Source organism: Hoplias malabaricus, chromosome 8 (assembly GCF_029633855.1).
Source record: "Hoplias malabaricus isolate fHopMal1 chromosome 8, fHopMal1.hap1, whole genome shotgun sequence".
NCBI lineage: Eukaryota > Metazoa > Chordata > Actinopteri > Characiformes > Erythrinidae > Hoplias > Hoplias malabaricus.
Genome location: NC_089807.1, coordinates 25,479,753 through 25,551,841, shown reverse-complemented (window position 1 = coordinate 25,551,841; position 72,089 = coordinate 25,479,753). Strand labels below are relative to the sequence as shown.

General features: G+C 41.6%; 2 non-coding genes across 2 annotated transcripts; both read right to left on the bottom strand.

Moving 5' to 3' along the window:
- Positions 1 to 51,841: 51,841 nt before the first annotated feature.
- On the bottom strand, positions 51,842 to 55,691 carry LOC136706185 (28S ribosomal RNA). Its single transcript, XR_010804128.1, has one exon. It is a non-coding gene; the product is annotated as a 28S ribosomal RNA (ribosomal RNA).
- A 257-nt stretch (positions 55,692 to 55,948) lies between these two features.
- On the bottom strand, positions 55,949 to 56,102 carry LOC136706187 (5.8S ribosomal RNA). The gene has a single exon (XR_010804129.1). It is a non-coding gene; the product is annotated as a 5.8S ribosomal RNA (ribosomal RNA).
- Positions 56,103 to 72,089: the final 15,987 nt, after the last annotated feature.

Below are 72,089 nucleotides of genomic sequence, written 5' to 3'. Positions count from 1 at the left end.
CAACAGTAGTTAATAATAAAAATAATAATTAAAATATATATTTTTCCAACATTTACAAATTGATGTAACATATGAATATATATATATATATACACAAGCTGTATATGTGTACCTGTATAGCATATACATACATACTTATTGTGTATATGTTGTAAGTAGTGATGCATGGGTTATACTGAGGTCGGTGCTACCCACTGTCTCTCAGGCAGTGACAGACTGATACACACTGTGCAGTGAAGAGGGCTGGGAGCCCATCATCCAAGGATTATCTTATCTTATCTTATTATTAACAAAATGTAATGATTTGTTTTGGAGCACATATGAAAGAAGCTTGTGACGTTTCATAACAATTGACAAAAGCATTTTTGAGTTACAGCTGTTCATGTGTGATATTTTTAAGGCAAGTCACAGACCTCTTTTAGTAGCATCTGGATGCCATGCAGTAATGGAATTCCACATTATTTTAATAATCATTAAGGTTCAGGTTCTTGTGATTCTGCTGATATGTGCATATCAGGTCATAATTCAGATTGTAGTTCATGTTCAAATGTATGTGGGTAAAGCTCCAACAGCACTGCTTGGTTTGATCCAGAAGGTCTAGTACAACACACCACCACCAGATGGCAGTGTTGCACTGTGAATAATCCACCACCCATCTCATAATGCTTAGCAATGGTGCTTGAGGCTCACAGACAGATCAAAATCAGAAATTTTGGATCTCTTAAGTAAGCAGAGAGTATGCAATGTTGTGTATGATCTCAAAGTGGCGAAAGTAAGCAAATTTATTGCCTAAAAAGCGAGGAAGCCGTAAATCGCCGCTTGCGGCTATATTTATTATTATTATTCTTTTTCTTTTTCTGCCATAAAACGAATCGCACAGCCCAAACCGTAAGGCCTAGACACTTGAGACTTGGTCAATAGGTAGTAGTCGGTCTCGCTACTCAGGCGCAAAATATCAGCCCAATTGGCCTCAAGGGGGCGCTACAGCGAAGGAAAACGCTTTCATTAAAAGATTTTCCACCCCGTGTGGCGTAGAGACGAAATCTTTTGTTTCCCTGATTCCTTGGGTCCTGCCGAATCAAAAAGGTACATACAACCACTAAGCTCCGCCTACTTAGATTTTTTGCTATTTTGCATAATTTGCAAAACCTACTTTTATGTACTCCTCCGTGGATTTTTGTCCAATTTTCTTGAGCTTGGTGTCAAAATGTTCGCAGGAGCCTGTAGTTTAATAATTATCAAAAAAACGTTGAAATTTCGATTCAATATGGCCGCCATATGCAAATGAACCTCTTCGGCTTATTTTATGTTTTACTTAAAAATCTATAACAAACTCATGGTTTACTCAAATGTGTTTACATTTCATATTCTACTTTCAGACATGATTCTGAGGTAGCTTGTCAAAGGAGAAGCCAATATTCATATAGGGGGCGCTGTAAATGCTTCAAGTTTATATCTCAGCATCCGTAAGGCGGATCGGACCGCCGCTTGGCATGCTGCTTCTATGGGCAAGGCTGTAGAGGGAAAATTAAGGACAACTCGATTCGAGCAAAATTGTGATTGTCATCGACCAATCAGCTGTCATCAGCTGTTTGACAACCTTAACAAGGTCCAATCATCATGGGATTTGACTGGTATGTCCCTGGGAGGCCTCCCTAAGAGCAGAAAAATTGTCATAACGATAGCCACTAGGGGGCGCTATATCAAGAAAATATTATATATCTCTGTGAAAATTAAGCATATTGACACGCAGTTTGCTTCTTTTTATACTTTGCACAGGGCCTAACAACTTTGTAATTGCAAGTGTTGTCAAAAAATGCTTTGCTTTTTCTCAGTTTCCAAATGTTCAAAATTGAAGCTTTTCGAACTAGTCCGTGGAATTTTGTGATATTCACAAACAGTTGACCTTGTTGGAATCTGCAGAGTCTGTAGGTAAATAATTATCAAAAAAAGTTCAACATTTGGACAAACTTTTGTTGTAATAAAACAATTAATTGAAGTGTGGGGAGCTTTAAACATTCTTTTAGCTATAACTCAAACAAATTAAGTCCAATCAAGACCAAACGTGACAGAAGTATGTATGGTCTTGTCCTGAAGACGTATGTACAATATGATCAAAATTTACCAAAAGGGGGCGCTACAATTGGACAAAAACTGATTAAATGGGCTTTTTTATGTTATAGCGCCATCTAGGAACGCAGTGGCACCCCAACTTAATTATGACATCTGGTCCTCAGTCTGATCAAGTATGTGACGTTTTAAAATTTTTGGGGAAAGCATTTTTGAGTTATAGGTGTATATTAGTGTACACATATAGCTTATATTTGACTTGAGGAATACATGCTAGATCTGTGTTATTGGGAGTGGCCTGTAAGCTACATAGTAATAAAAGTGCAACAATTTTTTGTTAAAGTTCAGATCCTTAGGATTCAGCTGATACCGTACATGCCCATGTTAGGTAAATATCCACATAGGAGTACATGCTTAAATCTTTCTGTATGTGCTTTCATGGCTGATCTAAAAATATGGGAAAGTAGTCATTTCTCACCAGCAGATGGCAGTCTAAGACTATACATTGTGCTGTTGAACTACAGTGGCTCTGAGACATTATGCAAAATGCAATGTGGAGCAAAGACCATAAGGCCCAGAAACACCTCCCTTGGCAGCAAGGTCCAGCAGGTGTAAAATGACTCAGCCAAGGAAAATGACATTCTTTGGCCAGATGGTGGCGCTATAGCAAAGGGAAAAGCATTGAGGTCTATATCTCCTACACCGTAAGGCCTAGAGATGAAATCTTTTTGTCCCTTATTCCTTGGCTTAAGACAAACTAATTTGCTGTTGGATCATAAAGCTCAGCCCACTTAGATTTTGAGCTAATTTGCATAATTTGCAAAACATACTTTTGTCAATAAGTCTATGAATTTTTCACCAAGTCCCTTGAGCTTGGTGCCAAAACGTTCACATGAGTCTGACCCTAGGTAATTATAGAATGAATTGACATTTTGATTCATGATGGCAAATGAACCTCTTCAGCTTATCACAGGTTTTACTTGAACATCTCTAACTCCATACTTTGCTCAAATGGGTTCAAATTTAAGATTCTACTTATAGAAATGCTTTTAAAGGTAGCATGGCAGCGATGTAGGCCTATTGCTTCCAAACAGGCCTGTTAAGCGAGAACCCCGTTAATTGCCGCTTGCGGCTATATTTATTATTATTATTATTCCGAACAAAAATTCTGCCTTAAAACGGATCGCACAGCCCAAACCGTAAGGCCTACAGACTTGGTACTTGATCAAAAGATAGTAAACCCTCCCGCTACTCAGGCGCAAAATATCAGCCTGATTGGTCTCAAGGGGGCGCTACAGCGACAGAAAACGCTTTCATTAAAGGATTTTCCACGCCGTGTGGAGTAGAGACGAAATTTTTTTTTCTTCATGATCCTTGGGTCCCGATGAATCAAAAAGGTACATAGAACCACTAAGCTCCGCCCACTTAGATTTTTTGCTAATTAGCATAATTTGCAAAATCTATTTTCGCGAACTAGTCCCTGGATTTTTGTCTGATCCCCATGACCTTGGTGTCAAAACGTTCACAGGAGTGAGCTGGTCAATAATTATTACAAACATCCTGACATTTCAAAACAAGATGGCCGACATATGCAAATGAATGTGTACCGTGAATTGCAAATTTTACTCAAACATCTGTAACTCCTTCATGCTTAACTCAAATCTGATGATCTTTCACACGTTGCTTCTAGACATGATTCTGAGGTAGCATGCATTTGCTGTTGCATGAAATATTATAGGGGGCGCTGTTATAGCTAACAATGTCTTTTGGCTAATATCTCAGGATCTACAAGGCCAATTAAGTTGACATTTGGCATGCTGGTTCTGTCAGCAAGCCTACATATGGGAAATTGAGGACGACTCAATATGGGCACGTTTAACGATGTCAACAGGCAATCAAAGTTCAGTTTTTTTTCATAGTTTTTTGACAGGCTTAACAATGCCCAATCATCATGGCATTTGCATAGTATGTTCATGGACACACTTTGTATTTGCAGAAAAATTTTCGTGTTGATAGCCACAAGGGGGCGCAATTTATTTTTTAAACATGAAATATGAAATATCTCAGTGAAAATTTAACCTATCGACATGTTAATAGTTTCATAAGACACCCTACCTAGTGTCTAACAATATTGCAGTTGCAACTATTTAGAAAAAAAATTATAGATTTTCTTCAATTGTCAGGTATGTGATTATGGAATTTATCGTACTAGTCCGTGAGTTTTGGTCCTATCAACACACAATTGGTCTCATTGCAAAGTGTATTGCTTGTAGGTAAACAATTATTAAAAAAATAATTAGATTTGGACACGCTGTTGCTGCAGAACGTCAACAAACATGAGTGGGCGGAGCTCGATGCACTCTTTTAGCTATAACTCATTCAAACTTTACCCAAATCAAACCAAAATGGGTACACATGTGCAAGGTATTACTCTGAAGAAGTGTATCAATTATGATCAAAATGCACGTACAGGGGGCGCTACAATTGGAAAAAATGCTTAAAAATATGTTTTTAATTTGTTATAGCGCCACCTAAGGATGGAGTACCAACAAAACGTATTGATCTGTTCTGAAGCACATATGAAAGAAGCTTGTGTTTTTTCATAACATTTGGCAAAAGCATTTTTGACTTACAGCTGTTTATGTGTCATGTTTAGAATGCAAGTTACACACCAGTGCTAAGCAGAGCCTGGATGCCACGCAGTAAAGAAATTTCAACTTTTTTTTGATAATTATTAAACTTCAGGTTCTTGTGATTCTGCTGATACCACATATGTCCATATTAAGTCATTAAGCACAGACTAGTTCGCAGTCAAACATATGTGAGTTATTCTCAGCAATGTATTCAAAGGCATTATTGAAGAGTCCCCCTTCCCCCCTTCCATCCTATTCCTTCTGACATGCTCTCTGCCTCTTATCTCTCTCTCTCTTTCTCTCTCTCTCTCTCTCTCTCTCTCTCTCTCTCAGATTCAAATAGCTTTACTAAGAGACAACAGTAGTAAATAATAAAAATAATAATTAAAATAAATATTTTTCCAACATTTCCAAATTGATTTAACATATGAATATATATATATATACACATACACACAAGCTGTATATGTGTACCTGTATAGCATATACATACATACTTATTGGGCATATGTTGTAAGTAGTGATGCATGGTTTATACTGAAGTCGGTGCTACCCACTGTCTCTCAGGCAGTGACAGACTGATACACACTGTGCAGTGAAGAGGGCTGAGAGCCCATCATCCAAGGATTATCTTGTCTTATCTTATTTTTAACAAAATGTAATGATTTGTTTTGGAGCACATATGAAAGAAGCTTGTGACATTTCATAACATTTGACAAAAGCATTTTTGAGTTACTGCTGTTCATGTATGATATTTTTAAGGCAAGTCACAGAACTCTTTTAGTAGCATCTGGATGCCATGCAGTAATGGAATTCCACATTTTTGTTAATAATCCTTAAGGTTCAGGTTCTTGTGATTCTGCTGATACCAAATATGTGCATATCAGGTCATAATTCAGATTGTAGTTCATGTTCAAATGTATGTGGGTAAAGCTCCAACAGCACTGCTTGGTTTGATCCACAAGGTCCAGTACAACACACCACCACCAGATGACAGTGTTGCACTGTGAATAATCCACCACCCATCTCATAATGCTTAGCAATGGTGCTTGAGGCTCACAGACAGATCAAAATCAGAAATTTATGATCTCTTAAGTCAGCAGAGAGTATGCAATGTTGTGTATGATCTCAAAGTGGCAAAAGTAAGCAAATTTATTGCCTACAAAGCGAGGAAGCCGTAAATCGCCGCTTGCGGCTATATTTATTAGGGGTTCGAGCACGAAGTGCTTGAAACCCTATTATAATTGTTAGGATTTTTATTTTTATTAGGGGTTCGAGCACGAAGTGCTTGAAACCCTATTATAATTGTTAGGATTTTTATTATTATTATTTTTCCGGTTCTTTTTCTGCACTAAAAGTGATCGCACAGCCCAAACCGTAAGGCCTACAGACTTGAGGCTTGGCCAGTAGGTAGTAAACCCTCCCGCTACTCAGGCGCAAAAAATCAGACTGATTGGCCTCATGGGGGCGCTACAGCGAAGGACAACACCTTTTCTTACGGGGCTTCTACCACGTGAGGCGTAGAGACGAAATTTTTTTTCCCCCTGATTCCTTGAGTCCTGCCGAATCAAAAAGGTCGATACAACCACTAAGCTCCGCCCACTTAGATTTTTTGCTATTTTGCATAATTTGCAAAACCTACTTTTGCGTACTAGTCTGTGGATTTTTGTCCAATTTTCTTGAGCTTGGTGTCAAAACGTTCGCAGGAGTCTGAAGCTTAATAATCATCAAAAAAACGTTGACATTTCAATTCAATGTAGCTGCCATATGCAAATGAACCTTATCGGCTTATCACCCGTTTTACATGAACAGCTGTTACTTCTGCATACTTTACTCAAATGGGTTGCAATTTCAGATTCTGCTTAGGGACATGATTTTGAGGTAGCATGTCGTCGGTGGTGCGAAAATTCACATAGGGGGCGCTCTAAATACTAGAAATTCATATCTCAACATCCGCAAGTCCGATCGGTCCGCCGCTTGGAATACAGCTGCTTTAGGCAAGGCTCTAAGTGGAAAATAAAGGACAAGTTGATACTCGCCAAATTGTAACGTCATCGGCCAATCAGAACTCAGCAGCTCCCTGACAAGCTTGACAAAGGTCAATCATTATGATACTTGACTGGCATGTCCATGGACGCACTTCCTAAGAGCAGAAGACGTTTCGTAACAATAGCCACTAGGGGGCGCTATAACAAGAAAATATGTAATATCTCAGCGAAAATTAAGCATATTGACATGCAGTTTGCTGGACTCTGTACTCTTTATATTGCCTAACAACTTTGTAATAGCAAGTATTGTCAAGAAATGTATTGTTTTTTCTCAATGGCCAGTTGTTTGAAAATTGAGGTTTTCGAACTAGTCCGTGGAATCTGATGCTATTCCCAAACAATTGGTCTTGTTGGAATCTGTAGAGTCTGTAGATAAATAATCTTTAAAAAAAAGTATGACTTTTTAACATTATGTTGTTAAACCATGTCAACAAACTGAAGTGTGAGCTGCTTTATAGATTCTTTCATCTATAACTCCAAGAAAAGAAGCCCAATCCAGACCAAACTTTATAGGATTATGTAAGACCATACCCTGAAGGAGCATGTCTATTATGGCCTAAATCCACCCAAGGGGGGCGCTACAATTGGACAATAACTTATTAAAAAGTTTTTTTTGTGTTATAGCGCCATCTAGGATTGCAGTGGCACCACAATTTAATTATGACATCTGCTCCTCAGGCTTATCAAGCTTGTGAAATTTTGAAATTTTTGGTGAAAGCGTTTTTGAGTTATAGGTGTATATATGTGTACATATATAGCATATATTTGACTTGTGGAATACATGCTGGATCTCTCTTTTTGGGAGGGGCCTGTAAGCTACATAGTAATAGAAGTGCAAGTTTTTTTTGATAATTATTAAAGTTCAGATCCTTAGGATTCAGCTGATACCACATATGTCCATGTAAGGTAATTATCCACATAGGAGTACACGCTCAAATATTTCTGTTAGTGAAATATTTCTGATCCAAACAGACTGCCATCTGCTGGTGAGAAATAACAGCTTTCTCATATAAGACTATACATTGTGATGTTGAACTACAGTGGATCTGAGGCAAAATGCAATGTTGAGCAAAGACCATAAGGTCCAGAAACACTTCACTTGCCAGCAAGGTACAGCAGGTATGAAATGACTCAGCCAAGGAAAATGACACTCTTTGGCCACATGGTGGTGATATAGAAAAGGGATACGCGTTTAGGTCTATATCTCCTACACCGTAAGGCCTAGAGACGAAATCTTTTTTTTCCCTGATTCCTTGGCTTAATTCAAACTAATCTGCCATTTGGACCATTTACCTCCGCCCACTTAGATTTTGAGCTAATATGCATAATTAGCTAAACTTACTTTTTTCCACAAGTCTGTGAATTTTTGTCCAATTCTCTTGAGCTTTGTGCCAAAACGTTCACAAGAGTCTGACCATGTCTAATTATAGAATGAATGTTGACATTTCGATTCAAGATGGCTGCCATGTGCAAATGAACCTCTTCGGCTTATCGTATATTTTACTTGAACGTCTGTAACTCCTCCATACTTTATTCAAATGGGTTCAAATTTCAGATTCTACTTAAGGACATGATTTTAAGGGTACCATATCAGCGATGTAGGCCTATTTTTTCCAAACAGGCCTATTCTGCGAGAACCCCGTTAATTGTCGCTTGCGGCTATATTTATTATTATTATTATTATTCTTCCGGTTCTTTTTCTGCACTACAAACAATCGCACAGCCCAAACCGTAAGGCCTACAGACTTGAGGCTTGGTCAGTAGGTAGTAAACCCTCCCGCTACTCAGGCGCAAAATATCAGACTGATTGGCCTCATGGGGGCGCTACAGCGAAGGACAACGCCTTTTCTTACGGGGCTCCTACCACGTGAGGCGTAGAGACGAAGTTTTTTTTCCCCCTGATTCCTTGGGTCCTGCCGAATCAAAAAGGTCGATACAACCACTAAGCTCCGCCCACTTAGATTTTTTGCTATTTTGCATAATTTGCAAAACCTACTTTTGCGTACTAGTCCGTGGATTTTTGTCCAATTTTCTTGAGCTTGGTGTCAAAACGTTTGCAGGAGTCTGAAGCTTAATAATCATCAAAAAAACGTTGACATTTCAATTCAATGTAGCTGGCATATGCAAATGAACCTTATCGGCTTATCGCCCGTTTTACATGAACAGCTGTTACTTCTGCATACTTTACTCAAATGGATTGCAATTTCAGATTCTGCTTAGGGACATGATTTTGAGGTAGCATGTCGTCGGTGGTGCGAAAATTCACATAGGGGGCGCTCTAAATACTAGAAATTCATATCTCAGCATCCGCAAGTCCGATCGGTCCGCCGCTTGGCATACAGCTGCTTTAGGCAAGGCTCTAAGTGGAAAATAAAGGACAAGTCGATACTCGCCAAATTGTAACGTCATCAGCCAATCAGATCTCAGCAGCTCCCTGACAAGCTTGACAAAGGTCAATCATTATGATACTTGACTGGCATGTCCATGGAGGCACTTCCTAAGAGCAGAAGACGTTTCGTAACGATAGCCACTAGGGGGCGCTATAACAAGAAAATATGTAATATCTCAGCGAAAATTAAGCATATTGACATGCAGATTGCTGGCCTCTGTACTCTTTATATTGCCTAACAACTTTGTAATAGCAAGTATTGTCAAGAAATGTATTGTTTTTTCTCAATGGCCAGTTGTTTGAAAATTGAGGTTTTCGAACTAGTCCGTGGAATCTGAAGCTGTTCCCAAACAATTGGTTTTGTTGGAATCTGTCGAGTGTGTAGGTAAACAATCTTTAAAAAAAGTATGACTTTTTAACATTGTGTTGTCACAACATGTCAATAAACTGAAGTGTGAGCTGCTTTATAGGTTCTTTCATCTATAACTCCAAGAAAAGAAGCCCAATCCAGACCAAACTTTATAGGATTATGTAAGACCATACCCTGAAGGAGCATGTCTCTTATGGCCTAAATCCACCCAAAGGGGGCGCTACAATTGGACAATAACTTATTAAAAAGTTTTTTTTGTGTTATAGCGCCATCTAGGATTGCAATGGCACCCCAATTTAATTATGACCTCTGGTCCTCAGGCTTATCAAGCTTGTGAAATTTTGAAATTTTTGGTGAAAGCGTTTTTGAGTTATAGCTGTATATATGTGTACATATATAGCATCTATTTTACTTGTGGAATACATGCTACATAGTAATAAAAGTGCAAGTTTTTTTTGATAATTATTAAAGTTCAGATCCTTAGGTTTCAGCTGATACCACATATGTCCATTTTCGCTAAATATTCACATAGTAGTACACGCTCAAATAGTTTTGTATATGCATTTATATCTGAGCCATAAATATTGGAAAGTACTTATTTCTCATCAGCAGATGGCAGTCTAAGACTACACATTTTGCTGTGGATGTGAGTTGTTATGCCAAATGCAATGTGGAGCAAAGACTGAAAGGCTCAGAAACACCACACTTGCCAGCAAGGTACAGCAGGTGTGAAATGACTCAGCCAAGGAAAATGACCATCTTTGGCCAGATGGTGGCGCTATAGCAAATGGAAAAGCATTGAGGTCTATATCTCCCAAACCCTAAGGCCTAGAGACGAAATCTTTTTTTTACCTGATTCCTTGGCTTAAGACAAACTAATCTGCTATTTGGATCATTTAGCTCCGCCCATTTAGATTTCGAGCTAATTTTCATAATTTGCAAAACATACTTTTGTCAATAAGTCTGTGCATTTTTGTCCAATTCTCTTGAGCATGGTGCCAAAACGTTCACATGAGTCTGACACTAGGTAATTATAGAAACAATGTTGACATTTTGATTCAAGATGGCCTCCATATGCAAATGAACCTCTTCGGCTTATCACAAGTTTTACTTGAACGTCTGTAACTCCTCCATACTTTATTCAAATGGGTTCAAATTTCAGATTCTACTTAAGGACATGATTTTAAGGTTACCGTATCAGCGATGTAGGCCTATTGTTTCCAAACAGGCCTATTCTGCGAGAACCCCGTTAATTGTCGCTTGCGGCTATATTTATTATTATTATTATTCCGAACAAAAATTCTGCCTTAAAACGGATCGCACAGCCCAAACCGTAAGGCCTACAGACTTGGTACTTGGTCAAAAGATAGTAAACCCTCCCGCTACTCAGGCGCAAAATATCAGCTTGATTGGCCTCAAGGGGGCGCTACAGCGACAGAAAACGCTTTCATTAAAGGATTTTCCACGCCGTGTGGAGTAAAGACGAAATTTTTTTTCTTCATGATCCTTGGGTCCCGATGAATCAAAAAGGTACATTGAACCACTAAGCTCCGCCCACTTAGATTTTTTGCTAATTAGCATAATTTGCAAAATCTATTTTCGCGAACTAGTCCCTGGATTTTTGTCTGATCCCCATGACCTTGGTGTCAAAACGTTCACAGGAGTGAGCTGGTCAATAATTATTACAAACATCCTGACATTTCGAAACAAGATGGCCGACATATGCAAATGAATGTGTACCGTGAATTGCAAATTTTACTCAAACATCTGTAACTCCTTCATGCTTAACTCAAATCTGATGATCTTTCACACGTTGCTTCTAGACATGATTCTGAGGTAGCATGCATTTGCTGTTGCATGAAATATTATAGGGGGCGCTGTTATAGCTAACAATGTCTTTTTGCTAATATCTCAGGATCTACAAGGCCAATTAAGTTGACATTTGGCATGCTGGTTCTGTCAGCAAGCCTACATATGGGAAATTGAGGACGACTCAATATGGGCACGTTTAACGATGTCAACAGCCAATCAAAGTTCAGTCTTTTTTATCATTTTTTTGACAGGCTTAACAATGCCCAATCATCATGGCATTTGCATGGTATGTTCATGGACACACTTTGTATTTGCAGAAAAATTTTCGTGTTGATAGCCACAAGGGGGCGCAATTTATTTTTTAAACATGAAATATGAAATATCTCAGTGAAAATTTAACCTATCGACATGTTAATAGTTTCATAAGACACCCTACCTAGTGTCTAACAATATTGCAGTTGCAACTATTTAGAAAAAAAATTATAGATTTTCTTCAATTGTCAGGTATGTGATTATGGAATTTATCGTACTAGTCCGTGAGTTTTGGTCCTATCAACACACAATTGGTCTCATTGCAAAGTGTATTGCTTGTAGGTAAACAATTATTAAAAAAATAATTAGATTTGGACACGCTGTTGCTGCAGAACGTCAACAAACATGAGTGGGCGGAGCTCGATGCACTCTTTTAGCTATAACTCATTCAAACTTTACCCAAATCAAACCAAAATGGGTACACATGTGCAAGGTATTACTCTGAAGAAGTGTATCAATTATGATCAAAATGCACGTACAGGGGGCGCTACAATTGGAAAAAATGCTTAAAAATATGTTTTTAATTTGTTATAGCGCCACCTAAGGATGGAGTACCAACAAAACGTATTGATCTGTTCTGAAGCACATATGAAAGAAGCTTGTGTTTTTTCATAACATTTGGCAAAAGCATTTTTGACTTACAGCTGTTTATGTGTCATGTTTAGAATGCAAGTTACACACCAGTGCTAAGCAGAGCCTGGATGCCACGCAGTAAAGAAATTTCAACTTTTTTTTGATAATTATTAAACTTCAGGTTCTTGTGATTCTGCTGATACCACATATGTCCATATTAAGTCATTAAGCACAGACTAGTTCGCAGTCAAACATATGTGAGTTATTCTCAGCAATGTATTCAAAGGCATTATTGAAGAGTCCCCCTTCCCCCCTTCCATCCTATTCCTTCTGACATGCTCTCTGCCTCTTATCTCTCTCTCTCTTTCTCTCTCTCTCTCTCTCTCTCTCTCTCTCTCTCAGATTCAAATAGCTTTACTAAGAGACAACAGTAGTAAATAATAAAAATAATAATTAAAATAAATATTTTACCAACATTTCCAAATTGATATAACATATGAATATATATATAAATACACATACACACAAGCTGTGTATGTGTACCTGTATAGCATATACATACATACTTATTGGGCATATGTTGTAAGTAGTGATGCATGGTGTATACTGAAGTCGGTGCTACCAACTGTCTCTCAGGCAGTGACAGACTGATACACACTGTGCAGTGAAGAGGGCTGAGAGCCCATCATCCAAGGATTATCTTGTCTTATCTTATTTTTAACAAAATGTAATGATTTGTTTTGGCGCACATATGAAAGAAGCTTGTGACGTTTCATAACATTTGACAAAAGCATTTTTGAGTTACTGCTGTTCATGTATGATATTTTTAAGGCAAGTCACAGAACTCTTTTAGTAGCATCTGGATGCCATGCAGTAATGGAATTCCACATTTTTGTTAATAATCCTTAAGGTTCAGGTTCTTGTGATTCTGCTGATACCAAATATGTGCATATCAGGTCATAATTCAGATTGTAGTTCATGTTCAAATGTATGTGGGTAAAGCTCCAACAGCACTGCTTGGTTTGATCCACAAGGTCCAGTACAACACACCACCACCAGATGGCAGTGTTGCACTGTGAATAATCCACCACCCATCTCATAATGCTTAGCAATGGTGCTTGAGCCTCACAGACAGATCAAAATCAGAAATTTTGGATGTCTTAAGTCAGCAGAGAGTATGCAATGTTGTGTATGATCTCAAAGTGGCAAACGTAAGCAAATTTATTGCCTACAAAGCGAGGAAGCCGTAAATCGCCGCTTGCGGCTATATTTATTAGGCTTCTGAGCACGAAGTGCAAAGAAGCCTTTTGTTTTTGTTCTGATTTTTATTATTATTAGGCTTCTGAGCACGAAGTGCAAAGAAGCCTTTTGTTTTTGTTCTGATTTTTATTATTAGGCTTCCGAGCACAACGTGCAAAGGAAGCCTATTGTTTTTGTTCTGATTTTTATTATTATTATTATTATTATTATTCCCCCAAAATTCACCTGAAACGGATCGCACAGCCCAAACCGTAAGGCCTACAGACTTGGTACTGGGTCACCAGATAAATAAGGTCAGACTCTACGATCGTGCAAAATAACAGCGTATTTGGCCTCAAGGGGGCGCTGCAGCGAAGAAAAACGCTTTCATTAAAAGATTTTCCACACCGTGTGGCGTAGAGATGAAATTTTTTTTTCTACATGATCCTTGAGTGCTGATGAATCAAAAAGGTACATACAACCACTAAGCTCCGCCTACTTAGATTTTTTGCAAATTAGCATAATTTGCAAAATCTATTTTCGTGAACTAGTCCCTGGATTTTTGTCTGATCCCCATGACCTTGGTGTCAAAACGTTCACAGGAGTGAGCTGGTCAATAATTATCACAAACATCCTGACATTTCAAAACAAGATGGCCGACATATGCAAATGAATGTGTACCGTGAATTGCAAATTTTACTCAAACATCTCTAACTCCTTCATGCTTAACTCAAATCTGATGACCTTTCACACGTTGCTTCTAGACATGGTTCTGAGGTAGCATGCATTTGCTGTTGCATGAAATATTATAGGGGGCGCTGTTATAGCTAACAATGTCTTTTGGCTAATATCTCAGGATCTCCAAGGCCAATTAAGTTGACATTTGGCATGCTGGTTCTGTCAGCAAGCTTACATATGGGAAATAAAGGACGACTCAATACGGGCACGTTTAACGATGTCAACAGCCAATCAATGTTCAGTTTTATTTCATCATTTTCTTGACAGGCTTAACAATGTCCAATCATCATGGCATTTGCATGGTATGTTCATGGACACACTTTGTATTTGCAGAAAAAATTTCGTGTTGATAGCCACAAGGGGGCGCAAATTATTTTTTAAACATGAAATATGGAATATCTCAGTGAAAATTTAACCTATCGACATGGTAATAATTTCATAATACACTCTACGTAGTGTCTAACAATATTGCAATTGCAACTATTTAGAAAAAAATTATAGATTTTCTTCAATTGTCAGGTATGTGATTATGGAATTTATCGTACTAGTCCGTGAGTTTTGGTCCTATCAACACACAATTGGTCTCATTGCAAAGTGTATTGCCTGTAGGTACATAATTATCAAAAAAATGTTTAGATTTAGACACGCTGTTGCTGCAATAGGTCAACAAACGCGAGTGGGCGGAGCCCGATTCACTCTTTTAGCTATAACTCATTCAAACTTCACCCAAAACAAACCAAAATGGGTACACATGTGCAAGATGTTCCTCTGAAGAAGTGTTTCAAATATGATCAAAATGCACATACAGGGGGTGCTAGAATTGGAAAAAATACTTAAAAATAAGGTTTTTATTTGTTATAGCGCCACCTATGGATGCAGTACCAACAAAACGTATTGATCTGTTCTGAAGCACATATGAAAGAAGCTTGTGTTTTTTTATAACATTTGGCTAAAGCATTTTTGACTTACAGCTGTTTATGTGTCATCTTTGGAATGCAAGTTACACACCAGTGTTAAGCAGAACCAGGATGCCATGCAGTAATGAAATTTCAACTTTTTTTTGATAATTATTAAACTTCAGGTTCTTGTGATTCTGCTGATACCACACATGTCCATATTATGTCATTAAGCACAGACTAGTTCGTGGTCAAACATATGTGAGTTATTCTCAGCAATGTATTCAAAGGCATTATTGAAGAGTCCCCCTTCCCCCCTTCTCCTTCTGACATGCTCTCTGCCTCTTATCTCTCTCTCTCTCTCTCACATTCAAATAGCTTTACTAAGAGACAACAGTAGTAAATAATAAAAATAATAATTAAATTATATATTTTTCCAACATTTACAAATTGATATAACATATGAATATATATGTATATATATATATGAATATATATGTATATATATATATATATATATATATATATATATATATATATATATATATACACACACAAGCTGTATATGTGTACCTATATAGCATATACATACATACTTATTGGGCATATGTTGTAAGTAGTGATGCATGGGTTTTACTGAATTCGGTGCTACCCACTGTCTCTCAGGCACTGACAGATTGATACACACTGTGCAGTGAAGAGGGCTGAGAGCCCATCATCCAAGGATTATCTTGTCTTATCTTATTATTAGCAAAATGTAATGATTTGTTTTGGAGCACATATGAAAGAAGCTTGTGACGTTTCATAACATTTGACAAAAGCATTTTTGAGTTACAGCTGTTCATGTATGATATTTTTAAGGCAAGTCACAGAACTCTTTTAGTAGCATCTGGATGCCATGCAGTAATGGAACTCCACATTTTTGTTAATAATCCTTAAGGTTCAGGTTCTTGTGATTCTGCTGATACCAAATATGTGCATATCAGGTCATAATTCAGATTGTAGTTCATGTTCAAATGTATGTGGGTAAAGCTCCAACAGCACTGCTTGGTTTGATCTATAAGGTCCAGTACAAAACATCACCACCAGATGGCAGTGTTGCACTGTGAATAATCCACCACCCATCTCATAATGCTTAGCAATGGTGCTTGAGGCTCACAGACAGATCAAAATCAGAAATTTTGGATCTCCTAAGTCAGCAGTGAGTATGCAATGTTGTGTATGATCTCAAAGTGGCAAAAGTAAGCAAATGCATTGCATGGACAGCGAGGAAGCCGTAAATCGCCGCTTGCGGCTATATTTATTATTATTCTTTTTCTTTTTCTGCCATAAAACGAATCGCACAGCCCAAACCGTAAGGCCTAGACACTTGAGACTTGGTCAATAGGTAGTAGTCGGTCTCGCTACTCAGGCGCAAAATATCAGCCCAATTGGCCTCAAGGGGGCGCTACAGCGAAGGAAAACGCTTTCATTAAAAGATTTTCCACCCCGTGTGGCGTAGAGACGAAATCTTTTTTTTCCCTGATTCCTTGGGTCCTGCCGAATCAAAAAGGTACATACAACCACTAAGCTCCGCCTACTTAGATTTTTTGCTATTTTGCATAATTTGCAAAACCTACTTTTGTGTACTCCTCCGTGGATTTTTGTCCAATTTTCTTGAGCTTGGTGTCAAAATGTTCGCAGGAGCCTGTAGTTTAACAATTATCAAAAAAACGTTGAAATTTCGATTCAAGATGGCCGCCATATGCAAATGAACCTCTTCGGCTTATTTTATGTTTTACTTAAAAATCTATAACAAACTCATGGTTTACTCAAATGTGTTTACATTTCATATTCTACATTCAGACATGATTCTGAGGTAGCTTGTCAAAGGAGAAGCCAATATTCATATAGGGGGCGCTGTAAATGCTTCAAGTTTATATCTCAGCATCCGTAAGGCGGATCGGACCGCCGCTTGGCATGCTGCTTCTATGGGCAAGGCTGTAGAGGGAAAATTAAGGACAACTCGATTCGAGCAAAATTGTGATTGTCATTGACCAATCAGCTGTCATCAGCTGTTTGACAACCTTAACAAGGTCCAATCATCATGGGATTTGACTGGTATGTCCCTGGGAGGCCTCCCTAAGAGCAGAAAAATTGTCATAACGATAGCCACTAGGGGGCGCTATATCAAGAAAATATTATATATCTCTGTGAAAATTAAGCATATTGACACACAGTTTGCTTCTTTTTATACTCTGCAGAGGGCCTAACAACTTTGTAATTGCAAGTGTTGTCAAAAAATGCTTTGCTTTTTCTCAGTTTCCAAATGTTCAAAATTGAAGCTTTTCGAACTAGTCCGTGGAATTTTGCGATATTCACAAACAGTTGACCTTGTTGAAATCTACAGAGTCTTTAGGTAAATAATTATCAAAAAAAGTTCAACATTTGGACAAACTTTTGTTGTAATAAAACAATTAATTGAAGTGTGGGGAGCTTTAAACATTCTTTTAGCTATAACTCAAACAAATTAAGTCCAATCAAGACCAAACGTGAAAGAATTATGTATGGTCTTGTCCTGAAGACGTATGTACAATATGATCAAAATTTACCAAAAGGGGGCGCTACAATTGGACAAAAACTGATTAAATAGGCTTTTTTATGTTATAGCGCCATCTAGGAACGCAGTGGCACCCCAACTTAATTATGACATCTGGTCCTCAGTCTGATCAAGTATGTGACGTTTTAAAATTTTTGGGGAAAGCATTTTTGAGTTATAGGTGTATATTAGTGTACACATATAGCTTATATTTGACTTGAGGAATACATGCTAGATCTGTGTTATTGGGAGTGGCCTGTAAGCTACATAGTAATAAAAGTGCAACAATTTTTTGTTAAAGTTCAGATCCTTAGGATTCAGCTGATACCGTACATGCCCATGTTAGGTAAATATCCACATAGGAGTACATGCTTAAATCTTTCTGTATGTGCTTTCATGGCTGATCTAAAAATATGGGAAAGTAGTCATTTCTCACCAGCAGATGGCAGTCTAAGACTATACATTGTGCTGTTGAACTACAGTGGCTCTGAGACATTATGCAAAATGCAATGTGGAGCAAAGACCATAAGGCCCAGAAACACCTCCCTTGGCAGCAAGGTCCAGCAGGTGTAAAATGACTCAGCCAAGGAAAATGACATTCTTTGGCCAGATGGTGGCGCTATAGCAAAGGGAAAAGCATTGAGGTCTATATCTCCTACACCGTAAGGCCTAGAGATGAAATCTTTTTGTCCCTTATTCCTTGGCAAAACTTGACAAACTAATTTGCTGTTGGATCATAAAGCTCAGCCCACTTAGATTTTGAGCTAATTTGCATAATTTGCAAAACATACTTTTGTCAATAAGTCTATGAATTTTTCACCAAGTCCCTTGAGCTTGGTGCCAAAACGTTCACATGAGTCTGACCCTAGGTAATTATAGAATGAATTGACATTTTGATTCATGATGGCAAATGAACCTCTTCAGCTTATCACAGGTTTTACTTGAACATCTCTAACTCCATACTTTGCTCAAATGGGTTCAAATTTAAGATTCTACTTATAGAAATGCTTTTAAAGGTAGCATGGCAGCGATGTAGGCCTATTGCTTCCAAACAGGCCTGTTAAGCGAGAACCCCGTTAATTGCCGCTTGCGGCTATATTTATTAGGGGTTCGAGCACGAAGTGCTTGAAACCCTATTGTGTTTGTTCTGATTTTAATTTGTTATTATTATTATTATTATTCTTTTTCTTTTTCTGCCATAAAACGAATCGCACAGCCCAAACCGTAAGGCCTAGACACTTGAGACTTGGTCAATAGGTAGTAGTCGGTCTCGCTACTCAGGCGCAAAATATCAGCTTGATTGGCCTCAAGGGGGCGCTACAGCGAAAGAAAACGCTTTCATTAAAGGATTTTTCACGCCGTGTGGCGTAGAGACGAAATTTTTGTTTCTACATGATTCTTGGGTCCCGATGAATCAAAAAGGTCGATACAACCACTAAGCTCCGCCTACTTAGATTTTTTGCTAATTAGCATAATTCGCAAAATCTATTTTCGTGAACTAGTCCCTGGATTTTTGTCTGATCCCCATGACCTTGGTGTCAAAACGTTCACAGGAGTGAGTTGGTCAATAATTATCACAAACATCCTGACATTTCGACACAAGATGGCCGACATATGCAAATGAATGTGTACCGTGAATTGCAAATTTTACTCAAATATCTGTAACTCCTTCATGCTTAACTCAAATCTGATGACCTTTCACACGTTGCTTCTAGACATGGTTCTGAGGTAGCACGCATTTGCTGTTGCATGAAATATTATAGGGGGCGCTGTTATAGCTACCAATGTCTTTTGGCTAATATCTCAGGATCTACAAGGCCAATTAAGTTGACATTTGGCATGCTGGTTCTGTCAGCAAGCCTACATATGGGAAATTAAGGACGACTGAATACGGGCACGTTTAACGATGTCAACAGCCAATCAAAGTTCAATTTTATTTCATCATTTTTTTGACAGGCTTAACAATGCCCAATCATCATGGCATTTGCATGGTATGTTCATGGACACACTTTGTATTTGCAGAAAAATTTTCGTGTTGATAGCCACAAGGGGGCGCAATTTATTTTTTAAACATGAAATATGGAATATCTCAGTGAAAATTTAACCTATCGACATGTTAATAATTTCATAATACACTCTACGTAGTGTCTAACAATATTGCAGTTACAACTATTTAGAAAAAAATTATAGATTTTCTTCAATTGTCAGGTATGTGATTATGGAATTTATCGTACTAGTCCGTGAGTTTTGGTCCTATCAACACACAATTGGTCTCATTGCAAAGTGTATTGCCTGTAGGTACATAATTATCAAAAAAACCTTTAGATTTGGACACGCTGTTGCTGCAATACCTCAACAAACATGAGTGGGCGGAGCCCGATGCACTCTTTTAGCTATAACTCATTCAAACTTCACCCAAATCAAACCAAAATGGGTACACATGTGTATGGTATTACTCTGAAGAAGTGTATCAATTATGATTAAAATGCGCATACAGGGGGCGCTAGAATTGGAAAAACTATTTAAAAATTAGTTTTTAATTTGTTATAGCGCCACCTAAGGATGCAGTACCAACAGAATGTAATGAGTTGTTCTGGAGCACATATGAAAGAAGCTTGTAATGTTTCATAACATTTGGCAAAAGCATTTTTGAGTTACAGGTATTTATGTGTGATATTTTTATGGAAACTTACAGACCTATTTTAAGCAGCATCTGGATGCCATGCAGTAATGGAATTCCACTTTATTTGTAATAATTATTAAAGTTCAGGTTCTTGTGATTCTGCTGATACCAAATATGTGCATATCGGGTCATAATTCAGATTGTAGTTCATGTTCAAATGTATGTGGGTAAAGCTCCAACAGCACTGCTTGGTTTGATAAATAAGGTCCAGTACAAAACACCACCACCAGATGGCAGTGTTGCACTGTGAATAATCCACCACCCATCTCATATAATGCTTATGAATGCAGCTTGTAACTCCTTCATGCTTAACTCAAATCTGATGACTTTTCACACGTTGCTTCTAGACATGATTCGGAGGTAGCATGCATTTGCTGTTGCTTGAAATATTATAGGGGGCGCTGTTATAGCTAACAATGTCTTTTGGCTAATATCTCAGGATCTACAAGGCCAATTAAGTTGACATTTGGCATGCTGGTTCAGTGAGCAAGCCTACATATGGGAAATTAAGGATGACTCAATACGGGCACGTTTAACGATGTCAACAGCCAATCAAAATTCAATTTTTTTTCACCATTTTTTTGACAGGCTTACCAATGCCCAATCATCATGGCATTTGCATAGTATGTTCATGGAAACACTTTGTATTTGCAAAAACATGTTCGTGTTGATAGCCACAAGGGGGCGCAATTTATTTTTTAAACATGAAATATGAAATATCTCAGTGAAAATTTAACCTATCGACATGCTAATAGTTTCATAATACACTCTACGTAGTGTCTAACAATATTGCAATTGCAACTATTTAGAAAAAAATTATAGATTTTCTTCAATTGTCAGGTATGTGATTATGGAATTTATCGTACTAGTCCGTGAGTTTTGGTCCTATCAACACACAATTGGTCTCATTGCAAAGTGTATTGCCTGTAGGTACATAATTATTAAAAAAACATTTAGATTTGGACACGCTGTTGCTGCAATACGTCGACAAACATGAGTGGGCGGAGCCCGATGCACTCTTTTAGCTATAACTCATTCAAACTTCACCAAAATCAAACCTAAATGGGTACACATGTGCAAGGTATTACTCTGAAGAAGTGTATCAATTATGATCAAAATGCGCATACAGGGGGCGCTAGAATTGGAAAAGATACTTAAAAATAAGTTTTTAATTTGTTATAGCGCCACCTAAGGATGCAGTACCAACAGAATGTAATGAGTTGTTCTGGAGCACATATGAAGGAAGCTTGTAATGTTTCATAACATTTGGCAAAAGCATTTTTGAGTTACAGGTATTTATGTGTGATATTTTTATGGAAACTTACAGACCTGTTTTAAGCAGCATCTGGATGCCATGCAGTAATGGAATTCCACTTTATTTTTAATAATTATTAAGGTTCAGGTTCTTGTGATTCTGCTGATACCAAATATGTGCATATCGGGTCATAATTCAGATTGTAGTTCATGTTCAAATGTATGTGGGTAAAGCTCCAACAGCACTGCTTGGTTTGATCCATAAGGTCCAGTACAAAACACCACCACCAGATGGCAGTGTTGCACTGTGAATAATCCACCACCCATCTATGGGAAATATGCTATGTCAGCTGTGACTATGCAATGTTGTGTATGATCTCGAAGTGGCAAAAGTAAGCAAGTTTATTGCCTGCAAAGCGAAGAAGCCGTAAATCGCCGCTTGCGGCTATATTTAGGCTTCCGAGCACAACGTGCAAAGGAAGCCTATTGTTTTTGTTCTGATTTTTATTATTAGGCTTCCGAGCACAACGTGCAAAGGAAGCCTATTGTTTTTGTTCTGATTTTTATTAGGCTTCCGAGCACAACGTGCAAAGGAAGCCTATTGTTTTTGTTCTGATTTTTATTATTATTATTATTATTATTCTTCCCCCAAAATTCACCTGAAACGGATCGCACAGCCCAAACCGTAAGGCCTACAGACTTGGTACTGGGTCACCAGATAAATAAGGTCAGACTCTACGATCGTGCAAAATAACAGCGTATTTGGCCTCAAGGGGGCGCTGCAGCGAAGAAAAACGCTTTCATTAAAAGATTTTCCACACCGTGTGGCGTAGAGATGAAATTTTTTTTTCTACATGATCCTTGAGTGCTGATGAATCAAAAAGGTACATACAACTACTAAGCTCCGCCTACTTAGATTTTTTGCAAATTAGCATAATTTGCAAAATCTATTTTCGTGAACTAGTCCCTGGATTTTTGTCTGATCCCCATGACCTTGGTGTCAAAACGTTCACAGGAGTGAGCTGGTCAATAATTATCACAAACATCCTGACATTTCGAAACAAGATGGCCGACATATGCAAATGAATGTGTACCGTGAATTGCAAATTTTACTCAAACATCTGTAACTCCTTCATGCTTAACTCAAATCTGATGACCTTTCACACGTTGCTTCTAGACATGATTCTGAGGTAGCATGCATTTGCTGTTGCATGAAATATTATAGGGGGCGCTGTTATAGCTAACAATGTCTTTTGGCTAATATCTCAGGATCTCCAAGGCCAATTAAGTTGACATTTGGCATGCTGGTTCTGTCAGCAAGCTTACATATGGGAAATAAAGGACGACTCAATACGGGCACGTTTAACGATGTCAACAGCCAATCAAAGTTCAGTTTTATTTCATCATTTTTTTGACAGGCTTAACAATGTCCAATCATCATGGCATTTGCATGGTATGTTCATGGACACACTTTGTATTTGCAGAAAAATTTTCGTGTTGATAGCCACAAGGGGGCGCAAATTATTTTTTAAACATGAAATATGGAATATCTCAGTGAAAATTTAACCTATCGACATGGTAATAATTTCATAATACACTCTACGTAGTGTCTAACAATATTGCAATTGCAACTATTTAGAAAAAAATTATAGATTTTCTTCAATTGTCAGGTATGTGATTATGGAATTTATCGTACTAGTCCGTGCGTTTTGGTCCTATCAACACACAATTGGTCTCATTGCAAAGTGTATTGCCTGTAGGTACATAATTATCAAAAAATGTTTAGATTTAGACACGCTGTTGCTGCAATAGGTCAACAAACGCGAGTGGGCGGAGCCCGATTCACTCTTTTAGCTACAACTCATTCAAACTTCACCCAAAACAAACCAAAATGGGTACACATGTGCAAGATTTTCCTCTGAAGAAGTGTTTCAAATATGATCAAAATGCACATACAGGGGGTGCTAGAATTGGAAAAAATACTTAAAAATAAGGTTTTTATTTGTTATAGCGCCACCTATGGATGCAGTACCAACAAAACGTATTGATCTGTTCTGAAGCACATATGAAAGAAGCTTGTGTTTTTTCATAACATTTGGCTAAAGCATTTTTGACTTACAGCTGTTTATGTGTCATCTTTGGAATGCAAGTTACACACCAGTGTTAAGCAGAACCAGGATGCCATGCAGTAATGAAATTTCAACTTTTTTTTGATAATTATTAAACTTCAGGTTCTTGTGATTCTGCTGATACCACACATGTCCATATTATGTCATTAAGCACAGACTAGTTCGTGGTCAAACATATGTGAGTTATTCTCAGCAATGTATTCAAAGGCATTATTGAAGAGTCCCCCTTCCCCCCTTCTCCTTCTGACATGCTCTCTGCCTCTTATCTCTCTCTCTCTCTCTCACATTCAAATAGCTTTACTAAGAGACAACAGTAGTAAATAATAAAAATAATAATTAAATTATATATTTTTCCAACATTTACAAATTGATATAACATATGAATATATATGTATATATATATGAATATATATGTATATATATATATATATATATATATATATATATATATATATATTTATATATATATATATATATATATATATACACACACAAGCTGTATATGTGTACCTATATAGCATATACATACATACTTATTGGGCATATGTTGTAAGTAGTGATGCATGGGTTTTACTGAATTCGGTGCTACCCACTGTCTCTCAGGCACTGACAGATTGATACACACTGTGCAGTGAAGAGGGCTGAGAGCCCATCATCCAAGGATTATCTTGTCTTATCTTATTATTAGCAAAATGTAATGATTTGTTTTGGAGCACATATGAAAGAAGCTTGTGACGTTTCATAACATTTGACAAAAGCATTTTTGAGTTACAGCTGTTCATGTATGATATTTTTAAGGCAAGTCACAGAACTCTTTTAGTAGCATCTGGATGCCATGCAGTAATGGAATTCCACATTTTTGTTAATAATCCTTAAGGTTCAGGTTCTTGTGATTCTGCTGATACCAAATATGTGCATATCAGGTCATAATTCAGATTGTAGTTCATGTTCAAATGTATGTGGGTAAAGCTCCAACAGCACTGCTTGGTTTGATCCACAAGGTCTAGTACAACACACCACCACCAGATGGCAGTGTTGCACTGTGAATAATCCACCACCCATCTCATAATGCTTAGCAATGGTGCTTGAGGCTCACAGACAGAAATCAGAAATTTTGGATCTCTTAAGTAAGCAGAGAGTATGCAATGTTGTGTATGATCTCAAAGTGGCAAAAGTAAGCAAATTTATTGCCTACAAAGCGAGGAAGCCGTAAATCGCCGCTTGCGGCTATATTTATTATTATTCTTTTTCTTTTTCTGCCATAAAACGAATCGCACAGCCCAAACCGTAAGGCCTAGAGACTTGAGACTTGGTCAATAGGTAGTAGTCGGTCTCGCTACTCAGGCGCAAAATATCAGCCCAATTGGCCTCAAGGGGGCGCTACAGCGAAGGAAAACGCTTTCATTAAAAGATTTTCCACCCCGTGTGGCGTAGAGACGAAATCTTTTTTTTCCCTGATTCCTTGGGTCCTGCCGAATCAAAAAGGTACATACAACCACTAAGCTCCGCCTACTTAGATTTTTTGCTATTTTGCATAATTTGCAAAACCTACTTTTGTGTACTCCTCCGTGGATTTTTGTCCAATTTTCTTGAGCTTGGTGTCAAAATGTTCGCAGGAGCCTGTAGTTTAATAATTATCAAAAAAAACGTTGAAATTTCGATTCAAGTTGGCCGCCATATGCAAATGAACCTCTTCGGCTTATTTTATGTTTTACTTAAAAATCTATAACAAACTCATGGTTTACTCAAATGTGTTTACATTTCATATTCTACTTTCAGACATGATTCTGAGGTAGCTTGTCAAAGGAGAAGCCAATATTCATATAGGGGGCGCTGTAAATGCTTCAAGTTTATATCTCAGCATCCGTAAGGCGGATCGGACCGCCGCTTGGCATGCTGCTTCTATGGGCAAGGCTGTAGAGGGAAAATTAAGGACAACTCGATTCGAGCAAAATTGTGATTGTCATCGACCAATCAGCTGTCATCAGCTGTTTGACAACCTTAACAAGGTCCAATCATCATGGGATTTGACTGGTATGTCCCTGGTAGGCCTCCCTAAGAGCAGAAAAATTGTCATAACGATAGCCACTAGGGGGCGCTATGTCAAGAAAATATTATATATCTCTGTGAAAATTAAGCATATTGACACACAGTTTGCTTCTTTTTATACTCTGCAGAGGGCCTAACAACTTTGTAATTGCAAGTGTTGTCAAAAAATGCTTTGCTTTTTCTCAGTTTCCAAATGTTCAAAATTGAAGCTTTTTGAACTAGTCCGTGGAATTTTGCGATATTCACAAACAGTTGACCTTGTTGGAATCTGCAGAGTCTGTAGGTAAATAATTATCAAAAAAAGTTCAACATTTGGACAAACTTTTGTTGTAATAAAACAATTAATTGAAGTGTGGGGAGCTTTAAACATTCTTTTAGCTATAACTCAAACAAATTAAGTCCAATCAAGACCAAACGTGACAGAAGTATGCATGGTCTTGTCCTGAAGACGTATGTACAATATGATCAAAATTTACCAAAAGGGGGCGCTACAATTGGACAAAAACTGATTAAATGGGCTTTTTTATGTTATAGCGCCATCTAGGAACGCAGTGGCACCCCAACTTAATTATGACATCTGGTCCTCAGTCTGATCAAGTATGTGACGTTTTAAAATTTTTGGGGAAAGCATTTTTGAGTTATAGGTGTATATTAGTGTACACATATAGCTTATATTTGACTTGAGGAATACATGCTAGATCTGTGTTATTGGGAGTGGCCTGTAAGCTACATAGTAATAAAAGTGCAACAATTTTTTGTTAAAGTTCAGATCCTTAGGATTCAGCTGATACCGTACATGCCCATGTTAGGTAAATATCCACATAGGAGTACATGCTTAAATCTTTCTGTATGTGCTTTCATGGCTGATCTAAAAATATGGGAAAGTAGTCATTTCTCACCAGCAGATGGCAGTCTAAGACTATACATTGTGCTGTTGAACTACAGTGGCTCTGAGACATTATGCAAAATGCAATGTGGAGCAAAGACCATAAGGCCCAGAAACACCTCCCTTGGCAGCAAGGTCCAGCAGGTGTAAAATGACTCAGCCAAGGAAAATGACATTCTTTGGCCAGATGGTGGCGCTATAGCAAAGGGAAAAGCATTGAGGTCTATATCTCCTACACCGTAAGGCCTAGAGATGAAATCTTTTTGTCCCTTATTCCTTGGCAAAACTTGACAAACTAATTTGCTGTTGGATCATAAAGCTCAGCCCACTTAGATTTTGAGCTAATTTGCATAATTTGCAAAACATACTTTTGTCAATAAGTCTATGAATTTTTCACCAAGTCCCTTGAGCTTGGTGCCAAAACGTTCACATGAGTCTGACCCTAGGTAATTATAGAATGAATTGACATTTTGATTCATGATGGCAAATGAACCTCTTCAGCTTATCACAGGTTTTACTTGAACATCTCTAACTCCATACTTTGCTCAAATGGGTTCAAATTTAAGATTCTACTTATAGAAATGCTTTTAAAGGTAGCATGGCAGCGATGTAGGCCTATTGCTTCCAAACAGGCCTGTTAAGCGAGAACCCCGTTAATTGCCGCTTGCGGCTATATTTAGGCTTCCGAACACAAAGTGCAAAGGAAGCCTATTATTTTTGTTCTGATTTTTATTATTATTAGGGGTTCGAGCACGAAGTGCTTGAAACCCTATTGTGTTTGTTCTGATTTTAATTTGTTATTATTATTATTATTATTCTTTTTCTTTTTCTGCCATAAAACGAATCGCACAGCCCAAACCGTAAGGCCTAGACACTTGAGACTTGGTCAATAGGTAGTAGTCGGTCTCGCTACTCAGGCGCAAAATATCAGCCCAATTGGCCTCAAGAGGGCGCTACAGCAAAGGAAAACGCTTTCATTAAAAGATTTTCCACCCCGTGTGGCGTAGAGACGAAATCTTTTTTTTCCCTGATTCCTTGGGTCCTGCCGAATCAAAAAGGTACATACGACCACTAAGCTCCGCCTACTTAGATTTTTTGCTATTTTGCATAATTTGCAAAACCTACTTTTGTGTACTCCTCCGTGGATTTTTGTCCAATTTTCTTGAGCTTGGTGTCAAAATGTTCGCAGGAGCCTGTAGTTTAATAATTATCAAAAAAAACGTTGAAATTTCGATTCAAGATGGCCGCCATATGCAAATGAACCTCTTCGGCTTATTTTATGTTTTACTTAAAAATCTATAACAAACTCATGGTTTACTCAAATGTGTTTACATTTCATATTCTACTTTCAGACATGATTCTGAGGTAGCTTGTCAAAGGAGAAGCCAATATTCATATAGGGGGCGCTGTAAATGCTTCAAGTTTATATCTCAGCATCCGTAAGGCGGATCGGACCGCCGCTTGGCATGCTGCTTCTATGGGCAAGGCTGTAGAGGGAAAATTAAGGACAACTCGATTCGAGCAAAATTGTGATTGTCATCGACCAATCAGCTGTCATCAGCTGTTTGACAACCTTAACAAGGTCCAATCATCATGGGATTTGACTGGTATGTCCCTGGGAGGCCTCCCTAAGAGCAGAAAAATTGTCATAACGATAGCCACTAGGGGGCGCTATATCAAGAAAATATTATATATCTCTGTGAAAATTAAGCATATTGACACGCAGTTTGCTTCTTTTTATTACTCTGCAGAGGGCCTAACAACTTTGTAATTGCAAGTGTTGTCAAAAAATGCTTTGCTTTTTCTCAGTTTCCAAATGTTCAAAATTGAAGCTTTTCGTATTAGTCCGTGGAATTTTGTGATATTCACAAACAGTTGACCTTGTTGGAATCTGCAGTCTGTAGGTAAATAATTATCAAAAAAAGTTCAACATTTGGACAAACTTTTGTTGTAATAAAACAATTAATTGAAGTGTGGGGAGCTTTAAACATTCTTTTAGCTATAACTCAAACAAATTAAGTCCAATCAAGACTAAACATGACAGAAGTATGTATGGTCTTGTCCTGAAGACGTATGTACAATATGATCAAAATTTACCAAAAGGGGGCGCTACAATTGGACAAAAACTGATTAAATGGGCTTTTTTATGTTATAGCGCCATCTAGGAACGCAGTGGCACCCCAACTTAATTATGACATCTGGTCCTCAGTCTGATCAAGTATGTGACGTTTTAAAATTTTTGGGGAAAGCATTTTTGAGTTATAGGTGTATATTAGTGTACACATATAGCTTATATTTGACTTGAGGAATACATGCTAGATCTGTGTTATTGGGAGTGGCCTGTAAGCTACATAGTAATAAAAGTGCAACAATTTTTTGTTAAAGTTCAGATCCTTAGGATTCAGCTGATACCGTACATGCCCATGTTAGGTAAATATCCACATAGGAGTACATGCTTAAATCTTTCTGTATGTGCTTTCATGGCTGATCTAAAAATATGGGAAAGTAGTCATTTCTCACCAGCAGATGGCAGTCTAAGACTATACATTGTGCTGTTGAACTACAGTGGCTCTGAGACATTATGCAAAATGCAATGTGGAGAAAAGACCATAAGGCCCAGAAACACCTCCCTTGGCAGCAAGGTCCAGCAGGTGTAAAGTGACTCAGCCAAGGAAAATGACATTCTTTGGCCAGATGGTGGCGCTATAGCAAAGGGAAAAGCATTGAGGTCTATATCTCCTACACCGTAAGGCCTAGAGATGAAATCTTTTTGTCCCTTATTCCTTGGCTTAAGACAAACTAATTTGCTGTTGGATCATAAAGCTCAGCCCACTTAGATTTTGAGCTAATTTGCATAATTTGCAAAACATACTTTTGTCAATAAGTCTATGAATTTTTCACCAAGTCCCTTGAGCTTGGTGCCAAAACGTTCACATGAGTCTGACCCTAGGTAATTATAGAATTAATTGACATTTTGATTCATGATGGCAAATGAACCTCTTCAGCTTATCACAGGTTTTACTTGAACATCTCTAACTCCATACTTTGCTCAAATGGGTTCAAATTTAAGATTCTACTTATAGAAATGCTTTTAAAGGTAGCATGGCAGCGATGTAGGCCTATTGCTTCCAAACAGGCCTGTTAAGCGAGAACCCCGTTAATTGCCGCTTGCGGCTATATTTAGGGGTTCGAGCACGAAGTGCTCGAAACCCTATTATAATTGTTAGGATTTTTAGGGGTTCGAGCACGAAGTGCTTGAAACCCTATTATAATTGTTAGGATTTTTATTATTATTATTCTTCCGGTTCTTTTTCTGCACTAAAAGTGATCGCACAGCCCAAACCGTAAGGCGTACATACTTGAGGCTTGGCCAGTAGGTAGTAAACCCTCCCGCTACTCAGGCGCAAAAAATCAGACTGATTGGCCTCATGGGGGCGCTACAGCGAAGGACAACACCTTTTCTTACGGGGCTTCTACCACGTGAGGCGTAGAGACGAAATTTTTTTTCCCCTGATTCCTTGAGTCCTGCCGAATCAAAAAGGTCGATACAACCACTAAGCTCCGCCCACTTAGATTTTTTGCTATTTTGCATAATTTGCAAAACCTACTTTTGCGTACTAGTCCGTGGATTTTTGTCCAATTTTCTTGAGCTTGGTGTCAAAACGTTCGCAGGAGTCTGAAACTTAATAATCATCAAAAAAACGTTGACATTTCATTTCAATGTAGCTGGCATATGCAAATGAACCTTATCGGCTTATCGCCCTTTTTACATGAACAGCTGTTACTCCTGCATACTTTACTCAAATAGGTTGCAATTTCAGATTCTGCTTAGGGACATCATTTTGAGGTAGCATGTCGTCGGTGGTGCGAAAATTCACATAGGGGGCGCTCTAAATACTAGAAATTCATATCTCAGCATCCGCAAGTCCGATCGGTCCGCCGCTTGGCATACAGCTGCATTAGGCAAGGCTCTAAGTGGAAAATAAAGGACAAGTCGATACTCGCCAAATTGTAACGTCATCGGCCAATCAGAACTCAGCAGCTCCCTGACAAGCTTGACAAAGGTCAATCATTATGATATTTGACTGGCATGTCCATGGTGGCACTTCCTAAGAGCAGAAGACGTTTCGTAACGATAGCCACTAGGGGGCGCTATAACAAGAAAATATGTAATATCTCAGCGAAAATTAAGCATATTGACATGCAGTTTGCTGGACTCTGTACTCTGTATATTGCCTAACAACTTTGTAATAGCAAGTATTGTCGAGAAATGTATTGCTTTTTCTCAATGGCCAGTTGTTTGAAAATTGAGGTTTTCGAACTAGTCCGTGGAATCTGAAGCTATTCCCAAACAATTGGTTTTGTTGGAATCTGTAGAGTCTGTAGGTAAATAATCTTTAAAAAAAGTATGACTTTTTAACATTGTGTTGTTACAACATGTCAATAAACTGAAGTGTGAGCTGCTTTATAGGTTCTTTCATCTATAACTCCAAGAAAAGAAGCCCAATCCAGACCAAACTTTATAGGATTATGTAAGACCATACCCTGAAGGAGCATTTCTATTATGGCCTAAATCCACCCAAAGGGGGCGCTACAATTGGACAATAACTTATTAAAAAGTATTTTTTGTGTTATAGCGCCATCTAGGATTGCAGTGGCACCACAATTTAATTATGACATCTGCTCCTCAGGCTTATCAAGCTTGTGAAATTTTGAAATTTTTGGTGAAAGCGTTTTTGAGTTATAGGTGTATATATGTGTACATATATAGCATACATTTGACTTGTGGAATACATGCTGGATCTCTCTTTTTGGGAGGGGCCTGTAAGCTACATAGTAATAGAAGTGCAAGTTTTTTTTGATAATTATTAAAGTTCAGATCCTTAGGATTCAGCTGATACCACATATGTCCATGTAAGGTAATTATCCACATAGGAGTACACGCTCAAATATTTCTGTTAGTGAAATATTTCTGATCCAAACAGACTGCCATCTGCTGGTGAGAAATAACAGCTTTCTCATATAAGACTATACATTGTGATGTTGAACTACAGTGGATCTGAGGCAAAATGCAATGTTGAGCAAAGACCATAAGGTCCAGAAACACTTCACTTGCCAGCAAGGTACAGCAGGTATGACATGACTCAGCCAAGGAAAATGACACTCTTTGGCCAGATGGTGGCGATATAGAAAAGGGATACGCGTTTAGGTCTATATCTCCTACACCGTAAGGCCTAGAGACGAAATTTTTTTTTCCCTGATTCCTTGGCTTAATTCAAACTAATCTGCCATTTGGATCATTTACCTCCGCCTACTTAGATTTTGAGCTAATATGCATAATTAGCTAAACTTACTTTTTTCCACAAGTCTGTGAATTTTTGTCCAATTCTCTTGAGCTTTGTGCCAAAACGTTCACAAGAGTCTTACCATGTATAATTATAAAATGAATGTTGACATTTCGATTCAAGAAGGCTGCCATGTGCAAATGAACCTCTTCGGCTTATCGTATGTTTTACTTGAACGTCTGTAACTCCTCCATACTTTATTCAAATGGGTTCAAATTTCAGATTCTACTTAAGGACATGATTTTAAGGGTACCATATCAGTGATGTAGGCCTATTTTTTCCAAACAGGCCTATTCTGCGAGAACCCCGTTAATTGTCGCTTGCGGCTATATTTATTATTATTATTATTCTTCCGGTTCTTTTTCTGCACTAAAAGTGATCGCACAGCCCAAACCGTAAGGCCTACAGACTTGAGGCTTGGCCAGTAGGTAGTAAACCCTCCCGCTACTCAGGCGCAAAAAATCAGACTGATTGGCCTCATGGGGGCGCTACAGCGAAGGACAACGCCTTTTCTTACGGGGCTCCTACCACGTGTGGCGTAGAGACGAAATTTTTTTTCCCCCTGATTCCTTGAGTCCTGCCGAATCAAAAAGGTCGATACAACCACTAAGCTCCGCCCACTTAGATTTTTTGCTATTTTGCATAATTTGCAAAACCTACTTTTGCGTACTAGTCCGTGGATTTTTGTCCAATTTTCTTGAGCTTGGTGTCAAAACGTTCGTAAGAGTCTGAAGCTTAATAATTATCAAAAAAACGTTGACATTTCGATTCAATGTAGCTGCCATATGCAAATGAACCTTATCGGCTTATCGCCCGTTTTACATGAACAGCTGTTACTCCTGCATACTTTACTCAAATGGGTTGCAATTTCAGACTCTGCTTAGGGACATGATTTTGAGGTAGCATGTCGTCGGTGGTGCCAAAATTCACATAGGGGGCGCTCTAAATACTAGAAATTCATATCTCAGCATCCGCAAGTCCCATCGGTCCGCCGCTTGGCATACAGCTGCTTTAGGCAAGGCTCTAAGTGGAAAATAAAGGACAAGTCGATACTCGCCAAATTGTAACGTCATCGGCCAATCAGAACTCAGCAGCTTCCTGACAAGCTTGACAAAGGTCAATCATTATGATACTTGACTGGCATGTCCATGGAGGCACTTCCTAAGAGCAGAAGACGTTTCGTAACGATAGCCACTAGGGGGCGCTATAACAAGAAAATATGTAATATCTCAGCGAAAATTAAGCATATTGACATGCAGATTGCTGGACTCTGTACTCTGTATATTGCCTAACAACTTTGTAATAGCAAGTATTGTCAAGAAATGTATTAATTTTTCTCAATGGCCAGTTGTTTGAAAATTGAGGTTTTCGAACTAGTCCGTGGAATCTGATGCTATTCCCAAACATTTGGTCTTGTTGGAATCTGTAGAGTCTGTAGGTAAATAATCTTTAAAAAAAGTATGACTTTTTAACATTGTGTTGTTACAACATGTCAACAAACTGAAGTGTGAGCTGCTTTATAGGTTCTTTCATCTATAACTCCAAGAAAAGAAGCCCAATCCAGACCAAACTTTATAAGATTATGTAAGACCATACCCTGAAGGAGCATGTCTATTATGGCTTAAATCCACCCAAAGGGGGCGCTACAATTGGACAATAACTTATTAAAAAGTATTTTTGTGTTATAGCGCCATCTAGGATTGCAGTGGCACCACAATTTAATTATGACATCTGCTCCTCAGGCTTATCAAGCTTGTGAAATTTTGAAATTTTTGGTGAAAGCGTTTTTGAGTTATAGGTGTATATATGTGTACATATATAGCATATATTTGACTTGTGGAATACATGCTGGATCTCTCTTTTTGGGAGGGGCCTGTAAGCTACATAGTAATAGAAGTGCAAGTTTTTTTTGATAATTATTAAAGTTCAGATCCTTAGGATTCAGCTGATACCACATATGTCCATGTAAGGTAATTATCCACATAGGAGTACACGCTCAAATATTTCTGTTAGTGAAATATTTCTGATCCAAACAGACTGCCATCTGCTGGTGAGAAATAACAGCTTTCTCATATAAGACTATACATTGTGATGTTGAACTACAGTGGATCTGAGGCAAAATGCAATGTTGAGCAAAGACCATAAGGTCCAGAAACACTTCACTTGCCAGCAAGGTACAGCAGGTATGACATGACTCAGCCAAGGAAAATGACACTCTTTGGCCAGATGGTGGCAATATAGAAAAGGGATACGCGTTTAGGTCTATATATCCTACACCGTAAGGCCTAGAGACGAAATCTTTTTTTCCCTGATTCCTTGGCTTAATTCAAACTAATCTGCCATTTGGACCATTTACCTCCGCCCACTTAGATTTTGAGCTAATATGCATAATTAGCTAAACTTACTTTTTTCCACAATTCTGTGAATTTTTGTCCAATTCTCTTGAGCTTTGTTCACAAGAGTCTGACCATGTCTAATTATAGAATGAATGTTGACATTTCGATTCAAGAAGGCTGCCATGTGCAAATGAACCTCTTCGGCTTATCGTATGTTTTACTTGAACGTCTGTAACTCCTCCATATTTTATTCAAATGGGTTCAAATTTCAGATTCTACTTAAGGACATGATTTTAAGGGTACCATATCAGCGATGTAGGCCTATTTTTTCCAAACAGGCCTATTTTGCGAGAACCCCGTTAATTGTCGCTTGCGGCTATATTTAGGGGTTCGAGCACAAAGTGCTTGAAACCCTATTATAATTGTTAGGATTTTTATTAGGGGTTCGAGCACAAAGTGCTTGAAACCCTATTATAATTGTTAGGATTTTTAGGGTCCTAGCACGTAGTGCGGGGACCCTATAGCGATTGTCGGGTTTTTTCTTATTATTATTATTATTATTATTTTTCTCGGCTAAAACTCATTCTGGAGCAAAGACCGTAAGGCCCAGAGCCACCAAAATTTAAGGCACGGTACAGCTGAGGTGCAAAGAGAGAACTATGGAAAATTATACCTATTGGCCTCAAGGTGGCGCTATAGCAATACCAAACGCGTTTACGTCCATATCTTCTAAACCGTATAACGTAGAACCAAAATTCTTTTTTTCCCTGATTCCTTGGATCCAGACAAATCAAAAACGGGTTAGTCAAAATTTAGCTCCGCCCTCGACAAATTTGAAATAAAATTGATAATTTGCAAAATGTACTTTTGTGAACTAGTCCCTGGATTTTAGTCCATTTCCCTAGAACTTGGTACCAAAATCTTCACAGGTGTTCGAAGGTCAGGAATTATCCAAAAAAAATTGAAATTTCGATTCAAAATGGCCGCCATATGCAAATGAACCTCTTCGGCTTTTCATATGTGTTGCTTAAAAATTCATAATAATTTCATACTTAACTCAAATGTGTTCAAATTTCATATTACACTTTCAGACATGATTCTGAGGTACCAGGTCAAAGGAGAAGCCAATATTCATATAGGGGGCGCTCTAAATGCTACAAATTTATAACTCAACATACGTAAGGCAGATCAGAACCCCCTTTGGCATGCTGCTTCTATCTGCAAGGCTATAAGTGGAAATTTAAGAACAACGCGATTCGGGCAAAATTGTGATCGTCATCGGCCAATTAGATTTCAGCAGCTGTTTGACAACCTTAACAAGGTCCAATCATTATGAGAATTGACTCATATGTCCCTGGTGGCACTTCCTAAGTGCACAAAAATGTACGTAACGATAGCCACTAGGGGGCGCTATATCAAGAAAATTTGATATTTCTCAGCAAAATTTAAGCATATTGACACGCAGTTTTCTTCATTGTATACTCTGCACAGGGCCTAACAACTTTGTAATTGCAAGTGTTGTAAAAAAATGCATCGTCTTTTCTCAATAACCAGTTGTTCAAAATTGAACTTTTTTATACTAGTCCCTGGATTTTCAATCTGTTCCCAAACAATTGACCTTGTTGGAATCTGCAGAGTCTGTTGATCAATAATTATCCAAAAAAGTTCAACATTTAGTCAAACCAGTGCCACAATAAATTAATAAATTGAGCCGTGCTGCGATTTATAAATTATTTCAGCTATAGCTTAAACAAACTAAGCCCAATCAAGACCAAACCTGACATAACTATTTAGAGCCTTACTCTGAAGCATTGTGTATAATATGACTCAAATCTACCAAAAGGTGACGCTACAATTAGAGTTTATTTTGTTATATGCTGTTTCTGTGTTCATGCTGGATTTCTATTATTGGGAGGGGCCTATAAGCCACATGGTGATGAAAGTTTAACATTTTATTGATAACTATTAAAGTTCAGGTCCTTAGGAATCCGCTGATACCACATATGTCCATGTTAGTTACATATTCACAGAGCAGTAGACGATTAAAAAGTGTGTGTGTGCATTTCTAACATGAACTCCTCTGCAGCTCCATGAGTCAAAAGTACACGCTTTCACCAGCAGATGGCACTCTAAGACCAAATATTGCTTTGTTCAACTTCATTCATGAAATCCTATTCATCTGCACAAGTGAAAGGTCATAACATATGAACATAAATATTTATCATAATTGAAACCAGCACTCACCGGTCATAACACACACATGTCACATCTCACATGTCTTTTGCTAAACATTACAACGACATCTACAACAATATCTTACACCCAAATTTCCCTTGTTTGGCCAAACAGGCCCATGCTCCCAAAGGCCTCATTGTTGGCTGAGACTGTCAAAGTGCTCTGATGTGGCTTATCCGTGCTAGGACCCGCCATTGCCGCTTGCGGCTATATTTTTTATTATTATTCTTCCGGTTCTTTTTCTGCACTACAAACGATCGCACAGCCCAAACCGTAAGGCCTACAGACTTGAGGCTTGGTCAGTAGGTAGTAAACCCTCCCGCTACTCAGGCGCAAAAAATCAGACTGATTGGCCTCATGGGGGCGCTACAGCGAAGGACAACGCATTTTCTTACGGGGCTCCTACCACGTGAGGCGTAGAGACGAAATTTTTTTTCCCCCTGATTCCTTGAGTCCTGCCGAATCAAAAAGGTCAATACAACCACTAAGCTCCGCCCACTTAGATTTTTTGCTATTTTGCATAATTTGCAAAACCTACTTTTGCGAACTAGTCTGTGGATTTTTGTCCAATTCTGTTGAGCATGGTGCCAAATTGTTTGTAAGAGTCTGGAGGTTAATAATTATCCAAAAAATGTTAGAATTCGGATTCAAGATGGCCGCCATATGCAAATGAACCTCTTCGGCTCTTCGTCTGTTTTACTTAAAAATTCATAACAATTGTATACTTTACTCAAATGTGTTCAATTTGCATATTGAACTTACTCTCATGATTCTGAGGTACCAAGTCAAAGGAGGAGCCAATATTCATATAGGGGGCGCTGTAAATGCTACAAGTGTATATCTCAGCATCCGCAAGGCAGTTTGAACCATCCTTTGGCATGCTGCTTCTATGGGCAAAGCTATAAGTGGAAAATTAAGGACAACGCGATTCGGGCAAAATTGTGATCGTCATCGGCCAATTAGTTTTCAGCAGCTGTTTGACTACCTTAACAAGGTCCAATCATCATGAGACTTGACTGGTATGTTCCTGGGGTCACTTCCTAAGTGCATAAAAAATTACGTAACGATAGCCACTAGGTGGCGCTATATCAAGAAAATGTGATATATCTAAGCAAAAATTAAGTGTATCGACACGCAGTTTGCAGCTTTGTATACTCTGCAGATGGCCTAACAACTTTGTAATTGCAAGTGTTTTGAAAAAATGCATCGTTTTTTCTCAATAACCAGTTGTTCAAAATTGAACTTTTTCGAACTAGTCCGTGGAATTTGGCTCTATTCCAAAACAATTGACTTTGTTGGAATCTGCAGAGTCTGTAGGTAAATAATTATCCAAAAAAGTACAACATTTGGACACACTGTTGAAACAATAAATCAATTAGTCCAAGTGTGCTGAGTTTTTACATTCTTTCAGCTGTATCTCAAACAAATGAAGCCCAACTAAGACCACAATTTACATACATATGTAGAGTCTTACCCTGAAGGAGCCTGTACAATATGACAGAAATCCATTAAAAGGGAGAGCTACAATTGCACAATTACATGTTATGTGCAGTTTCTGTGTTCATGCTGGATTTCTGTAATTGGGAGGGGCCTGTAAGCCACATAGTGATGAAAGTTCCACATTTTATTATCAATAATTAAAGTTCAGGTCCTTAGGATTCCTCTGATACCATATATGTCCATGTGAGTGAAATATTCAAAGAGCAGTACCTGATTGAAAAATCTGTATGTGAATTTGTAACAGCTCAGCTCCTCTATGGGACAGTAGTAAATTGTTTCACCAGCAGGTGGCACTCTAAGACCATATATTGCTTTGTTCATCTACATTCAAGAACTTATTTCTCTGTACAGGTCAAAAGTCATAACATATGAACAAAAATATTTATCATAATTAAAAACGGTGCTCACCAGTCATATCATGTCCTTTGCTAAACTAAAACAAATGGTTCATTAGCACTTGTGAAACCTCACTGTCCAAAACTGCTTATGGTCTCTCTGTACTGATGCTCCTTACACCAACACTAAGGCCTCATTGTGCAGATCCTTGCTTTAATGGACACCTCATGGACACGTGACATGCAGTTAGTGAGTGATGTACTTAATCCGATTCCATGTTGTTGTTGATATTTACTATACACAATGGCTGCCATTGGCCACTGAGGTTTCAGCAGCTCTTTGAAAGGCCCAACAAGGCCCAATCATAAAGAAATATTTACAGGGTGTCTATGGGGCACTTCGTAAGTACATGAGACATTTCCAAATGTTAGCTGCTAATTGAAGATATAACAAAATCATAGATTCATTTTTACCTTGTTTGGCCTAAATGGTTCATGTGTCCTAAGGCCTCATTGACCTCTCAGACTGGCCAAAGGTCCCAATTAGGCCCATTCGTGTTAGGACCATGCCATTGCCGCTTGCAGCTATATTTAGGGGTTCGAGCACGAAATGCAAAGCATACTTTTGTCAATAAGTCTGTGCATTTTTGTCCAATTCTCTTGAGCATGGTGCCAAAACATTCACATGAGTCTGACATTAGGTAATTATTGAAACAATGTTGACAATTTTATTCAAGATGGCCTCCATATGCAGATGAACCTCTTCGGCTTATCACAAGTTTTACTTGAACGTCTGTAACTCCTCCATACTTTATTCAAATGGGTTCAAATTTCAGATTCTACTTAAGGACATGATTTTAAGGGTACCATATCAGCGATGTAGGCCTATTGTTTCCAAACAGGCCTATTCTGCGAGAACCCCGTTAATTGTCGCTTGCGGCTATATTTAGGGTCCTAGCACGTAGTGTGGGGACCCTATAGCGATTGTCGGGTTTTTTCTTATTATTATTATTATTATTATTTTTCTCGGCTAAAACTCATTCTGGAGCAAAGACCGTAAGGCCCAGAGCCACCAAAATTTAAGGCACGGTACAGCTGAGGTGCAAAGAGAGAACTATGGAAAATTATACCTATTGGCTTCAAGGTGGCGCTATAGCAATACCAAACGCGTTTACGTCCATATCTTCTAAACCGTATAACGTAGAACCAAAATTCTTTTTTTCCCTGATTCCTTGGGTCCAGACAGATCAAAAACGGGTTAGTCAAAATTTAGCTCCGCCCTCGACAAATTTGAAATAAAATTGATAATTTGCAAAATGTACTTTTGTGAACTAGTCCCTGGATTTTAGTCCATTTCCCTAGAACTTGGTACCAAAATCTTCACAGGTGTTCGAAGGTCAGGAATTATCCAAAAAAAATTGAAATTTCGATTCAAAATGGCCGCCATATGCAAATGAACCTCTTCGGCTTTTCATATGTGTTGCTTAAAAATTCATAATAATTTCATACTTAACTCAAATGTGTTCAAATTTCATATTACACTTTCAGACATGATTCTGAGGTACCATGTCAAAGGAGAAGCCAATATTCATATAGGGGGCGCTCTAAATGCTACAAATTTATAACTCAACATACGTAAGGCAGATCAGAACCCCCTTTGGCATGCTGCTTCTATCTGCAAGGCTATAAGTGGAAATTTAAGAACAACGCGATTCGGGCAAAATTGTGATCGTCATCGGCCAATTAGATTTCAGCAGCTGTTTGACAACCTTAACAAGGTCCAATCATTATGAGAATTGACTCATATGTCCCTGGTGGAACTTCCTAAGTGCACAAAAATGTACGTAACGATAGCCACTAGGGGGCGCTATATCAAGAAAATTTGATATTTCTCAGCAAAATTTAAGCATATTGACACGCAGTTTTCTTCATTGTATACTCTGCACAGGGCCTAACAACTTTGTAATTGCAAGTGTTGTAAAAAAATGCATCGTCTTTTCTCAATAACCAGTTGTTCAAAATTGAACTTTTTTATACTAGTCCCTGGATTTTCACTCTGTTTCCAAACAATTGACCTTGTTGGAATCTGCAGAGTCTGTTGATCAATAATTATCCAAAAAAGTTCAACATTTAGTCAAACCAGTGCCACAATAAATTAATAAATTGAGCCGTGCTGCGATTTATAAATTATTTCAGCTATAGCTTAAACAAACTAAGCCCAATCAAGACCAAACCTGACATAACTATTTAGAGCCTTACTCTGAAGCATTGTGTATAATATGACTCAAATCTACCAAAAGGTGACGCTACAATTAGAGTTTATTTTGTTATATGCTGTTTCTGTGTTCATGCTGGATTTCTATTATTGGGAGGGGCCTATAAGCCACATGGTGATGAAAGTTTAACATTTTATTGATAACTATTAAAGTTCAGGTCCTTAGGAATCCGCTGATACCACATATGTCCATGTTAGTTACATATTCACAGAGCAGTAGACGATTAAAAAGTGTGTGTGTGCATTTCTAACATGAACTCCTCTGCAGCTCCATGAGTCAAAAGTACACGCTTTCACCAGCAGATGGCACTCTAAGACCAAATATTGCTTTGTTCAACTTCATTCATGAAATCCTATTCATCTGCACAAGTGAAAGGTCATAACATATGAACATAAATATTTATCATAATTGAAACCAGCACTCACCGGTCATAACACACACATGTCACATCTCACGTCTTTTGCTAAACATTACAACGACATCTACAACAATATCTTACACCCAAATTTCCCTTGTTTGGCCAAACAGGCCCATGCTCCCAAAGGCCTCATTGTTGGCTGAGACTGTCAAAGTGCTCTGATGTGGCTTATCCGTGCTAGGACCCGCCATTGCCGCTTGCGGCTATATTTTTTATTATTATTCTTCCGGTTCTTTTTCTGCACTACAAACGATCGCACAGCCCAAACCGTAAGGCCTACAGACTTGAGGCTTGGTCAGTAGGTAGTAAACCCTCCCGCTACTCAGGCGCAAAAAATCAGACTGATTGGCCTCATGGGGGCGCTACAGCGAAGGACAACGCATTTTCTTACGGGGCTCCTACCACGTGAGGCGTAGAGACAAAATTTTTTTTCCCCCTGATTCCTTGAGTCCTGCCGAATCAAAAAGGTCAATACAACCACTAAGCTCCGCCCACTTAGATTTTTTGCTATTTTGCATAATTTGCAAAACCTACTTTTGCGAACTAGTCTGTGGATTTTTGTCCAATTCTGTTGAGCATGGTGCCAAATTGTTTGTAAGAGTCTGGAGGTTAATAATTATCCAAAAAATGTTAGAATTCGGATTCAAGATGGCCGCCATATGCAAATGAACCTCTTCGGCTCTTCGTCTGTTTTACTTAAAAATTCATAACAATTGTATACTTTACTCAAATGTGTTCAATTTGCATATTGAACTTACTCTCATGATTCTGAGGTACCAAGTCAAAGGAGGAGCCAATATTCATATAGGGGGCGCTGTAAATGCTACAAGTGTATATCTCAGCATCCGCAAGGCAGTTTGAACCATCCTTTGGCATGCTGCTTCTATGGGCAAAGCTATAAGTGGAAAATTAAGGACAACGCGATTCGGGCAAAATTGTGATCGTCATCGGCCAATTAGTTTTCAGCAGCTGTTTGACTACCTTAACAAGGTCCAATCATCATGAGACTTGACTGGTATGTTCCTGGGGTCACTTCCTAAGTGCATAAAAAATTACGTAACGATAGCCACTAGGTGGCGCTATATCAAGAAAATGTGATATATCTAAGCAAAAATTAAGTGTATCGACACGCAGTTTGCAGCTTTGTATACTCTGCAGATGGCCTAACAACTTTGTAATTGCAAGTGTTGTGAAAAAATGCATCCTTTTTTCTCAATAACCAGTTGTTCAAAATTGAACTTTTTCGAACTAGTCCGTGGAATTTGGCTCTATTCCAAAACAATTGACTTTGTTGGAATCTGCAGAGTCTGTAGGTAAATAATTATCCAAAAAAGTACAACATTTGGACACACTGTTGAAACAATAAATCAATTAGTCCAAGTGTGCTGAGTTTTTACATTCTTTCAGCTGTATCTCAAACAAATGAAGCCCAATTAAGACCACAATTTACATACTTATGTAGAGTCTTACCCTGAAGGAGCCTGTACAATATGACAGAAATCCATCAAAAGGGAGAGCTACAATTACACAATTACATGTTATGTGCAGTTTCTGTGTTCATGCTGGATTTCTGTAATTGGGAGGGGCCTGTAAGCCACATAGTGATGAAAGTTCCACATTTTATTATCAATAATTAAAGTTCAGGTCCTTAGGATTCCTCTGATACCATATATGTCCATGTGAATGAAATATTCAAAGAGCAGTACCTGATTAAAAAATCTCTATGTGCATTTGTAACAGCTCAGCTCCTCTATGGGACAGTAGTAAATTGTTTCACCAGCAGGTGGCACTCTAAGACCATATATTGCTTTGTTCATCTACATTCAAGAACTTATTTCTCTGTACAGGTCAAAAGTCATAACATATGAACAAAAATATTTATCATAATTAAAAACGGTGCTCACCAGTCATATCATGTCCTTTGCTAAACTAAAACAAATGGTTCATTAGCACTTGTGAAACCTCACTGTCCAAAACTGCTTAGGGTCTCTCTGTACTGATGCTCCTTACACCAACACTAAGGCCTCATTGTGCAGATCCTTGCTTTAATGGACACCTCATGGACACGTGACATGCAGTTAGTGAGTGATGTACTTAATCCGATTCCATGTTGTTGTTGATATTTACTATACACAATGGCTGCCATTGGCCACTGAGGTTTCAGCAGCTCTTTGAAAGGCCCAACAAGGCCCAATCATAAAGAAATATTTACAGGGTGTCTATGGGGCACTTCGTAAGTACATGAGACATTTCCAAATGTTAGCTGCTAATTGAAGATATAACAAAATCATAGATTCATTTTTACCTTGTTTGGCCTAAATGGTTCATGTGTCCTAAGGCCTCATTGACCTCTCAGACTGGCCAAAGGTCCCAATTAGGCCCATTCGTGTTAGGACCATGCCATTGCCGCTTGCAGCTATATTTAGGGGTTCGAGCACGAAATGCAAAGCATACTTTTGTCAATAAGTCTGTGCATTTTTGTCCAATTCTCTTGAGCATGGTGCCAAAACATTCACATGAGTCTGACATTAGGTAATTATAGAAACAATGTTGACATTTTGATTCAAGATGGCCTCCATATGCAGATGAACCTCTTCGGCTTATCACAAGTTTTACTTGAACGTCTGTAACTCCTCCATACTTTATTCAAATGGGTTCAAATTTCAGATTCTACTTAAGGACATGATTTTAAGGGTACCATATCAGCGATGTAGGCCTATTGTTTCCAAACAGGCCTATTCTGCGAGAACCCCGTTAATTGTCGCTTGCGGCTATATTTAGGGGTTCGAGCACGAAGTGCTTGAAACCCTATTGTGTTTGTTCTGATTTTAATTTGTTATTTTTAGGGGTTCGAGCACGAAGTGCTTGAAACCCTATTGTGTTTGTTCTGATTTTAATTTGTTATTATTATTATTATTATTCTTTTTCTTTTTCTGCCATAAAACGAATCGCACAGCCCAAACCGTAAGGCCTAGAGACTTGAGACTTGGTCAATAGGTAGTAGTCGGTCTCGCTACTCAGGCGCAAAATATCAGCCCAATTGGCCTCAAGGGGGCGCTACAGCGAAGGAAAACGCTTTCATTAAAAGATTTTCCACCCCGTGTGGCGTAGAGACGAAATCTTTTTTTTCCCTGATTCCTTGGGTCCTGCCAAATCAAAAAGGTACATACAACCACTAAGCTCCGCCTACTTAGATTTTTTGCTATTTTGCATAATTTGCAAAACCTACTTTTGTGTACTCCTCCGTGGATTTTTGTCCAATTTTCTTGAGCTTGGTGTCAAAATGTTCGCAGGAGCCTGTAGTTTAATAATTATCAAAAAAACGTTGAAATTTCGATTCAAGATGGCCGCCATATGCAAATGAACCTCTTCGGCTTATTTTATGTTTTACTTAAAAATCTATAACAAACTCATGGTTTACTCAAATGTGTTTACATTTCATATTCTACTTTCAGACATGATTCTGAGGTAGCTTGTCAAAGGAGAAGCCAATATTCATATAGGGGGCGCTGTAAATGCTTCAAGTTTATATCTCAGCATCCGTAAGGCGGATCGGACCGCCGCTTGGCATGCTGCTTCTATGGGCAAGGCTGTAGAGGGAAAATTAAGGACAACTCGATTCGAGCAAAATTGTGATTGTCATCGACCAATCAGCTGTCATCAGCTGTTTGACAACCTTAACAAGGTCCAATCATCATGGGATTTGACTGGTATGTCCCTGGTAGGCCTCCCTAAGAGCAGAAAAATTGTCATAACGATAGCCACTAGGGGGCGCTATGTCAAGAAAATATTATATATCTCTGTGAAAATTAAGCATATTGACACACAGTTTGCTTCTTTTTATACTCTGCAGAGGGCCTAACAACTTTGTAATTGCAAGTGTTGTCAAAAAATGCTTTGCTTTTTCTCAGCTTCCAAATGTTCAAAATTGAACCTTTTCGAACTAGTCCGTGGAATTTTGCGATATTCCCAAACAGTTGACCTTGTTGGAATCTGCAGAGTCTGTAGGTAAATAATTATCAAAAAAAGTTCAACATTTGGACAAACTTTTGTTGTAATAAAACAATTAATTGAAGCGTGTGGAGCTTTAAACATTCTTTTAGCTATAACTCAAACAAATTAAGTCTAATCAAGACCAACCATGACAGACGTATGTATGGTCCTACCCTGAAGAAGTATGTACAATATGATCAAAATTTACCAAAAGGGGGCGCTACAATTGGACAAAAACTGATTAAATGGGCTTTTTTATGTTATAGCGCCATCTAGGAATGCAGTGGCACGCCAACTTAATTATGACATCTGGTCCTCAGTCTGATCAAGCATGTGAAGTTTTAAAATTTTTGGGGAAAGTGTTTTTGAGTTATACGTGTATATTAGTGTACACATATAGCTTATATTTGACTTGAGGAATACATGCTAGATCTCTCTTATTGTGGGGGGCCTGTAAGCTACATAGTATTAAAAGTGCAACAATTCTTTCATTCATTCATTCATTCATTCATTCATTATCTGTAACCGCTTATCCAGTTCAGGGTCGCGGTGGGTCCAGAGCCTACCTGGAATCATTGGGCGCAAGGCAACAATTTTTGATCAGTATTAAAGTTCGGATCCTTGGGATTCAGCTAATACCACATATGTCCGTGTTAGGTAAATATCCACATAGGAGTACACACTCAAATGTTTCTATATGTGCATTCATGGCAGAGCTAAATATATGTGAAAGTAGTTATTTCTCACCAGCAGATGGCAGTCTAAAACTATACGTTGTGCTGTTGAACTACAGTGGCTCTGTAGTGCCACTATGAATGCTATGTGGAGCAAAGACCATAAGGCCCAGAAACACCTCCCTTGGCAGCAACATCCAGCAGGTGTGAAATGACTCAGCCAAGGAAAATGACACTCTTTGGTCAGATGGTGGCGCTATAGCAAAGGGAAAAGCATTGCGGTCTATATCTCCTACACCATAAGGCCTATAGATTAAATCTTTTTTTTCCCCTTATTCCTTGGCTTTAGACAAACTAATTTGCTATTGGATCATTTAGCTCAGCCCACTTAGATGTTGAGCTAATTTGCATAATTTGCAAAATATACTTTTGTCAATAAGTCTTTGAATTTTTGACCAATTCCCTTGAGCTTGGTGCCAAAACGTTCACATGCGTCTGTCCCTAGGTAATTATAGAACGAATGTTGACATTTTGATTCAAGATGGCCGCCATATGCAAGTGAACCTCTTCAGCTTATCACCGGTTTTACTTGAACATCTCTAACTCCTTCATACTTTACTCAAATGGGTTCAAATTTCAGATTCTACTCATAGAAATGCTTTTAAAGGTAGCATGTCAGCGATGTAGGCCTATTGCTTCCAAACAGGCCTCTTAAGCGAGAACCCCGTTAGATGCCACTTGCGGCTATATTTATTATTATTATTATTATTATTATTCCGAACAAAAATTCTGCCTTAAAACGGATCGCACAGCCCAAACCGTAAGGCCTACAGACTTGGTACTTGGTCAAAAGATAGTAAACCCTCCCGCTACTCAGGCGCAAAATATCAGCCTGATTGGCCTCAAGGGGGCGCTACAGCGACAGAAAACGCTTTCATTAAAGGATTTTCCATGCCGTGTGGAGTAGAGACGAATTTTTTTTTTCTCCATGATCCTTGGGTCCCGATGAATCAAAAAGGTACATAGAACCACTAAGCTCCGCCCACTTAGATTTTTTGCTAATTAGCATAATTCGCAAAATCTATTTTCGCGAACTAGTCCCTGGATTTTTGTCTGATCCCCATGACCTTGGTGTCAAAACGTTCACATGAGGGAGCTGGTCAATAATTATTACAAACATCCTGACATTTCGAAACAAGATGGCCGACATATGCAAATGAATGTGTACCGTGAATTGCAAATTTTACTCAAATATCTGTAACTCCTTTATGCTTAACTCAAATCTGATGACCTTTCACACGTTGCTTCTAGACATGATTCTGAGGTAGCATGCATTTGCTGTTGCATGAAGTATTATAGGGGGCGCTGTTATAGCTAACATTGTCTTTTGGCTAATATCTCAGCATCTACAAGGCCAATTAAGTTGACATTTGGCATGCTGGTTCTGTGAGCAAGCCTACATATGGGAAATTAAGGACGACTCAATACGGGCACGTTTAACGATGTCAACAGCCAATCAAAATTCAGTTTTTCTTCATCATTTTTTTGACAGGCTTAACAATGCCCAATCATCATGGCATTTGCATGGTATGTTCATGGACACACTTTGTATTTGCAGAAAAATTTTCGTGTTGATAGCCACAAGGGGGCGCAATTTATTTTTTAAACATGAAATATGGAATATCTCAGTGAAAATTTGACTTATCGACATGTTAATAATTTCATAATACACTCTACCTAGTGTCTAACAATATTGCAATTGCAACTATTTAGAAAAAAAGTATAGATTTTCTTCAATTGTCAGGTATGTGATTATGGAATTTATCGTACTAGTCCGTGAGTTTTGGTCCTATCAACACACAATTGGTCTCATTGCAAAGTGTCTTGCCGGTAGGTACATAATTATTAAAAAAATGTTTAGATTTGGACACGCTGTTGCTGCAATACGTCAACAAACACAAGTGGGCGGAGCCCGATGCACTCTTTTAGCTATAACTCATTTAAACTTCACCCAAATCAAACCAAAATGGGTACACATGTGCAAGATCTTCCTCTGAAGAAGTGTTTCAAATATGATCAAAATGCACATACAGAGGGCGCTAGAATTGGAAAAAATACTTAAAAAAAGGTTTTTATTTCTTATAGCGCCACCTATGGATGCAGTACCAACAAAATGTATTGATCTGTTCTGAAGCACATATGAAAGAAGCTTGTGTTTTTTCATAACATTTGGCAAAAGCATTTTTGACTTACAGCTGTTTATGTGTCATATTTAGAATGCAAGTTACCCACCAGTGCTAAGCAGAGCCTGGATGTCACGCAGTAATGAAATTTAAACTTTTTTTGATAATTATTATATATACTTCAGGTTCTTGTGATTCTGCTGATACCACATATGTCCATATTAAGTCATTAAGCACAGACTAGTTCGCGGTCAAACATATGTGAGTTATTCTCAGCAATGTATTCAAAGGCATTATTGAAGAGTCCCCCTTCCCCCCTTCTCTTTCTGACGTGCTCTCTGCCTCTTATCTCTCTCTCTCTCTCTCTCTCTCAGATTCAAATAGCTTTACTAAGAGACAACAGTAGTAAATAATAAAAATAATAATTAAATTATATATTTTTCCAACATTTACAAATTTATATAACATATGAATATATATACACACAAGCTGTATATGTGTACCTGTATAGCATATACATACATACTTATTGGGCATATGTTGTAAGTAGTGATGCATGGGTTATACTGATGTCGGTGCTACCCACTGTCTCTCAGGCAGTGACAGACTGATACACACTGTGCAGTTAAGAGGGCTGAGATTAGGGATCCAGGGATTATCTTGTCTTATCTTATTATTAACAAAATGTAATGATTTGTTTTGGAGCACCTATGAAAGAAGCTTGTGACGTTTCATAACATTTGACAAAAGCATTTTTGAGTTACAGCTGTTCATGTATGATATTTTTAAGGCAAGTCACAGAACTCTTTTAGTAGCATCTGGATGCCATGCAGTAATGGAATTCCACATTTTTGTTAATAATCCTTAAGGTTCAGGTTCTTGTGATTCTGCTGATACCAAATATGTGCATATCAGGTCATAATTCAGATTGTAGTTCATGTTCAAATGTATGTGGGTAAAGCTCCAACAGCACTGCTTGGTTTGATCCACAAGGTCCAGTACAACACACCACCACCAGATGGCAGTGTTGCACTGTGAATAATCCACCACCCATCTCATAATGCTTAGCAATGGTGCTTGAGCCTCACAGACAGATCAAAATCAGAAATTTTGGATGTCTTAAGTCAGCAGAGAGTATGCAATGTTGTGTATGATCTCAAAGTGGCAAACGTAAGCAAATGTATTGCCTACAAAGCGAGGAAGCCGTAAATCGCCGCTTGCGGCTATATTTCTTCTTATTATTATTCTTTTTCTTGGCTAAAATGCAATGTGGAGCCAAGACCGTAAGGCCTACAGACTCCATACTTGGCAGCTAGGTAGAACAGGTGTGAAATGACTCAGCCACAAAAAATTACACCCCTTGGCCTCATGGTGGTGCTATAGCAAAGCCAAGCGCGTTTAGGTCCATATCTCTTAAACCGTGGTGTCTAGAGACAAAAATTTTTTTTTCTCTGATTCCTTGATCCTTGATGTATCAAAAACGGGTTAATCAAATTTTTGCTCCGCCCACTAGAAAATAGTGATAAAATTCATAATTTGCTAAATCTACTTTTGTGAACTAGTCCGGGGATTTTTGTCCATTTCCCTTAAGCATGGTGCCAAAATGTTCACAGGAGGTAGGAAGTCAATAATTATCCAAAAAATGTCAGAATTTCGATTCAAAATGGCCGCCATATGCAAATGAACCTCTTCGGCTTTTTGACTTTTCACCTTGCCGTCTTCCATCAACTTGGACTGGATGACGTAGCCTTCCTCCGAGAACTGGACCGAAGCGGGGAGAAGTCATCACAGCTCGACTGCCCTCTCTGCGGCTTGCCGTCTCTCTCTTCGCCGGCTGATCACCTGGGCTCAGTGCATTCCCTCAATGGCCTTGCCCTTCGGATCGCACTTTCTGCCGCTCGACGCCTTCGCACCATCCACCTTCTGCGTCGCCATCAAGAGGCTAAGCCGTTGAACTCTCCACCGCCCTCGGGATCCTGTTCCCCGGACCCTGCCTCACTGGAACCTACATCGCCGGACCCAGCCACAACAGGCCAAGCCACGCCGGAGCCGGTCGACAGTGACTACCAACCGAGCGAGCCTTCCCCTGCCGAATCCACCTCGGACACAGATTCGGAGACCGAGCTTGCACGGCGAACCTCCCGGGGGAAGCAGCTCGTGGTCCCGCATCGGTTTCGGGACACCTACGCCAGCCGTTTGGTAGATGAGTTCCAGGACTTCTACCTCAGGGCAGACGCATCCCCGACAGACATTGAAAACTCTTGCCAGCAACGGGACCAAGTTATCCGATTCCTGCTTCACTGCACCCCGGCCGGCTGCGAATTCACAGACCTGTCATTCTTCCATCACTCCAGAGTCTCGACTTGGGTCCAGAGCCTGCAGAAGCTGGGATACACATCGACCACCGTCAAGTGCTATCTCCACAGCGCCAAGGCAATCATCTCGCATGTGGGCGCCTTCAGCCCGGAGATCTCTGGGCTCAGCCCCGAAGAGCTCCAGAGGATTCATTTGACCTTCGCCAAAGCAAATAGGGACCTTGCTCGCACGGTTCTGGGCCACATTCAACGCGTGAAGCGGGCCAAATTAAGTCGCTTGCCACCACCATCGGATTTCAGGGTCTTTCTATGCCACGCTAAGACCCGAATCCCTCAGCCGATCGAAGAGGCCCAGACGGGGGACACTGCCCGCCGGTCGCCACTACGGATGCTCCCAGGGCTACCTCCTCGGCCTGTTGTCCGTGCTAACAGGACATCGGTCGGTGGTATTTCGCCACATGACCGTGCAGGAGCTGAGGCAAGCCAGCGCCACGGATGATGCCGGCTTTGTGATCTACGTCCGCAACCATAAGACCAGTGCCTCCTTCGGTGATGCTCCGATCGGGTTGTCCGCCACCGAACTCTCTTGGTTGACTGCTCTCACCGACTTACACGGGACCCGGGACGGGTTCGTTTTCTTGGACCAGGGGGGGGAACCAGCTGCCTAATGCAAACAACCTTCTTCGGCTCGCGTGGCAAGATGCAGGCCTTGGAGGCGCGGTGGCCTTCAACCTCATCCACACGGCTGTTTCGAATCAGGTGAGTGTCGCATTTATGTGGCTCTTGACCCGGCCTTCCTACTTTTCTGACATCTCGTCTCTGTTCCAGATTTCGAACCTGCCAGTCGAGATCGAGTGACTACAAGCATGTGTCATTCCAACATCACCGCCTGGGCCTTCTACCGAGCTGGCCTCTCTGCGGCCGATGTGATGCAGGCTCGTGAGAACCGTCTTTCCGCCCTCGAAGCGCCCTGAACCGGACCTCTTCAAAGCGCAACCCAGCCGGGATTCACTCCGTGTTTCTGCACCCCCATTGGGCTTATGTTTTGTGCGAAATAAATAAAATTTATTTCTTAATCTACAACCAAAGTGTTCCCGTGTGGTACTTGCTTCGATTGCGGACAGAGAGGGCGGTGGAGATTGGGTGATCCTCCCAGAGGGAGACTTTATGAGGTCCGACCGACCTTGTCCGAATTAAGGCTGTAACGATCAGTGGTTAAAGGTTAACTTTGCCGGCGTGTGGCCCGTTCCACCGCCCCGCAAGTGGGCAGTGGTCGGAGGCCTATCAACCTTAGGCAGTCCCCGCACCCCAGAGAACCAGAGGTTCAGAAATTGCACTAAGTCCAATTGTTGCCCACTACGAGACCTGAAACCAACTTCTAGGATTTCACAGGGGAGTACCCTCCTCCCCTATGCCCGCCACCGGCTCCCTCTAACCGGTGTACGCAGTCTCTGGGGCCCACGCCCCAGAGAACCAGAGGTTCAGAAATTGCACTAAGTCCAATTTTCACCCACTGCGAGACCTGGACTTCTCCGGAGGGCCGGGTGGGTGTTAGGCATTCACCTTCCCCTGACAAATGTTTGAGTGGACGGGATGACTTTCAATGGATCGCGGTTTATTCACCCACTCTGGCACTTACAACACCCGCACTCCGAATCATGTCGTTTACGAGTCATTTCACACCCGGATCAAGAGACATTTGCTTCAGGAGGGAGGTGGACCGAGGCGTTCATTACCCCCGGTCCGGTTCCAGTGTCATGCGGCTCTCGTCACCGGCGGTGGGGAGGAACCCGCCTCCCACCGCGGCTATCCAAGACCAAGCTCACTGATGCTGGGCGCAGATGTATCGCTCCTTCTAGGCAGGATTCCGACTTAGAGGCGTTCCGTCGTAAGCCCTCGGATGATAGCCTTGCACCAGTGGCTGCACAGCCAAGTGCGAGTACCATGTATCCGAACCTGCGGTTCCTCTCGTACTGGGCTGGATTACTATAGGAGCAACGCTCAACATCAGTAGGGTAAAACTAACCTGTCTCACGACGGTCTAAACCCAGCTCACGTTCCCTGTTAGTGGGTGAACAATCCAACGTTTTGCGAATTCTGCTTCGCAATGATAGGAAGAGCCGACATCGAAGGATCAAACGGCGACGTCGCTATGAACGCTTGGCCGCCACAAGCCAGTTATCCCTGTGGTAACTTTTCTGACACCTCCCGCTTAAAACCCAAAAAGCAGATGGAAGGATCGTTAGGCCCCGCTTTCACGGTCCGTATTCATACTGAAAATCAGGATCAAGCCGGCTTTTGCCCTTATGCTCTACGGGAGGTTTCTGTCCTTCCCTGAGCCCGCCTTAGGACACCTGCGTTACGCTTTGACAGTTGTACCGCCCCAGTCAAACTCCCCACCTGTCACTGTCCCCGGAGGGACTCGCCCCGGGCAGGGAAGCCCGCAACATGAGTGTACCTACTCACTGCCAAGCGACCCACCCAGGGCTTAGCACCTTCGAACAAGGAACCCCCAGCAAGGAAAGGGTTCCCACCGACACCTTTACCGGGTTAGAGAGGTAACAGTAAGAGTAGTGGTATTTCACGGACAGCCCGCTCCGGTGCTGGCCTTCGGCGGGCCTCCCACTTATTCTACACCCCCTATGTAGCCTCTCTATGGTCGGCGACGCATCCGCACACAACTCCAGAGTCTTCCCCCCCACGTCCGAATGGGAGAACGGAAGGCCGAGCTCACGAGTGTGGCCAAGACCTGGCGATGGGCCTCGGAGCCCGGCCGACTTCGGGAAGGAAGGGCCGAAGATGATGGGAGTCCCATCCACAACCGCCTCCCACCGTCACCGACCGAGTCCCACAAGCACCGCCGGGAGGGAACACCGACTTCTTCGCGCGGCTGCGACCCATGCACTTTAACCGACCGACACAGGACTCAACCCGGGTGCCGGGCGCTTTTGCCCGCATGACCCTCGGGGCAAGGGCGAACCAGAACAGTTCCCTACGCTTCAGCTAAAGGGCCCGACCGAGCCCAGCCATTAGAGCCAATCCTTATCCCGAAGTTACGGATCTGTTTTGCCGACTTCCCTTACCTACATTGTTCCAACACGCCAGAGGCTGTTCACCTTGGAGACCTGATGTGGATATTGGTACGGCCTGGGGGGAAATTCAATATACCTCCCCCGGATTTTCAAGGGCCGATGGGGAACGTCCCGGCTGCCTCACAGATGCATGCGGCGCCTTTCAGAGCATTGAGCCCCTTTCTCGGGACAATCCCATTCCAGGGTGCTCCAGCTCTTTAGCAAGGTGAGAGAATCCTCCCCGGGGTTCCCACCGACGTCTCCGGGTTCGTTTGCGTTACCGCCATGAGAGCGCCTCTCGGCACTCAATCTCCCCGCTCCCAGGTTCGGGGATATTGGCCCGATCCCCTTTCGGTCAGCGAGAGGCAGACGAGACCATCGCCCCAGCATTTCCGAACGGCGTTCGCCTATCCCTTAGGACCGACTAACCCATGGCCAAGCGTTGTCGGCGTGGAACCCTTCTCCACTTCGGCCTTCAAAGATTCCATCTGAATATTTGCTACTACCACCAAGATCTGCATCCACGGCGGCTCGACCCAGGCTCACGCCAGAGGCTTCAGCGCCACCGCGGCGGCCCTCCTACTCGTCGCGGCGTACGGTCCGTGTTTCAAATTGGGCATTGTGACAGCTGCGATGGCCGGGTATGGGCCCGACGCTCCAGCGCCATCCATTTTCAGGGCCAGTTGATTCGGCAGGTGAGTTGTTATACACTCCTTAGCGGATTCCGATTTCCATGGCCACCGCCCCGCTGTCTATACCAACCGACACCTTTCCTGGGGTCTGATGAGCGTCGCGTCGGGCGCCTTAACCCGCGCGTTCGGTTCATCCCGCAGCACCAGTTCTGCTTACCAAAAGTGGCCCACTTGGCACCATCATTCGATGCCCGGCTCCGAGCCTGCGAGCCGGGCCTCTTACCCATTTAAAGTTTGAGAGTAGGACGAGGCCGTTTCGGCCCCGCAGCCTATAATCATTGCTTTACCGGATAAAGCTGTGTTTGGTGCCAGCTATCCTGAGGGAAACTTCGGAGGGAACCAGCTACTAGATGGTTCGTTTAGTCTTTCGCCCCTATACCCAGGTCGGACGACCGAATTGAACATCAGGACCACTACGGGCCTCCACGCAGGGTTTCCCCTGGCTTCGCCCTGCCCAGGCATAGATCACCATCTTTCGGGTACCACCGCGTATGCTCTTGCTCCACTCTCCACTCGGTGGAGAGCAGGCCAGTGGTGCGCTGTCAACCCACCATGGACGGGGTGTCTTAGATCCCACCTCAGCCGACGCGCGCCGGCCTTCACCTTCGTTGTGCCTCCGGGGTTCAAGCCCTTTGACTCGCATATGCGTTAGACTCCTTGGTCCGTGTTTCAAGACGGGTCGGTCGGGGTCCGAATTTAGCCGCTGACCTTAGGCGTTCGGTGCTGTGGGCCTGGATCACCCCCCTCTCGCCGTAGCGGGCCTAGCCCGGGGCTGAGGACAGCCCAATCTGCCCGCTTTGATCGAACGATCAGGGGGGGCCCCCATCCCCATCCCGAAGGAGGGGAGAACGCGGAAAGAACATTGCTCCGCGGCCCCGGCGTTATCGGCGAAGTCGGAGCGAGGGGCTGTAGCGGAACGCCCGTGTCCGGGGCCGTGTGGTCCCCATCTCCGGACGTACTTACCTTCACCCTCGGGCCCTTCCAAGCCTAACCGGAGCTGGTCGCGACTCACCACCATGCGGCGAAAACGCGTCTGACGGATCGAGCCTTCATACGCCCGAGAGGCCCAAATTCGGGAGGCGAAGCTCAGGGCCGAGCAGGGAGTGGGGTCGCCCCCTCTCTCGCCCGGATGAACTCGCCTCCAAGTCACGGAACCACACAAGCGCGGGCCGTCCGCCCTGCTGAATCCCCCGGGGCGGTCTTCTCGGTCCCCCGAACGTTTACCTCTTAATGGTTTCACGCTCTCTTGAACTCTCTCTTCAAAGTACTGTTTTCAACTTTCCCTCACGGTACTTTGTTCACTATCGGTCTCGTGCTGGTATTTAGCCTTAGATGGAGTTTACCACCCACTTTGAGCTGCATTTACAAGCAACCCGACTCCGGGAAGCCCGATCTACCCGGCGGGATGCGGGACGATACCGGGCCTTCACCATCTAAGGAAGACACTTCCTTGCAAAACTTGGTCCCACGTCCGCACCGAGACTAAACGGACTTCCGTACGCTACATTTTCCGGCCCACCCCGGTCAGGGGAAAGAGGGATTCAGCGCTGGGCTCTTCCCTCTTCGCTCACTGCTACTAAGGGAATCCTTGTTAGTTTCTTTTCCTCTGCTTACTGATATGCTTAAGTTCAGCGGGTTGTCTCGTCTGATCTGAGGTCGCGCTACGAGGCTGTTTTGCGGGGCGCTGGGCACGCACCCCCCGGCCACTCGCCGTATTACGGTGCCCACCCTCCGACGGCGAGAAGCCCAGCGGGGAGAGACGATGACGGATGGGACCCGGACCTAATGGCTCTCCCTACGTCCGGAGCTCTCACCACACGGTGGTTTAAGAACCGAGTCTGCGTTTAGGAAGACGAAGGGCCGTCCGAGGTGGAGGCCCTGCGAACTTCCAGCCAAAGACCGATCGATGGGTAAAGCGACCCTCAGACAGGCGTGGCCGCGGGATGGACCCCCGCGGCCGCAATATGCGTTCGAAATATCGATGATCTGTGTTCCGCATTTCACATTATTTAACGCAGTTTACCGCGTTCTTCATCGATGCACGAGCCAAGTGATCCACCGCTAAGAGTTGTATCATTTTGCCCGCCCTTACGGACGGGACTTTGGGTTAAAGCCTTTTGAACAACAGAATTTAAGGGTTTAGGTTAGGTTCACGTCCCTTGGATGAGATGGAAGGGATTCATGAACAAAGGGAATTTTATGGTCGGGTTTAAGTTTCAGCTTTGCAACCATACTCTCCCCAGAGCCCAAAGACTCGTGGTTTCCCTCACGCTGCCCGGCGGGTCATGGTCGCTAAACTAACGCCGCCGGATCGCGGGTCGGCATAGTTTACGGTCGGAACTACGACAATACCTGATCGTCTTCGCTCCCCCGACTTTCGTTCTTGATTAATGAAAACATTCTTGGCAAATGCCTTCGCTATCGTCCGTCCCACACCAGTCAACGAATTTCACCTCTGTCGGTGTGGTACGAATGCCCCCGGCCGTCCCTCTTAATCATTGCCCTCGGTCCTTAAAACCCACGAAATAGGACCGTGAAAGCCCCGTATGACCAGCCGTACCGAAAGAGAGACCCCGACGCCCCGCGGAGGGCCCTATTCCATTATTCCTAGCTCAGTCAGTCACGGCACGTGTCGGCCTGCTTTGAGCACTCTGCTTTGTTCAAAGTAAACTCTCCGGACCCTCCAAACCACCGTGCACTGCAGTGAAGTACCCAGCTAAGGGCTTCTCCACGGCCGGCGAGCAGAGGACACCGGTGGTAGGGACCGGGTCTCAACATTCACCCAGAGACAGGGGGTCACCCCCGAAGGAGCTTCCCACCCATCCGGACTGTCCAGGAGATCCGAGACCCGTCCCCATATCCAACTACGAGCTTTTTAACTGCAGCAATCTTAGCATACGCTATTGGAGCTGGAATTACCGCGGCTGCTGGCACCAGACTTGCCCTCCAATGGGTTCTCACTCACGGATGTAGATTGAGTTCATTTCGATTACGCTCCACAGGATCATAGGACCCGCATTGATATTTTTCGACACTACCTCCCCGTGTCGGGAATGGGTAATTTGCGCGCCTGCTGCCTTCCTTGGATGTGGTAGCCGTTTCTCAGGCTCCCTCTCCGGCATCGAACCCAGATTCCCCGTTACCCGTGGTCACCACGGTAGGCCCGTAGCCTACCGTCGAAAATTGATAGGGCAGACACTCGGATGATACGTCGCCGCCCCGGAGGGCTTAACAATCGGCCAAAGGTTATCTAGAGTCACCAAAGCGACCCGACCGGAGCCGGGAGGGTTTTTCGGTTCTGATAAATGCACATATCCGGGGGACAGGGGCCGGGAGAATCTTTCACGCCGACCCCCAGAACCCTTCCAATGCTTCGTTTGCATGTATTAGCTCTGGAATTACCACAGTTATACCAAGTAACGTGTGGAGCGATCAAAGGAACCATAACTGATTTAATGAGCCATTCGCAGTTTCACTGTACCAAACCGTGTGTACTTAGACTTGCATGGCTTAATCTTTGAGACAAGCATATGATACTGGCAGGATCAACCAGACCGATCCCCCTGGATCTCAAACCCTGGCTGAGGAAAGAGAGGGGGCGCATGGTGACAGTGAGAATAATCTCAAGGGACACCAGCGAAGAGGATCGAATGCGACCCCGCTGTGGGGGTCTGCAATCGGCTCCGCAACTTGAAAAACGTATGATTCTCGCCCGGACGGTGCAGGCTAGGGGACGGGTCCTTCCCTCAAACGGATCCCGACCCTAAGGCACCACCGACGCGGACGTTGGATCGACCGACCGACTAAGTTCCCCTCGGAACAATTCTGGACAAGCGGACGCCTATTACGGGCATCCACGAGCCATGGAGGCTGGGAGCACAAGGCGGGGAGGATCGTTCTAAGCACGGTATTTCGGCTTAGAAGCCTGCCCCTGGTGCTCCGTGTATACCGAGCTCAAACGGTCGTAAAGGACGGCCGTTAGGGGAAGAGAATGGAAGAGAATCCTGGCCCCCTCAAAGCGCGAGGAGGTCGGCATAGGTTTACGGTTCGCCCCCAGAGCCTACAGAAGTCTGCGTTTAAGAAGACGAAGGGTCGATCCATAGGCCGACCCTGCGAACTTCCAGCCGCGGTCTGTGGAAGACCGATCCATGTCACCTCTAATGCGCTCTTTGCCTCCGGCCGTTTCCAGCCGGGGCCCGGTGGTGCGCTCCCACGTCCCGCTCAAAGGAGGGGAAAGGTCGGGAGATCCCACGGACCGGCAGATAACCGTCGGCCAACGCCTCGGGGTTACGCGGCCCCGTCGACTCGCGCACGGGCAAATTTATGGGTTTAAAAAGGGGGAAAATCCTCATACGTTCGACCCCCCATGCCCAGGAATGTTTTACCTTCCCAGGCATACATCGAACGAATCATCGGGGTGGAAACGGGCTTAACCGGGTTAACACAATCAACGGGGCGGCCCGTTCCACCTGCCCCACAAGTGGGCAGATGGTCAGTGGCCTATAGACCCACAGGCCGTCCCAACACCACCGTGATACGAGATCCGGGGTTGGGACTCGACCTTAAAGGTACCCGGTTTATGACAGTGATGCCACTGACAGGCCCCACGGACCTTGGGGACCACTCCCCATCGCTCTGCCCGGCACCTCGGTTGGAAACCGGGACTAATTTTGTCAGTAATACGCTATTCGTCTCAATAATCTTACTGGTCCATACGCCCGGACGGGTGACATCGAACGCGACCGAGAAAGAGAAACGCCCCATAATTTTAAATATGTTTTTATAATTTGTTATCAGTTTATACATTTGGGGTTGTTTGTTTAAAAAAAATTAATTATTAAATTTAAAATATAATAGATGGACGCTGTACCCATCTTGAGACTGAGTCGTGGCGTGCTCCATTCGGAACCTGACGAGTTACCGAATTAATTGCCCGGTCGGAAAGGCCGTCCGTGGGCGTGGTCTCCCCTGAAGTATAATCACGCGGACGCTATTCCCGCGATTTAATATTAAGCGGAAGCTGTTCCCGCACATTTTATTTTATCGGACACTGTTCCCGAGTTTTGATATTGAGTGGAAGCTGTTCCCGCCAGAGTTTGTTGTGTATTTCAATGAAATTTGATTGTCTATTCATCTTTTATATCTGTTCTGAGAGCCTGTGTTATTCTTAGAGGCTGTTGCATGCCTGTCATGTATGTTTTTGCTCGCTAGAGGGCAATAGAGGATTGCATAAACTGGTTGATTTTTTTTAACAAGAGCGTCTGCTCAAATTTAAAAATTCTGTTTCTTTCTTTTTGGGGTTTATTTGCATATATTGGTCATTTAGACTTGTGGAAATATATTTTGTATTTCGTTTACTGCTTATTGTAGTAAGAATCTTATTTTTCCGGTTCAGTTTGCATTTTTTGACTGTGGTAGTTTGTGTTAAAAATTTATTTTCTGCCTCGGTTTGAATTTTTCATTCATCATAACATATTATGTAACCTGCTTGCTATATCAGTAGTTCTCAAAAATTTTGCTTTCACTTGTTATAATATAGCTCGTAATTTGATTGCCTTTTAACGGTGTGTTGACGATGTTCCTTTAGTATGGCTGGAACTGTTTCTCATAATATTAGGCACATTTGTGGCTTGTTGTCTGTTAAGTGTGTCCGGTAACTTGTTTTCGTTCCTAAAATATAGTTGTTGGTTTAATTCTGTGTTGTGAGATACTTGTCCTGCTTTTCTTGCTTTTTCCATTTACTACAAATTGTATTTCGTATATTGGCGTGTTATTTGCTTCTGCCTAATAAGCTTTTTCGGTCCGTGGGCCAGTTTCATAATTAATGTTAATTAGGCTTGGCTTGCTTTTGATTGAATATTGTTTGAAGACACGCTTATGTTTTCTATCCACCTGTGAAATTATTCACAGGGCTGAGGTGGTCCTGCTTTTATTGGCTGTGTTTCAGAACCTGACTTTAAAACTTAGACTTTTTTTTTTCTCTCTTTTCTATATACCGTCATACAAGGTTGCGTGGGCGCTGTGTGGGGGAGACCCTGGGAAACTGTTTTTGTTCACTCTGAATTGTGATGAAACCTTGCGGTGATAATTGATTTGCAATTAAAGAGTGAACTAGAATGAAGACCCATTCAGGTAAGGTCCAATTTTTTAATCAGCTCCTTACAGACAATATGGCTACTACTAGGGACTTACATAATGAATTAAATGCCATTTACGGCGTGGGGAATTGGGAATGGAAACCGTTAGTTCAGCAAATTCAAATGATCGCTGAGGGAGTGAAAAATGGAGTAATAAATTTGAAAACGCGGGATATTGTGCACAAAAATGTGCTTAAGAGATTTGATGACTGGGTTACAACACACACAGGGGACACTGCATCTTTGATAACCTGCATTAATCAGTTGAAGAGAGAAAAGGAGCAAATATTACGTCAGGCTGAAGCAGAGGTTAGTAGGGCTAGCCTTTTCAACAGAGCTAAGGCAAAGAAAAGTTTGAAAATAGCTAAAACGGACATTGCGGAGTTAACAGCTGTTAAAATGGCATTCCTCAGTCTGACTCCGCAGCTCGTTACATTGAAAACACCAGGTCCATCACACTCGAACGCTGTATCACTTACTGCCAAGAACACGGAAGTGGAAATTGAGTATATGAACCACAAGGGGGAGGAGCCTACAGCTCCGCCATCCCCATATAAACTAGGTCACGTCACACCAGTTGATAATGTCCTCCCTGTCTTCAGTGTAGACTCTGGCACGGTGAATTTACGGATGGACACCGAAGGGAGGGGCTCTGCTTGTGAGCAGGCAGCCTACAGAGTCACACACACAAAGGAACACACACAAGATCCATTTCAATTGCGAAGGCCACATGAGTCAATTTCAATTGCACACACAAATATTAACACTGAATGTTCTGACATTATAGATACCACAGGTAATTATATAGAACAGGATAAACCGCGCATTGACAATAAACAAACACTGACAACACCATTTAAGAACCCGATGCCACGTAAAAATAAACAAAACATCAGGATTAAAGCAGATTTAGAGGGACATGTCACAACGGGTGACTCTGACCAAGATGAGGGACTTATAGCAGATGATGAGGACAGTGCGAATGGACGACGTGATGGTAGACGGATGACTGATTTGAGCAATACATTGCGTGCCATGGAAAACCTCATACTGGAAGAACAGAGACAATTGGACTTAAAACAACAGACTTTAGAATGCGACATGCACACCTCAGACAAAACGGACATTTTGAGACGAAGCACCAGACCCCGACACCCGCCTGACAGATATAGGACTGACACTAACGTCGGCACTATGTTTCCATTAGTGGCCACTGTTGTAGAAAACAATTTTATTACTTTGTGTTAGTGGACAAATATCCTTAAATGATTAGTTAAAATTAAGCATTTATAATTGTGTGAAATCTTGTATCTTATATGTATTCATATGAATGATTAACCAGTATAGAATCTGCACACTAACTGGCATGTTGACTCAGTATTAGCACCTTTCTAAATTCTTAGACCTCTAACATTGAACAGATATGCACTTAGGCTTTTACTAAGCTTTTAGGAAACACATAAATTACAACTGTTAGCCAAAAGGGGGAGTTGAACTGTAGGGCATCTCAGTGACCTTAAGTCCATTAGTGACTCCTCTAAATTTTGGTGACAGAAAAGGAGTGTGGCAATAAAAGGTATATTGTCAAGCCTACCTAAGAATTAAGGTTTTGGGGTCACGGTGCATGTGAAACTTGCACGCGAGAAACCTGAGTACTAACATGTCTAATTATGCATATTAATATATGTTAATCAGCTAGAAACGCCTCACCACCAGGCTATACGTCATCTGGGGTATAATTGTGGAGTCAGATGGGAGGAGAACTCAGAACTCTACTGGGAAGCCTATTATACTTTTTCATGTATTAGTTCTCTTGGATCCAATAAATACTTTGATTTGCTTTGAACTTCACTCGACTGATTTTTGCAAAGCTCCCGGAACGAGCACGTGTGTGGGGGTGTATTTTGGACCTTTTGGATATGTTTAAATTTTAATTACTTAGAGAACGGTCCAAAATAACATTTTTAATCTTCACCACTAGTACAGGAACATATAAATATGTACCATTATCACTGAGTGATGCACAGACTTTGGTCGATCAGCTTCCGCCTTGATGTAGTGGAGCGGCTGCCTGGATAAGAAAGCTGGACAGTCTGACAGGTGGCATGACTCTAGCACTTGGGGATTTTAGAAACATTATTAAAAGATCGACTACTTCCATGGAAGCAGCTGAAATAGAGAGACAGGCTCAGACATCTACTCAACCTAATTATGATCTTTTCCACACTCACTCGCATCATATGCGTGGGATGAAAAGCTTAGCCCAGGGGAATATATGGGTAAAGCAGTTGAGGATTGGACTAACACTACAGGGGTTCACCCTGCTAGGGGGCAGCAGGTGGTTTGGTTTAGGACTGCAGTTGTGAAAGGCTTGCCAGCCCTCAAAGGATAAAATTGAGGACGATCCTAATATGGGCCCTGACGCACCACATGACTTGTGGGTTAGACACGTTTTGTTCCATATGAACAAATATAAGGAAAAATTAGATAACAAAGACAAGGAGACACTTAAGTTACAAAGAGACCTACTGACTGTTCAATTAGCAGAAGCCAGGAAATCTGTAAATGATAATAAAAAGCAAACAAAGTCTGATACCATGATGCCTATGACTGCACCACCACCTAATATGCAATCACCACAAACATTTATGAACACAAACACATACACGCCTACCCAATCAGGGCCACCACAAAACCCACCGTATAATTATGGACCAAGTCCATATTTTCCATACCAGCCCTACTCAGGGGGCAGGGGGCACGGTAATGGCAGGTGGAGGGGCAGGGTCCGCCGCCGGACAGGGGCGCGCCTAAGATGTGGAGCTTTGGACCACTGGGCAGCACAATGTAGGGCACCACTCTCTACTGACACCAGCTATCCACACCAGGCACCACACCAGCAGGCGGGACCAAAACCGGAGCCATCACATCTTCCTGCTGGCCAATACAGCATGGAGCCGTGGGGTGGACATTGACGGGGCCCAGAGGAGCACCAGGACAGCAGGGCCAGGGCAGAACCCATGCTGTCATTAACTGTGGGGGCCTCCGAAATCCTTTTTCTGGTAGACACGGGAGCCACATGGTCAGCCATCAACACAGTATTACCTGCACATCTGATGAGCGAACACACTGTGCAAGTAAGGGGCTTCTCGGGGACATCTACATCACTGCCAAAAACAAGACATTTGCCAGTCAGTACTGGTACACAGACTATGTCACATTCATTTTTAATTGCACCACAAGCACCATTGAACATTTGTGGTAGAGACTTGTTGATAAAAACGGGAGTTACTATTTTATGCCAACCAGATGGGATCACACTTACGTGGTTGGACGGACACAAAACTGTGGCAGTGGTGGGGTACACTGATGGTATGTACCTGATGAGACCTCAGCAGGATGAGTCGGTAGACATTTATTGGGGTTTAGTGACTGGACAGACGGACCCGTCACCACGACTCATTGCTTTGTTCCACCAGTGGTCGCCTTGGATTACAGCCATGGCACCCTACGTCCCTCCGCCCGACCCATTCCATGTCACCCTGTTTTATGATGTAGGGGGAGATTTAACTTATTATGAATCTTTTCAAACAGAATTAGAGGGCACACAGTGGTCGGTTGACACCACAGGGATTTATGTGGGTCCTGAAGGGGTGGCATCTCCTGTTTCACTAACACCACAACAACACAATTGGTACAAACTGTCTGACACAGCGGCACCACACATTTCATTAGCTCTCCATCCGGAACACGAGGCCAAGCAGTTGGGCCCTATGGTAAAAAGAGCAAATGAGGCCACGGATTGGGTCCGGACCCAGCTGCCTGGTGTCATGTTTTCACAGTCATCACAGACATACCACATCACTGATAACTCACCCATCCTAGTCACATTGCACCATCAATTACTGCCTAGACACCATGGTTGTGACACACTGATCATCCACAGACGGAGGCATTATTAGCATCACTACCTGACACATTGTGGTCCACAGGACCAGATGATGTAGGATACACTAATCAGACACCTGTCTCTTTTTGTATGAATATTACACAACCAATTTGTATTCCCCAATATAAACACAAGCCAGACGCTGTTGAATCTTTGGATAAAACGGTCCAGGCTTTGGTGGAGGCCGGAGTCCTGGAACCGTGTCAATCAGCTTGGAACACACCGATTCTGCCGGTTCCGAAAAAGGAGCCTGGCCAATATCGGATGGCCCATGATTTAAGAGCCGTGAATGCAGCTTTGGCTACTGCCACTCAGGTCCAGACATGAAATGGTTCACTTGCATTGATTTGGCTAACGCATTTTCCTGTATACCACTGGCAGAACACTGCAGAGATATGTGTGCATTCACACATAAAGGTATACAATACAGATACACTAGATTACCTCAAGGTTTTGCTCTGTCTCCAGGATTGTTTAATCAAGCCCTGAGGCGGAGTCTGGACTCATGCCAACTGCCAGAAGGCTCCTTATTGATACAATATGTTGATGATATTGCTTTGGCGGCTAAAACACCGGAAATCTGCCTTGAAGCAACCAAGGTGGTTCTTCAATGCTTAGCAGACGCAGGGTACAAGGTATCTAAACAGAAATTACAGTGTTGCAGATCTAGGGTTACTTTCTTAGGGAGAGTAGTAACACAAGGTTCCACGGGCTTGTCTGCCACACACCGGTCCGCTATACTGTCACACACAAAACCTGAAACTGTGAAAGACATGTTAGCATTTTTAGGACTGACTGGCTACAGCAGACAATACATTCCTGACTTTGTCGGACGTACACAACCTCTTAGAGACATGGTGAAATCTCTGGGGATGAGAAATTTGTCTGGTAAGCTCACCTGAACGGTGGAGTCGGAACAGGCGTTTATAGACGTTAAACAAGCCTTATCCGTTGCAGTTGACTTAGCCAGACCTGACTATTCATTACCTTTTTACATGGATGTTTCTGAAACAGACACTGTGATTAATGGTGTACTGTTTCAGAAAAAGGGGGAAGGTAGAGCAGTACTAATGTATTTAAGTGTCCCATTGGACCTTATAGAGAGGAGACAACCACAGTGCACAAGACATGTAGCAGGACTGACCAAATTAGTACAGAAAACAGCACATCTAGTAGCAGGATACCCATTGCGCATTCTAACCACACACAGAGTAATAGCGTACATAAACTCACAGATGTTCACACTCACTCCATTGAGACAGAGACGCATTCACAAAGCATTGACTGCACCCAACATCACCTACACACACGAAGGAGTTAATATGGCAGATGGGATGTTGGAAGGTCCACCACATGAGTGTGAGGAACAGGTGGAAAGGCAAGGAAAAGTAAGACCAGACTTACAAGCCACACCCATTCCAGGGTCATGGAATTTATGGACGGATGGGTGTGGGTACAGGGCAGATACAGGTCAAGTCAGAGCAGGATACGTAGTAGTTCAGGAAGCGAAGGGGGAAACGCATGAGTTTCAGACAGTTATTGCAGACGAGGTGAAACAAAACCCATCGGCGCAGAAGGCAGAACTGCTAGCAGTAATTTCAGCATTAGAAGTGGCAGAAGGAAGGGACGTCACTATTTTTAGTGACTCAGCGTACGTAGTGACAGCTGCGCACGTAGACATTCCACATTGGAAGCAGGTTGGATATGTCACAAGCACAGGGAAACCAGTCAAACACAAGACAGAACTGATGCGATTAGAAGCAGCTATACACAAGCCAAATAAGGTAGCGATTGTGAAGTGTAAAGGACATCAAAAGGGAGACACAGTAATAAATAGAGGGAATGAGGCAGCAAAAAGAGCAGCAGGATACACGGAACCCAACAACATGCTTGTGTTGGACTCCAGTGTACCCTGGGAACCGATTCCCACAGGGCAAGAGCTTAGACACATACAGGATCAGGCAAGTCCAGAAGAAAAGTCAGTATGGCTAGCAAAGGGAGCTAGCCCAAACAGTCAGGTGTGGACGTCACAAGAAGGACAAGTAGTTTTACCAATGTCACTAGCAGAAGCAGTTTTAGAAGAAGCACACACAGTGGCACACGTAGGAAGACGACCGACACTGGAAAATCTAAAACAATGGTGGCACCCATACATGTCAGCATTGGTGGTTGATTACATCACTAAATGTCAGATTTGTAACACGCAAAACGTAGCAAAAGCATTTAAACTAGCTCCAGGAAGGTTTCCATTGCCAGATTCCCATGGACACGAGATTCAAATGGATTACACAGATATGATTGAACCCATTAGGAGATATAGATATCTCCTGGTCGTTGTAGATAGATTCTCGGGGTGGGTAGAGGCACTCCCCACTCTGAGGGAAGATGCAAAATCAGTCTGTAAGTTTCTGATTAATTGTTGGATTCCGAACCATGGGTTTCCTAGAAAAATTTTTTCAGATAACGGGAGTCATTTCACGAGCAAAACACTGCAGTGGGTGGAGCAGTCATTGGGGCTGCGCCATAGCTATGGTTGTGTGTATCATCCTGCTTCACAAGGTCAGGTGGAGAGGATGAATCAAAATTTGAAATCAAAATTAGCTAAGATTACACTGACCACGGGCATGAATTGCCTCGATGCCCTACCAATTGCCCTGATCAGTATTCGGAGTTCAATAAATAGAAGCACTGGCTTCTCCCCATTTGAACTGGTCAGAGGCGTAGCATTTCCAGGCCCGAAAACAAGACTGAGTCCTGATGTGGGCTCGCCTGGGATAAACACAGATGAGTATCGTCAACTGTTTTTGAAACTAAAATCAGAGTGTGAGGAACTATCCGTGCAGGTACGGAGAAACAGAGGAGGAGACGAGGAGAATGAGATACCTCCTGAGGTGGCCGTCGCTCCATGGGTGTATCTGAGAGCCATCAAGCGAAAGTGGTCAGAACCTCGCTGGACAGGCCCATTTCGGGTGACAGAGAGAACCAGCCACGCGGTACGACTCAAGGGTAAAGGCAGCTCATGGTACCACCTGTCTCAGTGCAAGCCAGCACTGCCACCAGAGGAGCACCAGACAGAGAAGCAAGCATCTAATTAGTAACAAGTGCCTGCTGGACACTCTGCGAACAACAGGTGTCAACGGAGAGCTGTCTGAAGCTGTTGAAGATCCAGAACATTATTATTTTCTTTACAGGTTGTCGTGGACTGTTATTCTTTTTACAGGTTGCTTGGACTGTTAATTTTTTCCTTTTTTGCAGGTTGAACTTTCTAAACACATTGTAAAAAAAAAAAAAAAAAAAAAAAAAACGCACCCTGTAACTTTAACACTTAAACATATAAGGGTTTAGATAATATTTTCTTAATTAGAAGGGAACTTAGTGGGGAAACACATTGATTGTTTAATGATGGCTTGGTATGGTAAAAGGGGGTGTGACAGGACAAAATACAGACAACATTACCAACCAGTACTTCCTCCTGATATTCCGATATGGCTACAGGTAACCATAACCATTATTCTATTGAGTATAATGATAATAACACTGGCCATGGTTTTCACACAGGAACAATTAACAACGGTAGAGGGAACAGTTGTCAATATTTCAGTTAGCCCCACTATACACTTTTTGGACAAAGGCCCATTCAAATATATTGCCATTGGACACTTATGACCACAGTTGGATTGTATGCCGGTTTTGGATCCAAAATGCCGTATAAAGCATGACCATTCGGACACTGAGTGATAACTCTTTCCGATTTGCTACCCGCGGCTAAATCCGCGATTTGGACAGCACTAGAGGCACTGTTGCACCATCTATACATTCAGAACGTCGGGCCCCTCCTTTTATGATGTGTCACTTGTCTCTGATTGGCTTTCTGAATGGAAAAACCTACACTCTCCAACTTCCAATATATTCAACAGTGTCATATATATTGCAAATGGGATGCATTCAACTTTGACCTCCCAACAGTCCAGCCCAAAGCTTGGGGGAGGGTCCAAGGGTCCAGAAAGAGCGTAAAAAGGTCCAAATCACATGTACAACATGGCTTTGCCACTTATGATGTCATTTCATATTAAAATTTCTGTTTTTTTTTTTTACAATAAACCTTTCTTGTCCCATTTGGAGCATATGGCATCCCAATTCACATATTCTGCCCATGAAAACATATGAATATTGATAACTCTTTTTTATGTATTGTCAACATCCCAATTCCAATATATTTGACTTGCACTCAGTATATTGCAATTTGACACTCGGTCATTTATATTGCAAATGGGATGTTCGTTCAATTACCATATATGCATATATTTGTGTTGTGTCAAATATATTGGAAATGGGATGCTTGTCCAATTACCATTTGTATGTTGTGGACACCCCTTAGAAGGGTCCGATTGACCCCAAATTGCAATATGTTTATCATGGACACCCCATGAGACAGTGTGTGCAATGGAGATAGCGTAGTGTGTTGTTTTCTATAAAAATAGCCCTAAAACTGTTCCTTTGTCTTGCACACACATTTGAATAAAAAACAGAGGCCGAACTGACACATGGAACGGAATTTTCCGGAATAAATTTGTTGATTTTTTTTTTCCATACAAGCCAAGGTCACAGGGACCTGGCCCTTCGATATGTTGTTCTGGGGGCACAGAAGGGCCAGCAGTCGACGGCACTAAGTCGGCAGACCCCCGCAAACCCAGTTTCTGGACATCCCACTTCCAATATATCCCCATTCAAAACTCATATATGGCAATTGGACACTCCTTAGAAAGGTCCGAATGACCCCGAATCGCAATATGATTATGATGGACACTCCATTAGACGGTGTGTGAAGTTTCGTAAGCCTAGGGTGTTGTTTTCTATGAAAAATCCCTAAAAACATTTCATTGTTCTGTGCACACATTTGAATGGGGACAGAGGCCTAACTGAAGAGCCAGAGGGCATTTTTCTGGAACTATTTAAATTTTTTTCCTATACAAGGAAAGGTCGCAGTGTCACGGCCCTTCGATATGTTGTTCGAGGGTCAGAGAAGGGTCCGCAGTCAAAGAGGTGAGGTCGACAGACCCCCCCAAGGCCAATTTCTGGACATCCCACTTCCAATATATTCCCATTCAAAACTCATATATGGCAATTGGACACTCCTTAGAAGGGTCCGAAAGACCCCAAATCGCAATATGTTTATGATGGATACTCCATTAGATGGTGTGTAAAGTTTCGTAAGCCTAGGTTGTTGTTTTCTATGAAAAATCCCTAAAAACATTTCATTGTCCTGTGTGCACTTTTGAATGGGGACAGAGGCCTAACTGAAGAGTCAGAGGGCATTTTTCTAGAACTATTTAAATTTTTTTCCTATACAAGGAAAGGTCGCAGTGTCACGGCCCTTCGATATGTTGTTCGAGGATCCGAGAAGGGTCCGCAGTCGAAGAGACGAGGTCGACAGACCCCTCCAAGGCCAATTTCTGGACATCCCACTTCCAATATATTCCCATTCAAAACTCATATATGGCAATTGGACACTCCTTAGGAAGGTCCGAATGACCCCAAATCGTAATATGTTTGTGATGGACACTCCATTAGATGGTGTGTAAAATTTCGTAAGCCTAGGTTGATGTTTTTTATGAAAAATCCCTAAAAACATTTCATTGTCCTGTGTGCACTTTTGAATGGGGACAGAGGCCTAACTGAAGAGTCAGAGGGCATTTTTCTGGAACTATTTAAATTTTTTTCCTATACAAGGAAAGGTCGCAGTGTCACGGCCCTTCGATATGTTGTTCGAGGGTCCGAGAAGGGTCCGCAGTCAAAGAGACGAGGTCGACAGACCCCTCCAAGGCCAATTTCTGGACATCCCACTTCCAATATATTCCCATTCAAAGGTCATATATGGCAATTGGACACTCCTTAGGAAGGTCCGAATGACCCCAAATCGCAATATGTTTATGATGGACACTCCATGAGATGGTGTGTGAAATTTCGTAAGCCTAGGTTACTGTTTTCTATGAAAAATCCTTAAAAAGATTTGAAAAAAAACAAAGGCCTAACTGACACATGGAGTGGAATTTTCAGGGAATAAACTTTCAGATTTTTTTTTTCATACTAGACAAGGTCACAGTGTCTCGGCCTTTTGATATGTTGTTCTGGGGGCCCAGATGTGCCAGCACTCGACGCCGCAAGTTCGGCAGACCCCCACAAACCCCGTTTCATGACATCCCACTTCCAATATATTCCCATTCAATGGTCATATATGGGAATTGGACACCCCTTAGAAGGGTCCGATTGACCCCTAATTGCAATATGTTTATGATGGACACTCCATTAGATGATGTGTGAAGTTTCGTAAGCCTAGGATATTGTTTTCTATGAAAAATCACTAAAAACATTTCATTATCCTGTGTGCACATTTGAATGGGGACAGAGGCCTAACTGACGAGTCAGAGTGGATTTTTCTGGAACTATTTAAATTTTTTTCCTATACTGGAAAAGGTCGCAGTGTCACGGCCCTTCGATATGTTGTTCAGGGGTCTCAGATGGGCCGATAGTCGACGCCGCAAAGACGGCAGATCCCCACAAACCCAGTTTCTGGACATCCCAATTCAGATATATAATGCTTATGTCACATATATTACAAGTGGGATCCCAATTCAGATATATAATGTTTATGTCACATATATTACAAGTGGGATCCCATTTCAGATATATAGTGCTTATGTGAGATATACTGCTAGTGGGATCCCAATTCAGATATATAGTGCTTATGTGAGATATACTGCTAGTGGGATCCCAATTCAGATATATAATGCTTATGTCACATATATTACAAGTGGGATCCCAATTCAGATATATAATGCTTATGTCACATATATTACAAGTGGGATCCCAATTCAGATATATAATGTTTATGTCACATATATTACAAGTGGGATCCCAATTCAGATATATAGTGCTTATGTGAGATATACTGCTAGTGGGATCACAATTCAGATATATAGTGCTTATGTCACATTTATTACAAGTGGGATAACAATTCAGATATATAGTGCTTATGACACATTTATTACAAGTGGGATCCCAATTCAGATATATAGTGCTTATGTGAGATATACTGCTAGTGGGATCCCAATTCAGATATATAGTGCTTATGTCACATTTATTACAAGTGGGATCACAATTCAGATATAAAGTGCTTATGTGACTCACACACACACACACACACACACACACACACACGATCTCTCTCTCTCTCTCTCTCTCTCTCTCTCTCTCTCACACACACACACACACACACGATCTCTCTCTCTCTCTCTCTCTCTCTCTCTCTCTCACACACACACACACACACACACACACACACACACACACAGAGAAACACTCGTGTATTTGTTTACTCGCGCGATCTTTCTGACACACAGAAACGCGTGCGTATATGGTCTAGTGACCGTTGTTTACCTCGCGATCTCTCCCGCCATGTGTTTTAAACTCACGATCTCTCTAGTGACCACTCCCACAGCCATGTACACGTGCGTATACCTTTGTTTACCTCGCGATCTCTCCCGCAATGTGTTTTAAACTCACGATCTCTCTAGTGACCACTCCCACAGCCATGTACATGTGCGTATACCTTTGTTTACCTCGCGATCTCTCCCACCATGTGTTTTAAACTCGCGATCTCTCTAGTGACCACTCCCACAGCCATGTACACGTGCGTACACCTTTGTTTACCTCGCGATCTCTCCCGCCATGTGTTTTAAACTCGCGATCTCTCTAGTGACCACTCCCACAGCCATGTACACGTGCGTATACCGTTGTTTACCTCGCGATCTCTCCCGCAATGTGTTTTAAACTCACGATCTCTCTAGTGACCACTCCCACAGCCATGTACATGTGCGTATACCTTTGTTTACCTCGCGATCTCTCCCACCATGTGTTTTAAACTCACGATCTCTCTAGTGACCACTCCCACAGCCATGTACACGTGCGTAC